This window comes from Haliotis rubra, unplaced genomic scaffold (genome assembly GCF_003918875.1).
Source record: "Haliotis rubra isolate DU_JTF1 unplaced genomic scaffold, ASM391887v1 Scf275, whole genome shotgun sequence".
NCBI classification, from domain to species: domain Eukaryota; kingdom Metazoa; phylum Mollusca; class Gastropoda; order Lepetellida; family Haliotidae; genus Haliotis; species Haliotis rubra.
The window spans coordinates 499,865-571,953 of record NW_025766836.1 but is presented as its reverse complement, the minus strand read 5'-3'; the positions used below and the strand labels follow the sequence as shown (position 1 = coordinate 571,953).

The following is a 72,089-nucleotide window of genomic DNA, read 5'->3' as shown; positions in this document are numbered from 1 at the left end:
TTTCCGGAGCAGAACTTAAAAACCATTCAATATTTCTTCACCAAGCTTGACACATAGATTGGTCTGGTGGAGTACTGGTGCCTTTTGGTAGTTTTTGGCATTTCCGTGGCAACAAGTTCGACTACGACTGAATTTGGTGGTTGTGCTCTTTTCCGGAGCAGAGCTTTAAAACCGATCACTATTTCTTCACCAGACTTTCCACATAGATAGGTTTGGTGGTGAGCTGGTGTCTTTTGATAGTTTTGGAATTCTAAAAAGATATTGTGTGTTTCCTGGCAACAAGTTTGACTTAGACTGAATTTGGTGGTAGTGCTCTTTTCCGGAGCAGAACTCTCTAAAACCGTTCAATGTTTCTTCACCAAACTTGGCACATATATATATCTGGTGGTGAACTGGTGCCTTTTGGTAGTTTTGGTATTCTGAATTAAATATTTTTTGACATTTCCATGGCAACAAGTTTGACTTAGACTGAAATTGGGGGGTAGTGCTCTTTTCCGTAGCAGAACCGTTCACCATTTCTTCATCAAACTTGGCACATAGATTGGTCTGGTGGTGTACTGGTGCCTTTTGGAAGCTTGGGATTTCTGAATAAAATATCTTTGCATTTCAATGGCAACAAGTTTGACTTTGACTGAAACTAGTGGTAGTGCTCCTTTCTGGAGCAGAACTTTCAATACTCTCATTCCACTGTTCTATATACACACGAAAACATTTGACATAATCATAACTCGTAGACATATTCATGAAGAGTTTTGCCATTGCAGGGGATATTGATGACTTTGTCTTCTTGTTACAATGTTAATTATCATTTAATAATTGAATTTTTAAAGGAAATAGAATATGTAAATTTTGAATATGTTTTGTAAATAGATATTGGTATTTTAACCTTGGTAGTGTAAATTAGCAACTGCATTTGTTAGTGTCTGTACACTTAAAGGGGGTTGAAGTAGCGTAACATTATTGCCCTCCTAAGAGGGTACGTAAGTCCCAAAACTTCAAGGTCATTTAAGCTCTACCAAACTTTTAATCGTATAATATTTGTTGTTTTTAATGATGCCTGAAACTCAGCACAATCGCCAGTAGCTGAAGGGATGGTGTAAATCCAGCTAGGGTCCATGCAGGCAGTTATTTTGTATCGTCAATAGTGATTTAATTTTACGATAGCGTACTAGTTTTAAATTTATATCTGTGATGCTTTAGTATCTTTACTGTCCTTCGGTGACAGGTTTTTACGTTCTAAATTTATTGATTTTAATCTTGATGTAAATTGAGTTATTCTCGTCTCGATATTCGATAAATAATAACTCACTCACTCACTCACTCTTTTAGAACTTCTCCTGTTGACAGTCTTTATGTCGAGGCCGATGAGCCTTTTCTTACACAACGCCGAATAAAATTATCTTTACAGTATATATCAAAACTGTATCCTCACGAGTCTAACCCTGCAGTTAACTGTGTTTTTAATCCTCTTTATGAGGGTCTGTACAATAAAAAAGTCTTCTGTTGTTCTGCCTCTTGGGCTGAGAATTCAACCAATCATTTCTGCTGCCGGCATTGAGTTGGAAAATATATCTCCTTCCCGTCTTCTTTTTTCTCCTCCTTTTCAGTCAGTGAGGCCACAAGTTGACCTCACACAGACAGTTTAATTAATCAGAAACTAATTAATTACAATATAAACAAGAATGTAATCAATTAAAAAGTAAATATAATACATGCAAATCTATACTTACAGATGGATCCAAGGATGGTGGCGCAATGGCTTGTGCCACTGCCATTGGATCCAGAACAGTATCTTCTCGACTACCAAATAACAGACCCGTGAAGATCCGGGGTAGAATAGGTCTTCAGCAACCCATGTGCTTGCCATAAAAAAGGCGACTATCTTGTCGTAAGAGGCGACTAACGGGATCGGGTGGTCAGTTTCGCTGACTTGGTTGACACATGTCATCGGTTCCCAATTGCGCAGATCGATGCTCATGCTGTTGATCACTGGATTGTCTGGTCCAGACTCGATTATTTACAGACCGCCGCCATATAGCTGGAATATTGCTGAGTGCGGCGTAAAACTAAACTCACTCACACACTCACCAAATAACAGCTCTATTTTCACAGCAGAAGCTAACGCCATGTTAACAGCTCCTAAACAAATTAATAAACACCGTAAATATAGAGGATACATGATCTTTTCCGATTCTCTTTCAGGTCTTCAGGCTATTAAGAATCCTTCTTGTAAACATCCACTTTCAATCGAAATTATTGAATTGTATAATGAGCTTACTATTGGCCAATGCGACATCGTCTTTTGTTTGTTACCCAGCCATGTTGGCATTTCTGGGAATACAATTGCTGATCTTGCTGCCAAAGCAGCACTCAAAAAATCTGCGACACCACTTCTTATCCCATACTCTGATTATAAAGCTGTCATCAGATCATATATCCGTGATTTAATGCAGAAGAAGTGGGACACCCAAGTAGGTATCAATAAATTACATGAAATAAAACCCAAAATTGGTTACCCCTACTTGGGTTGTCAGTCCAGATTTGAAGAGGTCATTATGCGATGCTGTCGCATTGGCCATACGCGTTATACTCACAAATACTTGTTAAAAGGTGAAGATCCTCCGGTTTGTATTCCTTGTGATGAGAGGAAACAGTCAAGCATGTCCTGCTTGACTGTGTTGAATTCTCCATCATATTTCATTTAATTATTGTTTTTCTTATAAAGAAATTGATTTATATGATGATATTTGTGTTTTGTAAATAGATATGTTTGAAAGATTGGTAGGTTAGATTAGTAACTTAGATTGTTAGTGGCTGTACCCTCAAAGGGGGTGAAAGTACTGTAAAATTATTGTCCTCCTGTGAGGGTACGTAAGTCCCAAACCTTTCAAAGTAAAATATATACTTACCACATTTTAGACGTAGTATTTTTGTTATTTTAACTGTCGGCTAATCTTTTCTACAATCGCCAGCGGCTGAAGGGATGGTGTAAATCCAGCTAGGGTCCATGAAGGTAGCAAAAGTAATGTAAGTCCCCATGGTTCCTAGTATGGTGATCTACCTTCGGTTGTTGGCGATCTATAGCCCGTGTTTTATACTGTATTGTCTTCTTTAATTGGAATGTTTCAGCTTTGCTCGCTAGTTTTATATTCATATCTGTGATTGTCTTGTATTTTTACTGTCCATCGTCGACAGGGTTTAATCTTCAATATGTTTTCACTTTTTCTTGTGTAAATTGTTTTCGTCACGATATGGCTGAGATATTGCCGATGTGACGTTAAATATTAACTCACTCACTCACCCGAAAGAATGGAAAATTGTGATAGACAATTCTAGTTCTATATGTGTCTATGAAGTTAGAATTAGTCACTTTCTTAGGGAATGGATCAAACCTACAAAGGGATCTCGGAAGATATATGATAAACATAAGCATCTCCCTATATCTGCAGTAAATGGCAGCAAATGTTCTTAACTGACTTAATCTGGAAGGAAATATTTTTGTCTTCCTAAACAATGCTGCAGAGATATTAAGCTACAAGATTTTCAATATATCTTTTTGCATCGCATTATATATGCTAAAAAGGAACTGTTTAAGATGAAGTTAATGGACAATAGTCTCTGTAAAAGATGTCAGAACAAAAGAGAATCGATTGTGCATGTTTATTTTGAATGTCCACTGGTTGGTCTTCTATTGTATGAACTTTAACACTTTTTGAGACAATATTTGTGTTATGAGATTCACCTAAATCTCAAATGTATCCTATTTGGTATACAGGGGACCGCAAACCTCAAACTGGTGAACCACATTCTTTTGGCAGGAAAAAGACATACACACACACGCGCGCGCACACACACACGCACGCACGCACACACACACACACATATAAGAGCTGTATTAGAAATGAATATTTGTCTTTTAAGTCCTTTATTGCTACTTTCAAAGATATTTTCAAGTTGAAAGATATGTTGCCAGTATGGTAATCAAACCAAATGATGGTATGAGCAAATGGTTACCACTACTTACAGCATGGACTGATGCGTCATGACTTCAACATGTACAATGTATGATCTTTGTGTAGTAATATTTGAATGTACCTACTCACGGTTGAAAAAAACCACCATTTTTATATATATAAGCTGTATTAGAGATTAATTTCTGTCTTTGAAAGCTTTTATTGCTACCTTGAAATATATGTTGCCAGGATAAAACAAACAAACAAACAAACAATGTAATGAACACACGGCTACAGCTAATGACAGCATGGGCCGATGTGTCGTGTATCTAATGAACACACGGCTACAGCTAATGACAGCATGGACCGATGTGTCGTGTATCTAATGAACACACGGCTACAGCTAATGACAGCATGGACCGATGTGTCGTGTATCTAATGAACACACGGCTACAGCTAATGACAGCATGGACCGATGTGTCGTGTATCTATGAACACACGGCTACAGCTAATGACAGCATGGACCGATGTGTCGTGTATCTAATGAACACACGGCTACAGCTAATGACAGCATGGACCGATGTGTCGTGTATCTAATGAACACACGGCTACAGCTAATGACAGCATGGACCGATGTGTCGTGTATCTAATGAACACACGGCTACAGCTAATGACAGCATGGACCGATGTGTCGTGTATCTAATGAACACACGGCTACAGCACACGGCTACAGCTAATGACAGCATGGACCGATGTGTCGTGTATCTAATGAACACACGGCTACAGCTAATGACAGCATGGACCGATTTGTCGTGTATCTAATGAACACACGGCTACAGCTAATGACAGCATGGACCAATGTGTCGTGGATCTAATGAACACACGGCTACAGCAAATGTCAGCATGGACCAATGTGTCGTGGATCTAATGAACACACGGCTACAGCTAATGACAGCATGGACCGATGTGTCGTGTATCTAATGAACACACGGCTACAGCTAATGACAGCATGGACCAATGTGTCGTGTATACAGCTAATGAGCAGCATGGACCAATGTGTCGTGTATCTAATGAACACACGGCTACAGCTAATGACAGCATGGACCAATGTGTCGTGTATCTAATGAACACACGGCTACAGCTAATGACAGCATGGACCGATGTGTCGTGTATCTAATGAACACACGGCTACAGCTAATGACAGCATGGACCGATGTGTCGTGAGTTATCCTGTATGATGTATGATCTCTTTTGTATATATGTATGAATGTTTTTCTACTTCATTGCTACCTTAAAAGGTATTTTGCCATGATTAAATACCAACCAAATGAACCTATGAGCAAATGGCTACTATTACTTACAGTATCGACTCTTATACCATGAGTTATCAATATGAACAATCCTGTATGATCTTGTATAGTATGAATGTGCCTACTCATGTGAATAAAATAGGGAAAAAAGAACTCCTATCACTGCTCTCCATGAAATGGGGTTTAGGTAGAACTGACTGACTGAGTTGAGTTTTACGCCGCTTTTAGCAATATTCCAGCAATATCAGGGCGGGGGACACCAGAAATGGGCTTCGCACATTGTGCCCATGTGGGGAATCGAACCCGGGTCTTCGGCGAGCCAACGCTTTAACCACTAGGCTACTCTAGTTTAGATATAAAGCAGGGGAGATGATCGTGGAGTGTTTCGTGAAAAGTATTCAATCCTCACCCTCAGGTCAAACTATCTCCGAAGCATCGCCGAATACCGGGATTTGGGTTTTCAGATGGTATACCCCGATGACACCTTGGTCAACAAGCATCACTCAACGGATTACATGTGGCTACCGTCAGATGGTACATGAAACAAGGCCCGATTACACGTCGGAGTCTGACTCCAGTGAATCAGAGGCTGATGACACCTGAACACTACTGGGCATGTAAGAACATAACTAATCTGTTATGTGTTGAGAGGGTGTCGGAGGTCGGGCTCGGGGATGGAGAGATCAGGTTAGATCAGATAATCTTAATCTTTAGAGGAAATAAACTGGATAAGTAAACGGCAAATTGTCATAACAATTTGGAAATAAGAAGTCCTGTCGATCTTCAGGTGGTCATGCCAGCTATATATTTTGAGAAATTTAATACGATGGCTAATTTAAGCTTTTCTGTGGGTATTATACTCTTTTACATATCTCATCATGAACTTAATGAAAGAAAGACACGTAAGATGTTAATCAATAGATGAGACATATTCAGCACACATGTAAAAGCATAAAATATCTTTGATGACCCCTTGTGCCTGTAGGCAGCACATGCATTCCATGTCGGGTGGGTCAACGGGGCGTCGTCATACCTGGATGAGCGACCTAATTGACATCTATAGTCTTCAGCACGTGTTCGTATTTTTTCTAAGTTTAGCCCGCTTTTCTGGATATCCTGTTAAGAATAATGACCATTATACCTCGCCGATTCCAAACACTCGTGCATGCTCAAAGCGCTATCACATTATTACCCTGGATAACCCAAGGTGCCTGTGAGGCGCTAGAAGGTTATTAGTCACATGACTTGTCCCATCGGCTACCCACTTTCTGCTGGGTGAACAGAGGCAATTTTGAACAAACTCACTTGATTAAGGAAAGACCACATGTGTCACATGTGTTTCGTTGTGGGGCAGGACCGAAGTCCTCGAAACTCTCAGGAGTCAAGCTGCAAAAATCGGTCACCCACTGTCGGCGCTCAACGTTGCTTAACTTCAACTGATTTGTGACCTGAGCTCTACGCACAGGACCACACGACACCATGTGTGTGGTCCTGTGTCTACACAACATCGGCTGTCTGCAACATAACCATCGTCTTAATACGTGACGGTGGGGTAGCCTAGCGGTCAAAGCGTTCGCTCGTTACGCCGAAGGCCCGGGTTCGATTCCCCACATGAGTACAACGTGTGAAGCCCACTTCTGGTGTCTCCCGCAATAATATTGCTGGAATGTTGCTAAATGCAGTGTAAAACTGAACTTACTCACTCACTTCCCAATGCTCTTGTATGGAACTTTCTTTAACCCAGTGTCAGACAATGCTGCTTTATTACAGCTGACAGACAGCTCTTTCGGGTTATTCTGAGGCAATAACACCCCGTTTCCGATTTCGGTTTAAGCTTTACATTTTAATTAAAATCCAGAGTGTACCGTTTACGTGTCAAGTGTTCAAATTGCAATAACAATTGAGCCACTTATTTAATTTAAATAGCCCATTGTTGGAGATCACTTGCAAATATATTCTATGGACATACATCTTCTTTATTACACCGTTATCAAGCAAATGCTGCATCACATCAATTCCGCGTACCTGTTTCTGATGATTTTACAGTGACAAAATCTAACCACCGAACTTCCGGGCCAGCACTCTGCCCACAAACTGCCAGTGAAGAACTTCATCTTACGAACGCTGTGTTCGCCGTAGTTGTATGCGAAATGGCGCGTAACATTTATCAACTGTCGCTTGTCACTTCACGTGCACCTTTAGTCATTTGAAAAAGAATAATGAAATATCCCGATTACAATTTTTTATAAGACCACTGCATGTGTAACTACAGAATAAAGTCATGCCATTCCAGAGAAAAGAATTTTTATTACTTACAGTAGTAACAAAAGACATTCCAAGTCCGGTCCTCCATTTCCACCCATCAAACTGCGGGTTAGAAATCATCTTCAGCAACCCATTCTTGTCGTAAGAGGCGACTAACGGGATAGGGTATTTAGACGCGCCGATTTGGTTGACCATGTCATTGTCAACCAATTGCGTAGATCGATGCTAATGCGGTTGATCACTGGACTGGTCCAGACTCTGCCATAGCTGGAATATTGCTGAGTGCAGCGTTAAACAACCAACCAACCAATCTGTCCACTACACCAGAGGTGGTTAGTCGTTGTTCAACGATGACTGTTAGGTGGCGACAGTTATGGTATGGTGGGGATTCTAAATGTCATTGTCAGTGTAGTTCCTCTTCACTCAGCTCATGGGTGCACACAGCACACCTGAAACTGTGCCACGTTACAGGACGACATCGCTGGATATCATGATCCGCCCTTGGCAGTGAGTGGAGTAGGGAGGAGTAGAGCGTGGAGGAATAGCGTCCCTTTGCCAAATATACCACTTCAACCCTTACTTCATCTGGACGGGTGGTAGAATGGTTCTATCAGTCGGCTGGTCATGCCATGCTCTGTGCATGGAAACATTAATTGGAAATGAGTATGCATTATTGGAATACTAAGACTGAATTTACTTCAAATTATTTGCTAAATGTTTGCCTAGAGTCCTATGCCAGAAGGCGGTGGCTCATGGGCCAATCTAGTTATATTGACCTCTGAATTCCGTCTGTGTGCGTGCGCGCGTCCGTTGATTATTGAAAGTTCTGATGGGAATCCTTTAACGATCAATCCTTTTGCCGTCTTCAAGAGTCTCCGGAACTGATAAACTGAATAATATAACAGATAAAAATATTCCTAAGGTCTCTGCCAAACCACATATTCGTAAACCATAATTTACTGACGATTGTAAACAAGCTAGGAAGTGTAGGAAAAAGGCAGAGAAATACTTTCACCGACACCCTACAGTTCATAATTTAAATAATGTCAAAAATAAATAATGCCGAGGCGGAAGAACTTTGTATCCAAAATTAATTGACTCAATAGATAGGCAATTGTGGATGACACTTACAGATGGGTTAAAATAAAAGTCATAAATGGTAACTTGAGAATGGCTTCAAACTTTTACAGATAAGGACCAGTTGTATACATTTCTGTCGAAAATATAAACCTCATAAAGATCTCGAACTCTAAATGGCTTACGTTGTAAAAGGAAGACAAATTTCTGGGACTAATTTTCCTCCATCATTTGACCGTTTTACCCCATATGAAGATTCTGAAGACTAAATGCCTGAAGGCCTTAGATCTATTAAAGGCCGTCTCCAATTCAAAGTAGGGTGGGGATCAAACAACCCTCCTTTACTTATACAGATCACTCATCCGATCAAAACGTGATTATGGCTCCATCGTATATGGTGGGGCCTGTAAAGGCAATCTCAAACTATTAGATTTTAGGGTTTCTGGGGGACGCGGTGTCTGATTTTGTTGCTTTGACAGTGCTCAAAGGATCTGTGACACCACTTCTTATTACATACACCGATTACAAAACAGTCGTTGGATCTTACATCCGTGGTCTGATGCGGAGGGGATTGGAGTATGTGAGTGAGTTTAGTTTTACGCCGCTTTTAGCAATAGTCCAGCAATATCACGGCGGAGGACATCAGAAATGGGCTTGACACATTGTACCCATGTGGGGAATCAAACCCAGGTCTTCGGCGTGAAGAGCGAACGCTTTAACCACTAGGCTACCCCACCGCCCCGGAGGGGGTGGGACGCCCAAGTGTGTGTTAATATACCACATGAGGTTTGGCCAACTAATGGCTGCACATGCTTGGGTTGTCGGTCCAGGTTTCCGGAGGTCGTTGTACGGCGGTGTCGTGTTGGCCATTCGAGATGTGCATATGGATATTTGCTTAAAGGCGAGGATCCTCCATTTTGTATTCCTTGTGATGAAAGAATCACGGTCAAGCATGTCAATATCACGCATGTCCTGCTTGACTCTATTCATTTTTCTATCACAAGGGATCAATATTTTAAAGCTTTATCAATGAAGGACCTTTTTAATAATGCAAGTTTTCATTTAATTATTGCATTTATAAAATAAATTGATTTCAGTGATTTTTGTATTGTAAGTAGGAAATGCATTTTAATTTGTTAGAGTGAATAAATAACAGTTAGTGTTGACTGTTTGTGGCAGTACCTTCAAAGGGGATTGAAGTAGCGTAAAATGATTGTGCCCCTAAGAGGGTTTGTTAATCCAATGTTTTACAAAGTATTTTTCATACCACATATTTTTAATCGCAAAATATGTTTCCTTTTAATGTTTGGCTAAATTTGGTTGCCAGTGCCAGCGGCTGAAAGGATGTCGATGCAGCTTGGGTCGATGCAGGTAGCAAACGTACTGTCAGTCCCCATAATTCCGAGTATGGTGATCTACCTTCAGTTGTAAACGATCTATGGCGCGTTTCTTTTATTGTATTGTCCCAAATAGTCATATACATTTTTAAGTAAAATGCTAGTTTTAATATCTTAAATTGTGATATTACAGTTGTTTTACTGCCCTTTGTCGACAGACTGTATGCTCTAATATTATCTATTGTTAAAGTATTACCTGTTTTAGTCACTATATAGCTGAGGTATTGCAGATGTGACTATACATCTTAATTCACTCACTCCTCTAGAAAACTCCTTTGCACCTCTAGATAGGGAGGTTACTCTGTCTTCACAGGCCTATTTCTGGTGTCCCCCGTCGCGATACTGCTGGAATGTTGCTAAAAGCGGCGTAAAACCATATTCACTCACTCAAACTATTTCCATGCAATAACATTTCGGTCGCGTAAAGTGATTCGTTTTGTTGTATAAGTGTCACAATAACCTAGGGAACATCTAATCTTGTTTCATTAGGCTTAAATGGCTTAGGGATTGTGAGACAGACTACCGAATATCCAACCTATTATATAGCTTCTTTGTTTCTTAATTTGTATTATGCGTGTCTCAATCTGTGAGTTGTAACTGGACCAGGGTATCAAAGGATTTTGTTTCAATCTGGTCACTCGATAACTTTTAGTTTCGATAACACCTCCCTTAAACTTTGAGCAGAGACTGAATACGATCAGGTCTCGTTGATGATTAACTCAGGTTTGAAAACAAGGAATTCAGTGTAGGTGTACGTAACTGTGGTTATTTGGTGACATTTAGATAGGATGATACTTGCGATATTACTGAAACATGAAGCAAGAAGTAGCTGTGATTTGCTGTAATGTATTGGCAAATCAATTGGCTGAACACACTTCGTAGACTAACTGTTTTGGATCAACATGACACAGACTACCACAGGGTGGAAGCGCTGTCCACGCGAAATGTGGAGTTGCCCCTAAAGCAACTCTATTGCCTCGCTGGACAGTGACAGAAGAACATGTGGAGCAAGAGTAATGGTATCTTTTCCCTCGCTTTTTCATTATTTTGCAAGTATATCACGTTTTGCCGTTTGGCAGACGGGTCTAGAAATTTACAGATTTTTCTGTTATAGCTTGACACCCTCTATATTTATTGTAATTTTGCGTTAAGCGAGGGCACCCTCCTGAGTGGCGATACAAGATCGGGGAAATGATCGTTTCAACACGAAATATGACAACCTCATCAGCAGACACGCCTTTTTTGCTGCCAATTCTTAGGTCTTCATTCACAATTAAGGCTTTAATGTGTCAGTAAATTTTCAATTATCGTCGAAAAATCAAACTGTACATTTTATATGGAGTTGTTTTCAAACTGTCCATTGCTTTGAATGCTTACGTTAAAGTAAATGTCCATGTAGCTGCATGGATTTTAGAGCATTAACTCTCGAAATCCCACAGTTGTTGATACCCTTTTCCACAGATGACAATATACATTACCAGCTACTGAAACACTTACCTGAACCATGTCTGAAGACACTTTTAGATATATTTGACCAAATATGGACGTCTGGAGAATTTCCTCCTTCATGGCATAATGCCATTGTAATCCCAATACCAAAACCTGACCGGGATCATACAGATCCATCGAATTACAGACCTATACCTCTCACCAGCTGTGTCTGTAAAAGCATGGAAAGAATGGTGAATAATAGATTAACTTGGTATCTTGAAACCAATAAACTTATATCAAATATCCATTGTGGTTTCAGGAAAAACCGCAGTACCATTGATCATTTGGTACATATATAATCCTTAGTTAAATATGCAATAGTAACTAAACAACACGCAGTATCAAGTTTCTTTGATCTCGAGAAAGCTTATGATACGACCTGGAAGCATGGCATTTTGAAGGATTTACATGATTTTGGTTTGAGGGGTCGTTTACCTCTTTTTATATCACAGTTTTTAAAAGACAGGCAATTTCAAGTCCGAGTGGGTTCAACCCTCTCTGACCATTATAATCAGGATCAAGGTGTCCCATAATGCAGTATTTTGTCTGTCACTTTATTTAGTATCAAGCTCAATAGTTTATCTAGGGTTTTAAACGATTCAATTGATGGATCACTTTGTGTGGATGATTTTAATATTTCTTGTCGTGGAAAAAATATGCATACTATTGAACGGCAATTGCAGTTATGTTTAAATAAAATAAATAAATGGTGTCTTGAAAACGGCTTTACTTTTTTTAAATCAAAAACTACTTTTCTACACTTTTGTAGAAAATATACGCCGCATAAGGACCCAGAACTATCTTTAATGGCACTCCCATCAAAGTTGTAAAGGAGGCCATTTTCTTGGGTCTAATTTTCGTTTCACATTTATCCTTCTTGCCACACATTAAATCCCTTAAAGCTAAAGCCTGAAGGCACTAGATTTGTTTCAAGGATGTTTCAAATTCTAAAACTACTTGATTCTGACCACAACAAAGGCCTAATACTTTGTCTTTGGTCTATTAGAACTTCTGCTGTTAACAGTCTCTATGTTGAGGCAGATGAGCCTTCTCTTAGACAACGCCTTAACAAATTAACTTTACAATATATTACAAACTATGTTTTAACGAGTTTAACCCTGCTTTTAATTGTGTCTTTAATCCTCTCTATGAGAATTTGTACAACAAACAGTTTTCTCTTGTTCCGCCTCTTGGGCTAAGAATTAAACCATTAATTTCTGCTGCCGGCATTGAGCTGGACAATATATCTCCTTCCCGTCTTCTTTCTTCTCCTCCTTGGCAATTAGTGAGGCCACAAGTTGACCTCACACTGAGAAAGTTTAAGAAAGCAGAAACACAAGAATATAATCAATTAAAAAGTAAATATAATACATACAAATCCTTTTTTTCAGATGGATCCAAGGATGGTGGCACAGTGGCTTTTGCGACTGTCATTGGATCCAGAACAATATCTTCTCGACTACCAAATAACAGCTCTATTTTCACAGCAGAAGCAAACGCCATATTCACAGCTCTTAAATATATTAATAAACACCGTAAATATAGACAATACATTATCTTTTCCGATTCTCTTTGGCACCCGTGAAGAGCCACCTCCTCGTGGAGGGTGCTGGGTAACGCTAAGAGCTCTTCAACACCCACCCCCCCACCCCCACACACACCGTTTGGGCTCGGGGGTATATTTGGTCCACTAACCTGTTTGCCGTGGGTTGCGCCCCGGTGTCGGTGGAGGACGGGAGTCTGGTGGTTGAGGGCACTGGTTCCAGGAACAGTGTTCCTTTGTCCAACACACCACTTCGCCCCTTACTTCACTTAGACGTGTGGTTGAATGGGCCCGGTTCAGTCAATCGGCTGGTCACGCCAAGCCCTGTGCTACAACTGTTGTAATGTTGCACAAAATTGTTAGAATTAATAACATGGTTTTTTTATGTCTTGGCGGAATTATTTGATCGCAGAATTTCAATTACATATTTTCATATATGTTTTTGCCTAGAGTCGTATGCCCAGAATGCGGTGGCTCATGGGCCAATCTTGTGGAATTATTAATCATTTAATTTTTGTGCTGGAGTATATCATCCGGGTATCCCTGGTGCTGCAAGTTGGAGATCCACTTGTTATTAACATTGTCTATATGACACTCCGTGGTGGGTGGGGAGCTCGGATGATGAAATCTGAGAAAATGGCTTACGACACACACGCACGCACGCACGCACGCACACACACCAAAAAAAAAATACCAAGCGTACACTCTACATTGATGATGTTAAAACTGACCATAGACTGCCCAACTCACTTGATTATTGGCCATGTTTTCTTCTACTTGAAACTGTTGACAAGACACCATTAAAATTGAATCCTTTTGCCATCTCAAAGGGTATACAAGGCATTAAGCGGCTACGTTATGGTGCTCTGCTTGTTGAGTGTTCTGAAAGACAACACGCCACCAACCTTATGAACACTAAAACCTTTGTTTGCATTCCGGTCACGGTCTCTGCTCACAAAACACTAAACACGAGCAAAGGAATTGTTGGAGATCGCGACAGATTGTTTGCTGACATGTCGGAACTTGACATCGTCTCGGAGGGCGTACTTTATGTTAAACGTTTCACAACACGTAAAAACGATGCTACTATTAAGATTAAACGTATTTGTTTTCTTTCTCCCCCCCACTGTTCCAAACTCGCTTAAGGCAGGCTACTGTTACATCAATGTTGAAACGTCCATCCCGAACCCTCTAAGGTGTTTCAAATGCCAAAAGTTCGGTCATGGCGTCAATACTTGCACATTGTCTGTTGTATGTGCTCACTGTGGTGAAAAGACTCATACAACAGAAGACTGTGACAGTAATGTAAAACAATGTACAAATTGTACCGGTGATCACCATTCTTTCTCTAAGGACTGTCCTGTCTGGAAGCATAAGATGGAAATAAACAAACTAAAATTCACCCAAAACATTAGTTTTGCAGAAGCCAAAAAGCTGGTCTAAAGCTTGGAACATAAAGAAAGCTATGCTTCCATAACCAAAACACCAACGGAAGCAACCACGAAAGTAACAAGGGCATCTGCAAGCAGTCAAACTAACTTGACTTGGGTTGACACATAAGCTCCTCTGTTTTTCTCAGCGACAATATCTACCCAAACACCAGATTCACTTACCTGTACGTCTCAGATCCAATCAGTAGCATCCTCTGATCATGAGTCATCAGACTCAGTAAATGTCAGTTAACACCTCCCTACGTCGGCGGATCTTATGTATGTACATGTGTGCATAGGTCAGTGGCCTTGCACAACGTGGCGTAATCAGGGAGACCATTCAGAAAGACTAGACAAGTCGAGAGGGAACGGGCCAATATCATCGACAGAAGAGGCCGGATTGTGCGGCTAGTCGGGGCGTCGGCCAAGGCCGTCGCCTCACCATCGACTACGTCAACGATGAAGAATCGCCGTCCGACTACTGCCTGTGTGTGTAAGTGACAGAGCCGGTCCCCACATCGGGAACATTGGCCACTTGGTCCCGGTGTGCGTTCTGTCACGTGATTACTATCAACTTGTATCATTTCAACCATTATTCCTCAACCATAATAAAATTGCTGCTTCCGTCTTCAACTCTACCGATGACTTTTGTCTTCCGTCTTACCACCATCCTGAACTACCATCCGAGAGCATCCCCAACGAACGCTCTTGGACATGTATAACTTTTTGTGGCCATTACGACATAGTTTGCTCTTCATGAGTGCCGGACTGACTAGAGCTGGTCATTAATGGGCACGGATTGACTCGAGTTACTCATCAATCGGCACGTGTTGACCACGAATGGGCACGAACTGACTCGACTTACTTAGGAATCAGCAGTGTTGGGGACGAATGTCCAGAGTTTTCGCGAAAGGGCACAGTGAGTGAGTGAGTTTAGGTTTACGGTGCTTTTAGTAATATTCCACCAATATCACGCCGGGGGATACCAGAATGAGCTTCACACATTGTACCCATGTGGGGAAACGAACCCGGGTCTTCGGCGTGACGAGTGAAAGCCTTAACCAATAGGCTACGCAGACGCCCCTCAAAAGGGCACAGAACGATCTTTATTGGAAGATTTTTTTTAAATTAGTGCATATTGATCTGAAAGTAAGTTCACCTAGTGTACGTAACAGATCGTTTAAACAGCCAATCTGGTTTGACAAAGAAAGTAATTTGTTGAAATCAGAGAAATATAAGTTCTTAAATTTACTTAGGATCTGTATCTCAGAACAAAATCTAAAGATGTATCATGGAAGCAGAAAGAAATGTTTGTAAGGTAAAAAAGCAGCAGTAGAAAGAGCGTGTTGTTGAGGAGATTAAATCAGTTGTTTTAGAAAAAGATCGTAAAATGTTTTGGCGTAAACTCAAATCTTTGTTATGTGTGAGAGAAAATGATTCACCCATTACAGTTGATAGTTGGTATGAATATTATAAAATTTTGTTGAATCCAGTAAATGCAAACCATCATTCTGTATTTGTTGATATTGTTAGTAATTTTATTATTAATCATGATGTTGTACAATGTGAAAGATGCAATAATTCTGATGTTGTATCCAACCCTTTAAGTGAAAGGGAGATTCCATATTTTGTAATTTTGTTCAATGAAATTCTTGACAGTGGTGTCTTTCCTGACAGTTGGTATACTGGCATGATAGTTTCTTTATTTAAGAAGGGCAACATCACAGATCCTTATAATTGTCGTGGTATATCTTTGTTGAACACTCTTGGGAAGGTTTTCACTTCTGTTATTGAAACTAGAATGAGACATTGGCATGAATTAAACTCTATCATACATGAATCACAGGCGGGTTTCAGGAGTGATTATGCCACAGTGGATAATATATTTACCTTGCAGTAACTGGGTCAACAATATTTAAGAAAACCAAAACATCGTGTATATGTTGCTTTATTGATTTACGGACAGCTTTTGATTTGATAGATAGATATAAATTATAATACATTTTACATAATAAGGGTATTTGGGAAATGTGTACAATGTTCTCAGTGATATGTATTGTAAGGCGAAAGCTTGTGTTAAAACTAACAATAGCAGGTCAGATATTTTTTATACGTCTGGTGTTAGACAGGGTTGCATGTTAAGTCCGTATTTTTTCTATCATTAATGAATCAATATCAGAATTTACACAGAGTGGTTTAAGGGGTATATTTGTTTATGACCAGTTAGAGGACATTTTACTATTGTTGTTTGCAGATGATCTTGCTTTGATTGATGACCCAGTTATAGGTATACAAAAGAAATTAGATTTTTTGGAAAATTACTGCTGCAAATGGTTTCTGGAGGTATATGTGGACAAGAGTAATGTAATTGTATTGAGAAATGGCGGAATTTAAAGGAGTGTGGAAAGATGGTTCTATTCTGGAGTTGAACTAAAATTTGTTACATATACTAAGCAGCAAAAAAACGACAGTTTGGAATTTTCCTTCGCAGAAACGGGTAACTGTAAACTCATTTAATGTTTTGATTGTATATTTTTGACAACATCTCCAACTTTACCTGAGCAAAGACATTCCTTCCCAAACTCAGAACGGAACCCAGGAAATGGTCTCAAAAACGCAACCTGATCTCGGAGATGGTACGGTGTTCTCCATGTTTTTCATGCAACTCATGCTGCATGTGCTGTTCACAAGGACAAGCCCTATAAAATGCACCCACAAACCTGGTTGAACCATTCACACTACAACGTCAGCAGGATGCCCCTTCTCACGACAGCTCAGAGTAACCAGGCGCTAGGAAGACTTGAAGCTGACCTCGCTGCACAAGCCGTTGCCAATCACTTCCAGGTCAACGTTCGGACCATCTACAGGCTGCAGCAACGTTTCCGGGCCACCAACACCACAAATGATCGCCCCCGTACTGGCAGACCAAGGGTGACCACAAGACGACAAGACCGCCATGTTGTGCGACAGCATGTACAGAATCCCTTCATGCAGGCATCCGAAACAGCACGTCAGACAGTGGGAAAACACGGAAGACCAATCGGTACTGATACAGTACGCCGACGTTTTAACAGCGGGAACCTCCATTGCCGTAGACCGTGGACCTATCCTCACCCCTCGTCATCGGCGTGAACGTCAACAGTTTGCCCTACAACACCAAAACTGGCGATACAGGCAATGGAGAAATGTTCTGTTCACAGATGATAGTCGGTACTGCGTATCAACTGCAGATAGCAGAACAAGAATATGGCGACGACGTGGCCAGCGTTACTCAGACCAATGTGTTATGGAAAGAGACTCATGGGGAGGTGCAAGCATCATGGTATCGGGTGGAATGGGCCTGACCCAGAGAGTGGGTCCTGTGGTGTTCCAGAACCTTGGTCTTGGGAGAGGAGGCGGCATCACAGCGGTGCGCTACATCGACCAAGCTCTCAGACCCCACGTCATACCATATTTCGCACGTCACCGGAACAACATTTTCCAGCATGATAACACCCGGGCCCATACTGCCAGAGCTAGACGGGACTTCCTACAGCAGAACGATGTCAACATTATGCACTGGCTAGCCCATAGCCCTGATTTAAACCCAATTGAACATCTTTGGGATGAATTCAGAGGAGACTGAATAATGTCACACCAAGGCCGAACACAGCCGATTTTTGCACCAGGCCTTTCTCAGAGTGTGGTTCCAGGTGCCAATGGCCTTCATCAATCGATTGGTGCACTCCATGCATAGACGCTGTGCCGCAGTTATTGCCGCTCGTGGTGGTCACACTAGATACTGAAGTCAAGAGTCTGAATGGACTGCAAACGTTCACGTAATGTCTTGAAATTTTGCTTATTTATTGATGTGTCAAGATATTGTACACAAAAAATGTCTTTGATCTGCTTATTATGTTAATTTCTGTAATTATATTTGATTACAATGCCTATCTAATTTGAATTCGTAATGACGTTTTTTTTTGCTGCTAAGTATGATATAAATATCTTGGACTTGTATTTTCTTCCAGATTAGTTGTGAAACTTTAGCTATTCAAGCTATAAAAGCAAGCTTTCCAGTTCATAAGCTACTGAAATCGTTTTCAACGCTACCTTTTCATATTGTCCAAGGTATTATTGACACTAAAATAATGCCTATTTTATTATATTGTTCGGAGATTTGGGGATATACTCTTAGGTCGTCGATAGAAAAGATAGAGTGTGACTTTTTCAAGAGATGTGTTTGTGTTTCTAGGCGTACTTCTAGTAATGCCATTTTAGGACTGACTGACTGAGTTTTGGTTTTACGCCGCTTTTAGCAATATTCCAGCAACATCACCAGAAATAGACTTCACACATTGTACCCATGTGGGGATTCGAACCCGGGTCTTCGGCGTGACGAGCGAACGCTTTAACCACTAGGCTACCCCACCGCCCCGCCATTTTAGGAGATGTAGGTAGAAGTTATTATTGTACATTACTACAGTCGGTTTAGATTACTTCATATGGACAGGTCTAGATATCCAAGGGCTTGCTATGAAATTTTGAAACAGTTCGATGAACAAGGCAAACTCTGTTGTGTTTCACATATCAGTAAGTTACTCTTTGAAACTGGTTTTGTTTATGTCTGGAACAGCCGAGAATGTGGCAATGTCAAGATTTTCCTGTCTATGTTTACACAGAGATGTTAAGATACTGAGATTCAAAAATGGCATTCCAAGATTTCAAAGTCGTCCTTTTAGAATAATTATAGTAATTTTAAAACTCTTTTGTGAGTTGAGAAGTATTAGAGCTGTTCCAGTCAAAGGATCTCTTAAGAATATACTGTACATTTCGTTGTGCATCGCATAAATTAAATGTTCAGATACTACGTTTAAACGTTTGTAAGACCAAAACCAACTCTTATGCTCGAAGTGTAATTTTGGATTTGTTGAAGATGAATTTCATTTCCTTCTGTTATGTATTCATTATAAGATATGTAGAGAACTGTTTGTACCACCATATTATTATAACAATCCATCCCATGATAACTTTGTCTCATTAATGTCAACAACAAGTTCTGTTCTTATAAAGAGGATATTATTGTTCCTCAAAGACATGTATCATGTTAAGTAGTCTTGCATTGTATATTAATACATCTTGCGCACTGTATGATGGTTTTTGTATATTAGCATTATGGGCCACATGAGGACACAAATGCAAAATAAACTTGTCACTTGTCACTCACTTGTCACAGAACGATCACGCGGGATATTAAGCAGATCTACCACTGTCACTATGTTCAGAAAGCAGATAAATCCGAAATCGAAATTCAGTCCGTTTAAAATTACGCGAGATCATGCGCATTCGTTTGATCTATCTCAAACATAGTGTGGATAAATGAGAGTTTAATCCATACGTTGTTTCTAGATTAAACACCCATACAGACTAGAGTCCTATGACGCGACTATTGTTACAAGTATATTACTTTAGCTTGACGTCCACTCCTTAGCGATCGATGTTGTGGAAAATGTTCTAATTCACGTAATGGCAATGCTGTGCATTTGAAACGTCTAGAATAGCGTTCCGGTCTCCACTGACATGTAACACCTCAGCCGGTTTGTTTTATTTGTTTGTCTATTTTTTAACGCCGCTATTCGCAATATTCCAGCTATATGGCGGCGGTCTATGCAGTTAGACTGACTGACTGAGTTTTGATTTTACGACGCTTTTAGCAATATTCCAGCAACATCACGGCGGGGGACACCAGAAATGGGCTTCACACATTGTACCCATGTGGGGATTCGAACCCGGGTCTTCGGCGTGACGATCCAACGCTTTAACCACTAGGCTACCCCACCGCCCCTATGGAGTTAGACCAGACAATCCAGTGATCAACAGCACAATTTGGATACGATGACATGTGTCAACCAAGTCAGCGAGCCTGACCACCCGATCCCGTTAGTGGCCTCTTATGACAAGCATGGGTTACTGAAGATCATTTCTAACCAGGATCTTCACGGGTGAGATCAGTCTGATCAGAATCAGTATCTCCTCTCCCCTCCTGTCCAGTAAAATAAGTTGTAAGTAATGTTTACAGATATTGAGTACCTTACTACATAATGTAACATCTATTATCATACAATGGATAGTGTTCTCGGCAGGATAAAGCCAACGGATATTTTCGGTATCCGTTGGGGTCATATACGGATATCGATGCAAATTAGAGAGGTCATATGCAAATTTTAGGGACATTTTACACAGTGTAAACAAACATGGCGTCAATGGTCGGCGGTCGTGTCCGGATTGACGGCCGTGGTTACAGTACTGTCAGTGCTTTGATCCCAGAAAATTCATGTCTGGTTATGATAGATGGAGTCGAATACAAAGCGAAGATAGAAATTCATAGGTTTACGAAGATACCAACATCGACCGCCTGTCAGTGTTAGCGAGAGAACGGCACTAGGAACCCAGATGCACAATGTCACGCGAACATTTAAGTGTATTTGTTGTTCAAAAGGTTAACTCAAGGTTTCTGAAGTTCCACGCGAGTTTGTTGTTATTTTTCAAACGTAAGCTAAGATTTGTTGACAACAATACGTACTTTAACATAACAACTGACGGTACCCTCCCATTACCCCTACATGCCACTACCCCTACAGCTTATAACAACATAGTTTATGGTCTGTTGCATAACTAATCTCCTGCCTGTTACCTATTCCATACAGTGGACTGGTCCACTTAAGATGCACAACATGACACAAGACAGATTTTAAAAGTGACTTTAATACATGTGTTATCACAAAGTACCACATCATTGAGATCAATTGTCAAGTTTTTCAGTCTATTTACATTCAGTGTTTTCATATCATCATATAAGGATGAACAAAAGATCACATTATCACAAGTGTTTCATATCAACATATCAGGATGAGAGAAAGACCACATTATTACATTATCACAAGTGTTCAAGTGTCAGTGTTACAGTCTATCCAAGCTTGAGCAGGTAGCCGACGGCGTCAAGAAACTGAAGAGGGGATTTCTGTCCACGCTGAAGCTGTTCCTTGAGTCTGCACAGACGGTTGTCGATCTCTCTGTACACTCGTTTTCTGTTTGTTGGCGCAGCACCAAAGTCAATCTGAGCAATCCTCACTCTCTCGGCGTGTTCGACTCTCCTGATGACTTCTACAAATCTGTAGATGTTCGGGTGCCTGTGTGGAATTTCTCGATTCAGACGGTTGTGGAATCCTTCCAGGTTGTTGTTTGTCCTCGGCCCAGCTGTCAAGTTGTGGTTCCACAGGTGAAGAAAAAAATCTGGCAGTGTCGTCGACCCATGTTGTCACGATGTAGTCGTTGAAGTCGCCAGCTCTTGGGACGTCAGGAGTGTCATCCATGGCTTCAATCCAAGTGTCTTGGACCGCGGCTTGAGGAAGTAGAGGTAGTCCAGCTGCTCTCCTGATCCACTTGGTGACTTCGGGGTTTTCGGTATTGACTCCTCCCTGGCTCTCTTCCTCAGGTTGCTGACAAACCGGACCTTCTGGCTATCCTCTGGTGGGTGATTGTGTTCAGTCGTATTTCTTACCACATCGCCAACAGTTGTGACTCTTCCTTTGCATGTTGACTGCACACACTTCCAGTGTACACAGGTCTGTCGCTCAACATTCTTAGTGTGAAGATATCCATCCAACAGAACTTGACGGCTACCTCTCCGTGACATAACAAACTCAACATTGCGAAGACCAGCCATGTTGATGCCATGTTTGTTTCATGTCAGCACTTATATACTGTATGGAACAATCTCAATTTCCTGTATCATCTCCACGTTTTATTTCTCTCAACTTCTCAACATTGTAATATATGTAACATTAAAGTGCACTATAACAACTTTTCTTAACAACATTTAGCAATCACAACACTTTTCCAATTGTATGTTTCTTCTACTCAGGGTTGAGGTTTGTTTTCATCATGAGACCACTAATTTCCTTGCCACAAAGACTAATCACATTTATGCATCCCTTGATCTCATCTATGCTCCATGCACCTAATCCCTCTTTAGGATTAGTCTATTATATCAGACAGGTAAATGCTAGGTGTTGTTTTAACTAGCTGTAGGGGTACTGGAGTGTAGGGGTAGTGGCATGTAGGGGTTATGGGTGTGAACCCAACTGACAGGAACTAGATGACGTAACGCAGTCAAATGAGTTATGAGTAGAAAATTGCGTCACCGAGCTTGTGACGTCAAGTATTACTACGCAAATATTTGTGACGTCATAGATATGTGGACACATTCCACGAAGTTTAGTTTCATGAATTGTGGCAAATGAAATCGCATTTTTTAAAATTATAAAGTAAGAATGACATTGTATGATAAAAAGGTTATCACACTCGTGTGTTTTGGGATGGGTAATATCCTGCATCATGAATAAACACTATGTATTTAGCTCGCCAAGGCTCGCTAAATACAATGTTTATTCCTAATGCAGGATATTAACCATCCCAAAACACACTCGCATGATAACCTATATTATCACACTCGTGTGTTTTGGGATGGGTAATAACCTGCATCATGAATAAACACTATGTATTTAGCTCGCCAAGGCTCGCTAAATACAATGTTTATTCCTAATGCAGGATATTAACCATCCAAAAACACACTCGCGTGATAACCTATATTTATGAATCATGCTGCTTAGATACATTTCTGAAAATATACAGTTCAATATTTAGTGCTAATAACAGGCATTTTTCAAAGGAACCTTAAACTCTTTTATTCTATCCACCATCAAGGTCTCAGACTTCGTCTTCGATCTTACGAACTTCCCCTATTGGCAGTCTTTACGTTGCATTTTTTAAAACGTAGTATTTTTGTTCTTTCAAAGTTGGCTACATATTTCCTACAATCGCCAGCGGCTCTCCATGGTCCCTATTATGGTAACCGCCTCCGTGGTGTAGTGGTTAGAGCGTCCGCCCGGAGAGCGGAAGGTCGCGGGTTCGATCCCCGACCGCGTCATACCAAAAGACGTAAAAATATGGTCCCTGCCTGGCGCTCGGAATTAATGGGTACAACATGGACTGGTCGGCTCGGAGTCAGTATAATGTGTCTGAGTGGGGTATTTGTGTACTGTACAAGAGAGAACCTGCCCACATTTATGCTAAGTTTACACACAGATAGATGTTGTCAATACTATAGTGAAATTCGACTATGGTCTTACATGGTAGGCGTTGTAATAATCACAGAATCTACTATTAAAGGTCAAATAGTCATGAGAGGAGTGGATCCATTGTCTTTAAATGGCACCAAGTGCAATGTTCGCAAAGTGAAATCTTCAGCTATTGAATACAGCAATGTCAGTTGACTTTGAAATGTGGCGTGACTCATTTGAAACGACAGTATCTTATGTATTGTTACTTAAACACACATTCAAGTACATTACCCATTTTTGTGAAGATGTTAGTGAGTGAGTGAGTGAGTTGGGTTTAACGCCTCTTTTAGCAATATTCCAGCAATATCATGGCGGGGACACAAGAAATGGGCTTCACACATTGTACCCATGTGGGGAATCAGCCCCAAGTCTTCGACATGACGAGTGAAGATGTTAGTGAGTAGGTGAGTGAGTTGGGTTTTATGCCACTTTTAGCAATATTCCAGCAATATCATGGCGGGGAAACAAGAAATGGGCTTCACACATTGTGCCCATGTGGGGAATCAGCCCCAGGTCTTCGACATAACGAGTGAAGACGTTAGTGAGTAGGTGAGTGAGTTGGGTTTTATGCCACTTTTAGCAATATTCCAGCAATATCATGGTTGTGCCCATGTGGGGAATCAGACCCAGGTCTTCGGCGTGACGTTAGTAAAGGATTAAGATATATAAAAACCTCCAACATTAATGCCTCAGAATAAACTTATAATCAATATTTTTAATAGACACGTTCAGCTGGAGAACTGCAACGAAACATATAGTTGCAAGCAATGATGGAGACTCCAAGCGATGTTTAAGTATATTGGAGTGAGTGAGTGAGTTTAGTTTTATGCCGCTTTTGGCAATATTCCAACAAAATCAAGGCGGGGGACACCAGAAATTGGCTTCACACATTGTACCCATGTGGGGAATCGAACCCGGGTCTTCAATCATCGACCAGTAGGAGCTAACACCTCCAGTGGTATACAGATGTGACCCTAAGGAACCAAGTATTGGTCTGTTGGCAGACTTGAGCTGGCAATATGTAGAGCAGATCATTTAAGAATCAGATTAACTTGTGAAGTCATTGATCTATCACAGAAAAACCCAAATTAATGCAAGTATTAAATTTTACAGGCAAATACATTCCATTCCAAAATGAAATTTTCTGAATAAAATTGATATTTTAAACTTATCCTGACTAATGCTCTTTTGCTTGTCTTCTTCTTCTTGCGAACACAGTGGAACACTTGTATCTCCCTATTGAAGCTCCCTTCAATTGAAACATACGTAAAATCACTAATCACTACTCACCAAGAGTTGCCCCTCTTTGCTTCCACTGGCGGGAAAGACGGCGCCACCGTGGCCCACATGCTTCACTCTCTCCTGATAACGAGCCCGACACTTGAATTTACAGGGAAATCCAAAGTGTCATGTGGGGAGGATGGGAGGGAGCTTACCTCATGAGTCAGGATAAGTATAAAATATCAATTTTATTCAGAAAATTACATATTTTTCCTTATCCTGACTCATGCTCTTTTGCTTGTAGAATCCTACGGACTCGGAGGTGGGAAAAGGTACTTTGGATTTAATTAGTGACTTTACGTAAAATAACCCCCTACGGGAACTTCAAAATGGCACTGTAAATAAATAATTTCTGCTGCTATCATACATAAGTTCTACCAGCTGCCATAGATGGGGGGACTACAATAGTAGGTTAAAATAGAAATAAAGCGACTCCAAAGTGGAGAAGCGACCCAACTGTACAAGTAACAAGTACTGGGCTTAAGACTAAACTAGGCTTGAGATATACATGTAGACTAAAGCAAAAAACTCCGTAGAGTTGTAAGCCTGATAATTACTGATATAAATTAGTGAGACTACGTCTCACCGTCTACGAGGAACTGTCAACTGCTGTGCGAGGACCAAAGGACCGAAATGGTGAATGCCTGAGACGTCCTCGGTGGCGATATCTCTCAGGTAGTGGTTAGCAAACACCATGTCCGATTTCCAGAAACAGCCCTCCATGATCGTATTCAGCGAGCAATTTCCATGTAGAGCGAGTGTAGAAGCCAGTGCTCTTATTTCGTGAGGGTTAGATGCTCTTGGAGGGTCGAGTCCTGCAGCCTTGTAGGCTCGTAGTATGACAGTTCTGATTCATATAGGTATCGTAGTGCGCGAGACTTCAGTCTGTGTCGCTGTAGAGAGAGGGATGAATAATCGCTTGAATTTTCGTCACCTCGTTTTGGGATCGTTGTAAATAAACTTTGAGAGCTCTCACTGGGCATAGTGATAAGTCCAGCGTATCACGAGGTCCAAGTACGGAGGAAAGTGCAGGGACGTGGAATTGTCTGTCTGGTTGACCTGGCAGTTGATTCTTGGCGATAAAGTCCCATCGCAGTCCCATATGCACTGAGTTTTGATTGTCGTCAAAACGTGTTCTCTCGTAATCTAGAGCGTGGATTTCCGACATCCTGGCTGCCGTTGCTAGGGATAGCAGAAACAGTGTTTTCTGTGTCAGAAATTCAAACGATGTTGTTTCCAGCGGTTCGTAAGCCTCACTTGTGAGGTGTTGAAGCACAACATTGAGATCCCATGCTGGAGCGCGAAATCTCTGTTTCTGATCCTCCAATCGGAAAGAGCGTAGCAAGGCCAGTAACTCTGGCGTTTTGGTTAACTTGGCACCCGTCCTCATAGTTATCACTGAACTTAGTGCTGCAAGGTACGTTGAAAGTTTAGAGCCTTTTAGACGTTTGGTTTGTCGAAGGTGACAAAGATAGTCCGCTACTTGAGGACGTGTAGCATTTCTAGCTGTAAAACCCTTTTTAGCAGCATATGTCTCAAAACTGTGCCACTTGTCATCATACAGGTTGCGTGTAGAATTGCGTAAAGTAAGCGTGACTGCTTTCGCCGCTCTGGCTGAGTAACCTCTCTTGTTTAAACACGCTTTAATACAGTCCATATGTGAAGTTGGAATGATCCTGGATTGCCGTGCGCTTGTTTTGTGTGAGGATGTACGAGTAGATTCGAACTCCTTGGTAGTTGTAGCATTGGTTGTCCGATTTCTTGTATTAGAATGGGAAACCAGGTTCTCGCAGGCCAGTAAGGCCCGACCAAAATCAGTTGGAGGCTCTGAGTTTGTCTGATTTTCTGTAATACCTTTGGTATTATCGTTGGCGGCGGAAAAGCATTCGTGTTGAGGCCTTCCCAGGATATGCTTAGAGCGTCCGTTGCCCATGCTTGTGGATCTGGGATTGGTGAGACGAATGTTGTTAGCTGATTGTTGAAGCGAGTGGCGAATAGGTCTGTTAATGGAGCTCCTATTTCCTTGATAATCTGAGCGAAGATTTCGGGGTGGAGCTTCCATTCCGTCGGTGACGGTAGCTTTGGCTGAGAGAGTGCGTCTGCTAGTACATTCTTGGCTCCCGGGAATGTGGCATGCTCGCACATGTATGTTGAGATCGTCGATTAGGTCGAACAGTTGAAAGCATAGAGTCAGTAGGTTCAATGATCTTGTTGAGCCTTGCTTGTAGAATGGTGCTCCAATGAAGTAAGGCGTTGATTACTGCTTTCATTTCGAGCATGATGATGTGCAGATTGCTCTCTTCTTGGTTCCATACCCCTGCTGCCGTCCGGTTGGCGAGATGAGCTCCCCAACCTTGGAGCGATGCGTCGACATAGAGATGGGTCTTGCACTCCGGCTCTGTTAAATAGATGCCTTCGCAAACATTCGACCTCTGGGTCCACCAAAGTAGATGAGGTCTGAGGTGATTTGGTAGACCGAAGGGATGAAGGTCGTCAAGATGGGCGTTGATGAGGACCTGTAATGGGCGTAACTGTAGTCTGCCTCCGGCTGTCATGTCTTGTGCTGACGTGAAGAGACCCAACAGACTCTGCCACTGGCGTAGTGGTAATGGAGAGAGAGTAAGGCTTGAGGGATCGTCTGTTGAATCTTGAGCCATCGGTCCTCTGGTACGACGATACAGTTCTGTGTCGTGAGAAATCTGATGCCTAGAAACTGCAGATCTTGCGTAGGTTCTAGGACCGACTTGAGTAGATTCACTAACCATCCTAGCTGCGTTAGTAGGTTGATGGAGAAATTCAACTGTAGTTTGAGACGCTCTGGATCTTGATCTACTTGAATCCCGTCGTCGAGGTAGAACGCACTGCGTAGCCCTTGACGATGTAGGTAAGTGACGATGGGTTTCGTTATTCTTGTAAACAACCAGGGGGCTGATGATATTCCAAACGGTAGGACCTTCCATTGGTAATGTAGCCCGTCTAGTGTAAACCGTAGGTACTTCCTCGAGTCGGGATGTATCGGGATATGCAGGTAGGCGTCCTGTAGATCTATACTGGCCATGTAGTCCATCGGACGAACAAGGTGCAGTAGTTGAGGTAGATGTATCATGCGAAACGTTGGCGGTTTGCGTAGATAATCCCTGTTGAACGTGCTCATGTTGTAGATGAGTTGGAACTTTTCCTTGGAATTTTTCTTGGGCACTAGGAAAACTGGGGAGTAGAAACCTGGTTCGATGTTTACTTGATCCACGATTTCTATGGCCTGCTTGGTTAGGAGAGATGAAACAGCTTCTCGTAACTTCAGTAGTTGTTGTGCCTTGAAGTCGAACTTGTGAGGGTTGACTGTAAGTGGAGGCGTGGCCAGTATTTGGATGCGATATCCGTGTTGTAGGATGTTGGAGACATATGGATCTTGTAGTATTCCCCAGTTCTCCCAGTGCAGTTGAAGACGTCCACCCACTTGTGAAGGTTGTATAGGGACGGCTTGGGGTGGAAGACTCCAGTCGTTCCGAACCTTTCTTTCATCGACGATAGTTGCGGGAGCCTCTGGGTGTCCTGCCTTTTCAAGATCCTCCCCTGTAGTTACCGAATGGGCGACGAAAAGAGTCCTTTCCACCTCTGAAGCTGGTTATCTTCCTGTCCCGTGCTTTTTGTAGACCAGTAAACTTGGATCTTCCGGAATATCTTTGTGATGTCTGTCTGATGACGCTGGCCAGAGTGTCAATCGATTTAATCATGAGGACTTCTCTTGAATCCTTAGTGACTTCTTTAGAGACTTTATTGATTCCTCCAGCGAAGATGGATGGAGTTGTCCATGGGGTTGTGTAGAGCGGTGTTGTGAACTGTTCACCCCAACTGCAGTTGGCGAGGAGACCTTGACGACGAGCCAGTGTAAGAGCTGCGGAGACGGATGTAAGGTGATCCGTCATGAACTGTTGGTCCTTCTTTTGCATAAGGAGGGCCGAGTATACCATTCTGTCGTCTTCTGATGTGGATTCTCGAAACCTAGTGATGAGAGTTTCGTTGATAGTGCTGGATCTGTTGAGGCCGAAAAACATTCTTCTGGTCATAGTCTCGACTTGAACCAGCTTGCGGTCTTCGATCCTGTACGCCTTGGCCTTGGCATCGTTGATGACTTTAAAGTTATCGTCGATTTCTTGTGCTTTAAGGAAGGGATCAATATTATGGGCAGAGAACTTCTCTGGCGCTTGAACTGTGGTAAGCGCGCGCTTCGAGCTTTAGTGGCTGTTTGGAAGGCTGTATCCAGGTTCTGTGGAACCGTTGCTATAGGATCAATCGGAGGTAGGGTGATCGTGTCTGCGTCGTCCTCCCTCATAAGATAGGCGTTAGCCGAATTATCGTCCTTCGAAGGTGAAGCCAAGTCCAAGTTGTTGACCATCCAGTAACGGATTTCCGCCTCAGAGAATATGATGCCTCCATCATCTTCAGTAACAGGATCGCTGATTAGAGGCCGATGATACTCTTCCGATGGTGACTGAGGTGGAGTCCTGTCCGGAGACCTTCTTGGAGACCTGCACGGAGACTTGTGAGGCGAGCGTCGTGGTGACCTGCGTGGCGATCTGCGTGGAGACCTACGAGGAGATCTACGAGGAGAATGGCGAGGACGATCGACGTGGAGAACGGCCCGACGAGCTGTGTCTGTAAGGCGACCTTCGCGAAGGTGAACGACGATGATAGCTTCGCGAAGCTCTAGGGGAATCCCACGATGACTTCCGGTACGAAGATGACTTGGAGACTGTAACTGGTGTCCTTCACGAAGACCTTCGCGAAGCTTCATCTGAGTCCGCATCTGGGGAGTGACGACTTGACCTTCGCGAAGGCCTTCGCGAAGCTTGATCTGAGTCCGGGGATGAGAGGATCCTCCTTCGCGAAGGCCTTCGCGAACGTTGATCATCGGAGTCCGAGGTAGGTGACGATCTAGAGGTCCTTTGCGAAGGCCTTCGCGAACGCTGATCGTCTGGGTCCTTCGCAGAGGTAGGCTGTGACTTCCTTCGCGCAGGCTGGTCCCTCAGTGGTGACTTGGTAGCAGCAGATACGTTGATGGGAGGTCCCTCAGGGGTGACGTCTACGTTGGAGCCTTCGCGAAGGCTCAGGCCCTGGGCTGGTTGTTTCTTCTCCAGTCCGTAGCGGTCTTCCATCAACTTCATTAGTTGTTGCACCAGGTCGCCCGGGACGGTCTGCGAAGATGTAGGCGCTGCCCTACCTGCGTTGGTAGCGACGGGACCCATGGGAAGATCATCAGTCATCAGCGTTGATACATCGGACTGATTGCGGATCTGCGCTGACGTCACTGTAGCTGAAACCGGCCGTTTCTTGTGATGAACATCGGGTATGATGAGCAGCTGCTCATCATACAGGCCCTGTTCTGCAGTTCGTGTGGTCTGCGTTGGTTTCCCCTTGGTGGTAGACGCTGCCCTGGGGGTGCGCTGAGAAGTAGATGCCCTCTTAGTCTTAGGCTGCGACTACGGGATGTCTGGTGATGCAGGACGCTTCTTGGAGACGGCGGACTGCGTCCCACGCCTCTCCTCCGAAGGAAACTCCAGCGGGAACACCAGACGGGAGGGGGTCGTCCTACAGCAGTTGACTTGAGAGGGATTCGGTAGCATTATCCATTCCTGGATGTAGCTTACGTGACCTATCTGCTGCGTGTCTCAAGACGCAAAGTAAATATTTGTTAAAAGCAGAATTAGATAAATTATTACAATAACTGCAACGTGAACTGAAGGAACATGGTACAGTACAACTATGGCATATTAAATGCGGATCAGCAGCAGAAAAAACGTAACTTGCAAACAGTACAGATTTTCATGAACGTAGCCTACTGAACAATCACGGCATACACCGCGAATAAACAGCAGAAAATACGAATAATTATCAAAATATATTGTTGAAGGATACTAGCTAAACCTCTATAAGGTAACTAAGTAAGAAATATCAAAGGATATAGTGTGTAGGGAGACACAGGCGCTCTCACATCCTGCTCACTGGGCGAAGAAGGAGAGAGTGAAGCATGTGGGCCACGGTGGCGCCGTCTTTCCCGCCAGTGGAAGCAAAGAGGGGCAACTCTTGGTGAGTAGTGATTAGTGATTTTACGTATGTTTCAATTGAAGGGAGCTTCAGTAGGGAGATACAAGTGTTCCACTGTGTTCGCAAGAAGAAGAAGACAAGCAAAAGAGCATGAGTCAGGATAAGGAAAAATTTGTACTTACTGGTACATAACAGAAGGTAACAGCAAACATTAAAGACAATTGGTACACTTTTACATTAGCAGATTTTACAATATGTGGAGCATGTCCATACAAATCCAACATTTTAAGACATACGGGATATATGAAATCAAGACCATAACACTATTAAGCCTTCAACACAATCAGTTAAATCCTGTTCCCATATTAAGATTGAAACATTTTGTCAAGCCAATCAACACAGATTTTATATTCTATGTACTTGTTTTCAAACAAAATTAATATACATACAATTACTGTGTCTGGACAAAAAACAATTTATTACAGGCACATCTCTGTAACAGTTTACTTTGTGAGTGAGTGAGTGAGTATGATTTTACTCTGTTATTAGCAATATTCAAGCAATATAACGGTGGGGGAAACCACAAATGTGCAAAATCAAACCCAGGACTCTCAGCGTGACTAGCGGACTCTTTCACCATTAGGCTACCACAACTCCCCCTTATTTTGGGACCCATGAAGATCCGGGTTAGAACTGATCTTCAGTTACCCATGCTTGTCGCAAGAGATGACAAACGGGATCGGGTGGTCAGGCTCGCTGACTTGGCTGACATCATATCCCATTTGCATAAATAGATGCTCATGCTGTTGATCACTGGATTTCTGGTCCAGAGTCGATTATTTACAGATCACTGCCATATAGCTGGAATATGTATTGCTGAGTGTAGCGTAAAACTAAACTCACTTGCTCAATTCGAAAGTGATCTGTTTTCTGTGTTTTTCATCATGCCTAACTTGGGAAGAAAAAGGCAAAGTTTTGGTTTTACGCCGCTTTTAGCAATATTCCAGCAACATCACAGCGGGGGACACCAGATATGGGCTTCACACATTGTACCCATATGGGGATTCGAACCCGGGTCCTCGGCGTGACGAGCCAACGCTTTAACCACTAGGCTACCCCACTGCCCCTTAAAAAACATAAAAAAGGCAAAGAAAGTAGTCCGATTGCTCAGGCCAATCAGTAACATCAGATGATAACATGTAAATGATTCCCCTAAGAAGCTGTGCACACATCAACCACAGAGTCCTCTCTTGTAAAACCATCTCCAAAGCCTACTGCCTCCACTAAATCTGGTTCATCATCACACATTGGACACCTCTGGTTCCGAACCCTTGAGGACCGCATCCAGACAATCAAGTTATACCTCTCCCCATCCTCGATAGGCATTGCTCCGTGAAGGTGCTGTCCTCTATGAAGAAGTCCAAACATTGGCTGATGGTCATACCGACTATATCTGTCTGTACGTCTTTCTGTTCTCATATCACCAAAATATAGAGTCCCTCCTGTAAATTCTTTCCCAAGAGCAATGTTCAAAGTGATTTCTGCATTGTCATAGTGATAGCTGAGGTCAAGGTCATCCCCTAGTTTGTAGGTCACAATAAAGGCCTTGTGCGAGTCAAGGTCATTTCCGCCCCAGTCTGGGAAGAGGATGGATGTGATGGGGCTCAGGTAATGTTTTCTCAAGGGAATGATGAAGTCTTCGTCAAATCCTAACTCATTCAGTAAAATCTGAAAGTGCAGAGAAAAGTGCTTGACATTGCTTGATTTCATACTGTGGAATAAAATATTCACCGTGTTCAATCGTGGACCCATGAAGACCTAGCTTAGAATTAGTCTTCAGCAACCCATGCTTGTCGTAAGAGGCAACTAACAAGATCGGCTGGTCAGGCTCGCTGACTTGGTTGACACATGTCATCGTATCCCAGTTGCCTGGATCAGTGTTCATACTGTTGATCACTGGATTGACTGATCCAGGCTTGATTATTTACAGACCACCACCGTATAAAATATATGGAGACGGTTACTTCTGCTTAAATACCTATGGAGCTGATTGGGTCAAGATTATATATCATACAAAATGGAGATGGTTACTTCTGCTTAAATACCTATGGAGCTGATTGGGTCAAGATTATATATCATACAAAATGGAGATGGTCACTTCTGCTAAAACATCTATGGGGACAAATGGGTCAAGATTATTTACCATACAAAATGGAGATGGTTACTTCTGCTAAAATACTAGTAGCTATGGAGCAGAATGTGTCAAGATTATTTACAATACAAAATGGAAATGGTTACTTCTGCTAAAATAGCTGAGGGGACAAATGGGTCAAGATTATTTACCATACAAAATGGGGATGGCTATTTCTGCTAAAATACTAGTGGCTATGGAGCAGAATGGGTCAAGATTATTTACCATACAAAATGGAGATGGTTATTTCTACTAAAATAGCTATGGAGCAGAATGGGTCAAGATTATTTACAATACAAAATGGAGATGGTTATTTCTGCTAAAATAGCTATGGAGCAGAATGGGTCAAGATTATTTACCATACAAAATGGAGATGGTTATTTCTGCTAAAATAGCTATGGAGCAGAATGGGTCAAGATTATTTACCATACAAAATGGAGATGGTTATTTCTGCTAAAATAGCTATGGAGCAGAATGGGTCAAGATTATTTACAATACAAAATGGAGATGGTTATTTCTGCTAAAATAGCTATGGAACTGAATAGGTCAAGCTTATTTACAATACAAAATGGAGATGGTTACTTCTGCTAAAACATCTATGGGGACAAATGGGTCAAGATTATTTACATACAAAATGGGGATGGTTACTTCTGCTAAAATACTAGTAGCTATGGAGCCAAATAGGTCAAGATTATTTACCATACACAATGGACGTGGTTACTTCTGCTAAAATAGCTATGGGTCAAAATGAATCATGGTTATTTACCATACAAAATGGTTGAAGAAAGGGCAAAGAGTGCTTTTTTACAACAGCTGAAATGCGAATGGGAACCAGAGTTTTAGTGCATCACGGTTCAGACAGATAATCAACCATCAAATTTAAGGTCTTTTAGGGGCTTTTCAAGGCCCAATCAACAATTTTAAGGAACTATAGAAACACATATATAGATAGTTGAATACACACAAGGAGATTAACTCTTAGCAACATCGCTGCAGTGGGAAAATTTTGCTTCATGATGGCGATTAATTAACACCAGCTGTCACAGTATTTTCAGTTTGTATCAATTTCCTGTAAAATCACACCTTGATAAGTTTTGATAAATATAGAACCTTTAGGTGGCAGATTAATTTGGGCCTTTTTCATGACTAAAACGAAGGTAGGGCCTTTTCAAGATAAATGCACAAATTTTAGTTTTTTTGAAGCATACAAACCCTGTGCATCATCAAAATTCAATCAACTTTCTAACAGGTGCATGTGGTATTCATAAAGGTATACATGTCTGATCATATAAATTATCTGAATATTTGGTATACAAATAAATGTTATTGAAGCAATTTGCAATTTACCCCATATTTGTTCATGGTGTTTGGTCGACCTTTAGGACAGTCGCTGTTCTCAAAGTGTTCTATTTCCTCTAAAAACAGATTACAGAAACTCTGTTGGAACACATGAAACTTGTAGAGCCGACTTCCTGAAACATACACACAATAACCGAACATTAACCTCGGTGTTCCTGGAACAGGAATCTTTCTGTTCCTTAAAACCTGTGAAGATCCGGGTCAATCTTCAGCAACCCATGCTTGTGCTAAGAGGCGACTAAAGGGATCGAGTGGTCAGACTAGTTGACTTGGTTGACACATGTGATCGATGCTCATGCTGTTGATCACTGGAATGTCTGGTTCAGACTCGATTATTTACAGACTGCCGCCATAGAGCTGGATTACTGCTGAGAATAGCTTTAAACAACATCCAATCAGCTGCTCCTTAAACATACTGGCATGCACATAACAAGAGCCTTAACTTTCCTGGAATATAGAGACGATGACACAATGTTCCTGGACTGACTGACTGACTGAGTTTGGTTTTACGCCGCTTTTAGCAATATTCCAGCAACATCACGGCGGGGGACACCAGAAATGGGCTTCACACATTGTACCCATGTGGGGATTCGAACCCGGGTCTTCAGCGTGACGAGCCAATGCTTTAACCATTAGGCTACCCCACCGCCCCCAATGTTCCTGGAACATACAATGACAGAACATTACCACAATGTGCAATAGACATAAAGAAGTTGTCTATCCATCAACATTGTTCCTGTTTAACCTTTTTCCAAGATTACTATCTATATAGATTACTGTATAGTCTCCACCATGCCTCATGTAGGTGGATGATGGGCTATACAGATTTACATGAGGCACACTGTGATGTAGTTCAATATTCTACAACCTCACTGTGTGCAACTCCAAAAGTAGGCTTTAAACATTAAACTTCACGTAGGAATCTAAATCCAAGTGCTACAAATTGAGGTGAAATTGGGTTTAACGTCGTGCTTGAAAATATTTCGCTCATATGACGACCAAGTGCTACAAGCCAAAATTAACATATAACTGGAAGACTGACTGACTGACTGAGTTTGGTTTTACGCCGCTTTTAGCAATATTCCAGCAACATCACGGCGGGGGACACCAGAAATGGGCTTCACACATTGTACCCATGTGGGGATTCGAACCCGGGTCTTTGGCATGGCGAGCCAACGCTTTAACCACTAGGCTACCCCATTGCCCCATAACTGGAAGATGTCCTGAATAACTTACAACCCAAGTTCACCAGAATCTTGGAAGTTGGATGGGCAACTCACCATCCTGAGGCTGGAGTCTCTTCATCACAGCATCTGCTGTAACACCCTCACTCTTGCACTGTGCCACCAGATCCAGGAACTCTGGTGCCAAGTAATCTTCCTGTGGTAACCAACGAAACACCTTGTTAAACATCCTGTGAGTGAACCCTATAATTAACTGGCAGTACAGGACCCATATTGTTGCAGCATCGAAATTCAGTCAAACCACGGCATGTCAGGTTTATTAAGCTATGATCACAGTATGGATGGTGCTGACATAAGCTGAAATATAATCAGTGCAAATTTGCAGGGTGATTGTGAGTGAGTGAGTGAGTGAGTGAGTGAGTGAGTGAGTGAGTGAGTGAGTGAGTGAGTGAGTGAGTGAGTGAGTGAGTGAGTGAGTGAGTGAGTGAGTTTTCCATGGGACTTGGCAATATCCCCGGATAAGCATCACAGATTGTACAAATGTAGGTCACTCTATGACATAGTTCAATTACTGCACTATCCAAACTCCAACAGTAGGCTTCACACATTGCACTTCTGGGAACTAACAACAAGCAAACCAACCTTAAGTTTGTATATATCTTCATGTCGAGGTTGGTATGTTGCAGATATTATTCTCTGTCTTGCCAACGAAGCTCTTCCCAGACTCTGCCTCCTGTCAATCTCCTCCTGGATCTGAAGAATGGCAGAACATGCCAAACACACATATTTTTTAGAGCTTCACCAATAATCAATACTCCAAACCAATTTCTTTCTGCATTGTGTATTCACATTAATTTCTCTGAGTGGGAGGACAGTATTAGAAGCTAATATGGTGAACACCCAGATAGTATTCGGACGTTGGTTTTGCCAACATTGCCAACGTTGGGTCAACGTCCGAATGCTATCTGGGCAGGGATGATTTAGTTATGGGTTGACACCTTTTTTATTGGAATGGATGCCATCATTACCATCGCACCCATGCAGACAGGTGTAGAGTCATCATCATCATGTACACCACCGACTTCACCATCCTCACCAACCACATCTTGAACGACCCCTCCACCTACAAGCAGCAGAAGATAGACCCCACCAACCGCCTACAACAAGATCAGAAAGCGATCCTCACAGAGCTCAGAGATAAAAAAAATGATAAGTCCCACCCTACTCAAGCAGCTCAGATTTCCCTATCCTAGATCACCCTATGCCTGAACCAAGCCATTTTCAGTGTCCTCCCGCCCTAGCCCCAAATCCAATTTCCCCTATTCATGCCTAGCCCAAAATCCAATTTCCCCTATTCATGCCTAGCCCCAAATCCAATTTCCCCTATTCCCGCCTAGCCCCAATCCAGTTTTCCCCTATTCCCACCTAGCCCCAAACCCAATTTTCCCCTATTCCCACCTAGTCCCAAATCCAATTTGCCCTTTTTCCACCTAGTCCCAAGCCCAAAACTGTGGTGTTGTTTCCCTGATACCTTACTGGCAAACAAGGATAAGTTGAGCACCGACCAACTGACGCGTATCAGCATGTATCATCAGAGTGCCGCCCACTGTGAGCCATTGTGAGCAAAGGGGCCCCAGGTTGTCCGCGACCAATTGACCAACATAGATAAGTCGGGGCCTGCCTTCTCACATAACATTCTCGCCCCACTTGGTAAATCAGCAAAATATTTCATTTCTGACTTCATAGTCCTAGGCCAAATGTTAGAAAAGTCCCTATCTTTTAGGATCTCTCAGCAGCAGTGAAGGCATTATCAAGTAATTGGTATGACAACTCCCACCCTCAAGAGATTCTTGTCAATGTGGAACTAGACACAGAATGTATCAGGTTTCCTTAAACACACAAGGTTTACCCCACTGTTGAAACAGTGTCCACATGTTCATAGACTTACTTCATGAGTATTAACCGCATGGTTTAATGGATGGTGACAAGCACTGGTGTTGAACATGATCAGGATATGCAGTATGGGTGATAAGGCCTGGTGTATCATATTACCTGATAATGATGTTATCTCTACATTTGGCCTAGGAGTATTCATGGAATTCTGCAACAACATCAGCACCATCTCCCAGCCAGGCAAACTAACTTGTTATGATGTAGATCAGTTCACAGATTTCCGAGAGAAGCTTGAGCCTTTGTCATGAGTGAGTGAGTGAGTGAGTGAGTGCGTGAGTGAGAGTGAGTGAGTGAGTGAGTGAGTGAGTGAGTGAGTGAGTGAGTGAGTGAGTGAGTGAGTGAGTGAGTGAGTGAGCGAGTGAGTGAAAATTTAACGTCACATCTTCATTATTTCAGCCATATAGTGACAAGAAAGGTTTCGCATACACAATAAGTACAAGTTGTTAAATAACCAATCATCAAAACCTATTACTTTAGGACTTTCTACAACTTGTGAGCACCCATGAAAAAAACAGCCTATGACTTTTTGCAGTGACTTCATGTTGTTTGTCACTAGGCAACCCCATCACAGTTTGCACATTTCTCACCTTTGTGACAATCTGTATCCTCATGGGGGTCTGCACACAAGTACAGCTGTTAATCGCTTTTCAATGTGCTTCGCCAGGTGGCCCTCGAAGACCAAAAACTTTATGACTGCTCTGTACTCAAGCTTATCCATTTCTGCCATTTCAATAGGGGTACATGTGATTAGATGTCACGTGATTGGAATTAGCGAATTGCGCATGTCAATATTACGTTTATGCAAATGACACGCACATATCATACGCACATATCAGTTATTTTTATCAGACGCACATATCAGAAGTATTTTAGGCTCAACACCTTTTGATAGCCCCTTGCAGATGTCGCGTTTCAGAGAGGCACATCAGTTCACCATATTCTACAAGCCATCGGTAAACAAGTTACAAGAAGCAGAAACAAACATCCCCCAGGCGTTGTCTACCACATTCAACGAGACTGCGGTGACTCATACGTAGGTGAAACATCCCAACCCCTAAACTTGAAACATCAGGCATCTTTGAAGAAAAGAGACTCAGACATATTCGACAAGACTCAAGCCCATCCAAATCAGACCATCCTTTGGAACATCATCAACATCTTTGAAACCAACCGGTCAGGCAAACAAGATAAGAAAACTCTTAGAAGCAATCAGCATTAAATGACTCAACCAGACAATCCACAGAGATCAAGGTCATTACATCCCTATTGCTTAGGCCACGCTTTTTTTATGTACTTGGTTTATGGATCCGCTGACACTAATTTTTGCTAAAGTGGAAAAAAAACCAATTCACTTTTGCCATTTTTCAAATACCGCCAATAAATTACATCCAAATAAATAATTTAAAAATCTACTTTATTGAAATTGACTTTCTATTATGAATTTAGCATCTGTGCAAAACAAACTTTTAAATATTGAAACATATAAAATCGCCAAATGTTCCCCCTGCCATGTTTCAAGACACCATGTTTTTTTGTTTGTTGTTTTTTTCCTCACTCAGGAATATTTTCGCTATATGATGGCAGTCTTTAAATAATAAAATCTGGACCTGACAATCCAGTGATCAACAGTATGAGCATCAATCTACACAATTGGGATACGGTGACATGTGTCAACCAAGTCAGCGAGTCTGACCACCCATCATGTTAGTTGCCTCACACGACAAGCATGGGTTGCTGAAGGTCAAGTCTAACCCGGTTCATCACGTGTGTCAGACTCTATTTGTTGTTTGTTTGTCACAATATCAGTAACACCCAACCTCCATCATCTCCTGCCAACAAACTATGTGTTACTTCTGTGTGAATCCAAAGTTGTGAAAAATGCTTATGCTATTTTAAACAGAAAGAGGGAGTGATTATTACAGGACTGGAGAATAAGATTTTTCATAAGTTCTTGTAGAGTTTAGGAAATACTAGAGAGAGTTCACATCTGGGTAAAATAATGTGGTCGCACAAAAATATTGGAGAAATAATCACGTTGTACGTGCAGAAAAATTTGCACTGAATGTCAATTAAGCAAATGAAGAGCACATTTCAATATGTATTTTCAAAATGTATTTGAACTGTAGAAATCAGTTAATTCTGTTCCCTAAATACTGTACTCCCCTGTAATCACACAGGCCTCTAATACTGTACTCCCCTGTAATCACACAGGCCTCTTATACTGTACTCCCCTGTAATCACACAGGCCTCTTATACTGTACTCCCCTGTAATCACACAGGCCTCTAATACTGTACTCCCCTGTAATCACACAGGCCTCTAATATGTACTCCCCTGTAATCACACAGGCCTCTAATACTGTACTCCCCTGTAATCACACAGGCCTCTAATACGGTACTCCCCTGTAATCACACAGGCCTCTAATACTGGTTTATAGCAGTGTATGCCCAATCGGCGAGAAGCTCCCCACAAGATCTAGGTAAGTCAGATTTTGGTTAAAATTCTAACCAAGATATTCACGGATATGACTGTTTGTAATTGCATGACAATGACACGGAATGTTGATTATAGTATTACCAAGAGTCTTGATTGTTTATATTTGCATTTGCAGGTCCATGTGTACAAATAAAACTGACAACCTGGATCAGATGGTCATATACTAACGGAAAAAAGTAACTGTGCATAACATAAAATTGGATAAAATAACAATTATTTGAAAAGGTACAAAAATAACCATAAATAAACATGTAGCAAAGCACTTTACATGAAATGTGATGTCACATATCGCGTGGCGGATGCACTTTGTGCACAATGAACTTGTTGCATGCTTTTTCACACCTGATGTTCATCAAAGTCATATTGAAAATTTAAGAATGGTTGATTATTCTGAATGTTGTGGATAGAATGTTAATTTTAACCTAAGCTGTGCAAACGTTACGGCACGGCTTACAGAAACTCATCGCGCCTTGGGTGTGCTGGGGACTGGAATGGCCCAAAATGAAGTGGTCAGGCATTTTGCTGTCCATCTAAACCTGATCTCATCTCTATGGAGACGTTTTAAACATAATTGGAACACGAGAGATTTGCCAGACAACCATATTCGGTTGACCCATATAGGTAATCTATTCCAGACTGCCAGTTTGACCGCTCGGACCATTCCGAGCTCAGATAGCTGGGTAAATGTGTACAGATGGCGAGGTGAAAGGTATTTTGATGCGTGTGTTGTTCAACATTGTCAGTTTGGGGGTGGTTCGTTATAGTATGGGGAGACAACACATCTCATGGTCGGACACAACTTGTCATTGTCAATGGCAACAGGGATGTGATCATTGGGCCTCATGTGCAGCCGATCATTCAAGGACAGAAATGTTACTTCACACTTCAGCAAGATAATGCCCGTCCACATATCGCTTGTTCCCGAGACAGAAGAACATTCTGGTACTCCCCCGGCCAGCTGTTTCTCTGGAGCTGTCCCCAATCAATGTTTAAATCAAGCCCAGAAACAGCCATTAGCTGAATTGGGACAAACGTTGTTTCAGACAGGGAACTACATTCCCCAAGCTTTCTTCAGTCATGTAGTGTTGTCTGTGCATCCTCATTGTTAAGCCTGCATCAACACCAATGGTGGGCACACATGATTGATAACGAATTTATGAACTGACCACATCTCTTCAAGGCCGTGTCACGATGCCTTGTGTCAAATCATACAGATTTTGATATTATCCTGTCAACAGTTGAGCAGTGATTAAGGAAAACACCACAAGTCATGTTATAATCTGTTTGCATTAAAAATTGGCATAACATCAAATAATGCACAGTTACTTTATTCCAGTAGTATAGCTTCTTCATCAGTACCTTTTGGATCACATCCTCAAGCTGCTCCTCAGTGTTGCAACCCTTGTCTCTCAGGACCTAAAACATGAAATAGCTAGAATTAATGACATGGAGCAATATATTGAAGTGCTGGCTTTAAACCAACAATAGATAGTTTCACATCTTTGAAGGGCATTTAGAGTGAGTGAGTTTAGTTTTACGCCACACTCAGCAATATTCCAGCTATATGGCGGCGGTCTGTAAATAATCGAGTCTGGACCAGACAATCAAGGGATCAACAGCATGAACATCGATCTACGCAAATGGGATACAATGACATGTGTCAACCAAGTCAGCGAACCTGACCACCCGATCCCGTTAGTCGCCTCTTATGACAAGCATGGGTTGCTGAAGACCCAGGTCATTGACAGGTCGTATGTCATATGAACATGTAAATGCACCCATGGGCTTGGGGTAGGGTGTTATCTTATTAAATTAACTTAAAAGCCAAGCAAGTGATGTAATATAACGCGAATATATACTTAAATCATTCTACAAAAGTCTCATTCACCTAATTGTTTGAAAAAAAGTACATATTTCCATTATTGTTCATTTTGATGATTATATTTGTGGAAAGGGTCCTTATTTATCATGTAACAATTCATATATTTTTCTGTTATCATTATTCTTCCTACTGAAGTTATGAGTTATATTGCTATATATTATTATATTATTATACAGTACCAGCAGCCTGACTTTATGCAACAACGAATCAACATTTTATTTATATCATTACACTATTTATATAATAAATTATCATTTGTTTGGCAGATGCCCAGGAAAAAGAAAGTTTTTATCAGCAGTCGTCGGAAGGGCTACTCAAAGAGGGGTCCAAGACAACAAGGTGTCAGTTCTTCCTCTCTCTCTGACCATTCTTATTCATCAACTGTTCTTGGCGATTGCAGGTAAGTAATAATGGAAGTTAGAAATTCACAAATGATGTCTTTGAAAAAAAGAGAGTAATTTTGTGTTGATATTTTGTAGTTATTGGTATTTATTCATTTTATTGGTGTTTTAAAATACGTTTAAAATATCAAAGCAATTGTATAATCAAATATTAATATTGTTTCTTTTCTTCTGTAAAAAAAGGTATAATGTAAATTATTAAGTACAATATTCCCATCTTGAGTAAGCAACCAGAGCTTGGTTGAAATAGCATTGGCAACCAACTATTGCATAATTTTAACAGCTATTTAGAACACTTCAAATTATTTTTTTTAATATTAATATTGTGTATCTCCATTTTCAGTTCAAGAGATGCACTATGGGACAAGGCATGGAAGTCATTCTTCATAGACCTCACCGGTGAACCCACAGATACCCCATGCCTGGAAGAAGCGACAGATTCTGATGGTTGTTCGGCTGATGAATTCTTTGTTATTTTGGACACAATTCACCAGTATGAAAACAGATATTCCGGGCTTATAACGACACGCATTTCGCGAATAATAATACACATGTTCAGCGATGTTGTCAGCTGACATGTGCAAAAAAGAGATAAGATAAAGATTAAGATTATTGTAATCAGTTTATTGGAGCTGTCCATGTAATGTTTGACTGTCAGTCGCAGCCGGTGAAATCCCGCTAAGGGAATTAACTCTCAACCCGGATATTACGCAATATTGTTTACGTGGTTACCAGAGTGCTCATTTGCGAATGTTTGCGCATCTGTTGCGCATGTGTACCGGTAGAGGGAAGTTAGCAGCAGGGTGTCGATGTGTATCAGTTACATGCCAGGCCGTAGCGCTGATGGTTAGTGATAAACTGTTGGAGAAGGCCGTCCCTCTATTATATGGTCTCTTGTTGCAGGCGCTTCGGTGCCTTGTGTAATGGTTTAACCATTAATACTTCCAGTGGCTTGTGGTCGGATTGGACACTCACAGATCGGTCGGCCGTATGTGTACTGGTGGAACTTTTCCAAGCCAAAGACAACTGCTAAGAGTTCATTTTCTATTTGGGCATATCTGGTTTCAGCATCTGTAAGCTCTCTACTAGTGAGGGCGACGGGTTGACTGTTCTGCAGGAGTGCAGCACCCAGTCCTTTCATTGATGCATCATACTGGAGAGTGACTGGCTCTTTGCTGTCAAAGAACTTCAGTACAGGGTGATTGCTTACCAGCTGCTTCACACTCTCTACTGCTTTGTCATGTATGTCTTCCCAGCACCTTCTACATCTTTGGAGGTCAGTTTTCTAAGCGGTTCACACACATCGCTTAAGTTTTGGAGAAAATTGTGACGTCATTAAAAAGTGTGTATTTACAGAAGGCATTATTTGGGCTAGCAGACGATTGGCTTTTTGAGTGAATTGAAGCAATTCAAAGCAGAGAAATCCGACATTAGAAGTGAGATCTTTTTAGGAATAACGAATCTCAGTGTTATAGGCAGTGTTGTGTGTACCTTTATGTTTAACCTACCTTTCGTATTTCCATTTTTGCCAGATTTTGTTTTACGAGTAGCAGAGGTTCTGTTGTTGTTGACAGCACCTTGTGACCTCTGTCCTTGCACATGTTCTCGTAAAATCGCACGATAATAACGGCCGTCGAATAATGGAGAACGTCGAAAAATGGTAACGTGAGGATATAATAGCAAGTTCAAGTTCACCAATGTCACTAAATTGTTTCATTCCCTATCAATCTACTGAAAAAAACAGCAACACTCAACTAGTCACACCAGCAATCATTCCAGGTTACTTTATGATATAAATACCATGGTGTAACATGTTTTCGGGGTAATAACGCAAAAGATGATCATGTAAATTATTGCATATCAGTAGATTATCAAAACTGTAATTCCGTCATTAAATATCATCTCACCTTTCATAAATTTATTGTCAGAATGTTCTGTCGTCCACTGGTTTCCAATGCAGTGAACTTTTTGTGTCTGTCCGCCAGCGCGAGCGCGAGAAGTGACGTACCATGTTTTCGGGTTACTTGTTATAGCGCCGGGTCACGACCTTGTATGGAAGCCCAGGTGATGCATTTATCTCCCAAGAAGTCAACAAATACAACATGGCATTGTAATGAAAAGTCAAGCAAACTGGTCATTTTTTTCTTGATTATTTGAGTGGTTTTTTGTGAAAATTGTTGAAAATAAACATATTTACAGGTAAGTTATTCAATCATGTGCACACTCATTCTTCTTGGCATGCCATGGCAAGGACAATAAACATGATAAAACATGTCATGTCTGCGCAGTACAGTGACATCGCAGCAGTATTTTAAATGAACCCAGTGGTCACAAGCCGAGACGAAGTCTGCAACACGAAAAAGAATATATGTAACAGATTACCAATTCGGTCTTCCATAGTTTTTTTATTATGTCAGCAACATTCCATTAGAGTCACCTGATGTTTATGCTTGGCTTTTCAGTCTAGCAGACGATGGTCCACTTGACAAGTTACGAGCTTTATTTCAAAAGTTATGATCACATTTATGAAGGTTCTGAAAGTGCATTACGTTCTAGGGTAGAATTTTAGTACTTTGACAGAAATATAGGTCACAACTTAAGTGAAAGCTGGATATTTCAAACATTTTGTGTCCCAGTTGCCACGGAAGCTTCTGCACTGGAGACGGTGTTTACAGGTGGCGCTGTCATCTCTCTGTACGCGAGAAGTTACGGGAAAAAGACATACACCGAAAACATGGTTCCCCCGAAAACATGGTACGGCACGGTATGTGATATATTTCACGAATGACATTACGAATTCTGAAATGGCGATGCTGTTACAGTTATATATGAGAAAACATGTATTTGTACTGCCATGATTCACTTTTGTAAATACCGCTAAAATATGTAGCGACACTGGTTAAACTCGATTCTTGTAAGTTTGCCTGTCGGACCCCTTCCAAGTTCGAAGTTCTCTACTGACTCTACCCAAATTGTGTCGGTGATTTCAAGGTCTGGTTAGCATGTCATTGCATCATACAAACCTGTTCAAACTGGGAAATGAATTGTTTCTTGTTATCATATTGAATGTGGATGCCAAACTGTTTCAAGAAAATATTCTTTGTGTAGAAACACCGACAGGAGTAAAACGTCTTCATGAAGCTGTTTTTATAAACATTTAAGAGTTACCTCCTCTTTCGGGTCGATCAAAAATAATAATTTGTAAACGAAACTAAATTTGTCTGTGGGTAACTTCCATTACCTAGAAATATCCCAAAATATTCATTAAAATAAGATATTGTTCTTTTATTGTTAGCTTAATAGATTTTTGAAATACGTTTTGTATTTTGATGCGTAGTTCCGAATATTTGTCGCAGAAAAGTTACAATAATATTCTGTTACGCTTCAATTCAAACTTTTAGTAAACAAAATGTCAGCTTCCAAAGAAGGCACGGGGTTTTGGGATAAGCCGTTGCCAAAAGATATATGGCTGGTGTGTTTTGATTTATGATTTGATTTTAGATATGGGATGATTTTCTTTTTATTGACGACTATAAGATTCTAACGTTGCATTATGCCCATACGGTTGTATTTTCTATTTTCTACTTAAATATCGAGAATTTCAAATATCAGTGATTTTCTACTTCTGGTTGGAGAACAATACAACACATCTTCACCACTTAAATACCTTTAAACCATTGTACAATATACCCTGGTTATAATGCCACTGTTTGTCCATGAGAAAATCTGGCATTATATCCAGGGTGGCATTATAACCTGGTAGGACATTTAGAGGCCATGTGTAATCACAAGGTGATTGAGCTGATGTCTCCTGTAATGAGCCTTGAATGACTGGATAATCCCAGTATCTTGAGGCTGCAGGTGACATGTTGTTGTAGGTGGCAGGAAGTGTATTGTCACATGTGTTATCCTATCTGGGATTACATGACTTAAAGCATTAATGAGTTTGGTCAATTAATTTGAGTCATGTCAATTAACCAAATAAGGTATGTATACTACACACAGACAGTGCAATTGGCATTATAACCAGGGTGAAAATCCGTTCTGGCAAAAACATGGCATTATATCCAGGGTGGCATTATAACCAGGGTATTATATAGGCAGAAAATCCGTTCTGGCAAAAACATGGCATTATATCCAGGGTGGCATTATAACCAGGGTATTATATAGGCAGAAAATCCGTTCTGGCAAAAACATGGCATTATATCCAGGGTGGCATTATAACCAGGGTATTATATAGGCAGAAAATCCGTTCTGGCAAAACATGGCATTATATCCAGGGTGGCATTATAACCAGGGTATTATATAGGCAGAAAATCCGTTCTGGCAAAAACATGGCATTATATCCAGGGTGGCATTATAACCAGGGTATTATATAGGCAGGAAATCCGTTCTGGCAAAAAACATGGCATTATACCCAGGGTGGCATTATAACCAGGGTATTATATAGGCTGAAAATCCGTTCTGGCAAAAGCATGGCATAATATCCAGGTTGGCATTATAACCAGGGTATTATATAGGCTGAAAATCCGTTCTGGCAAAAAACATGGCATTATATCCAGGGTGGCATTATAACCAGAGGCATTATAACCAGGGTGCAGTGTATTCTGATTTGGGTGAATGCTATGTATATTTGCTTTCATCCTCATTGAGGTTCCAATGAAATCAGGGTCTGTATGACAGACTACATATTGTAAATATATTATCAGTTCCTAAATAAACCATGGTGTGGGGTGGAGTGGTTCTTGTGGGCTACCTCCTTTCAACATAACCCATAATAATAAATATGTTAATTAGGGTTTTCTGTTACCTGCTTTCCATTGGGAACCTCTGCTTGGTCACCTTCTTGGTTGGAACCCAGTCTTTCCCGGGTTATTGCTCAGGAATCTGGTAACAGTTGGTTGTGTTGTCTGCTGAGTATTCCTAGGGTTGGAGCCAGTGTGCGAAATAGTTTCAAAATCTTTCTAGCCAGTCTATTTTGTTCCCTGTGAAATAGTATCTAGGACCAAATGTCTGGCTAGCAATGCCTGAAAGCTACTAGCCCACAAAATAATTCACTAGCACAAAATTTGAATGTAGAAACTAAGCAAAAGATTACAAAAATAGATGAGAATAAGATATTGTCGGCATGACACAGGTTTCATCATTAAGCTGCTAATATGATGAACATTTTTATCAGGCCTTAATGTTGCATGATTTAAAAGTGTATTATAACTTAACAAGTCATATAGTGTGATATATTTACAAAATGACCCCATGAAAATTCACTAGCCAGTCGGGCCTTTGACTGTTGAGATTTACTGGTCCGACTGGATGTTTACTAGCCACGGGCTAGCGGGCCAGTGGCTATTTCGCACACTGGTTGGAGCCCTGCTAAGGTCCATGGTACCCAGGTCTATCCATGGAGTCAGACCTCTGGCATGGTGCCACTGGTCTTTGTCCTGAGGAGGGACTGTGGGGTAGTCTAGTGGTTAAAGCGTTCGCTCGTCATGCCAAAGGCCCAGGTTCGATTCCCCACATGGGTACAATGTGTGAAGCCCATTTCTGGTGTCCCCCCGCTGTGATATTGCTGGAATATGGAACTCACTCACTCACTCACTTTGTCCTGAGGGCAATAAAAGTTCTGTGTCCCACTGGGCTCTTGACGCTGAAATCCTGTATTTTCACAAATGTCACTCTGGAATGTCACTCGGCGAGGAGAAGCACTGCATCATCTATATGAATAAGTCATTTGTCAACCATTTATAAGCATGTAACCAAAATAGTATTTCAGACTGGTAGGCACCAGAAGCTACTTAATCAAATCATTCTGACCCTTCTGTGGTCCCTTTTCTGATTTCTAGCACCCTGACTGACCATTTATTTCCTAAATGCTGTATGAGTCACCCGATCCAATCTTTCCACCAATTTCCCTTATTTTATTTGTTATATGCAAGAGAAATGAATCAATATTTGATTTGATTACTCCAGTCAATGTACTTTCCATGTGCATTGATCCTCCTTAACTTAACTTCAGATTTCCCTTAAATGTTTATCAAATTTATGTTAAGTTTTCAAGTCTAAATAGCCTGGTTATAGCAGCATTAAACACCAAAAGAAACAACTTTGTTACAGTCAGTGCTAGTGGTGTTCTGATGATCGAAATAATCGAAAATCGATCGAAAGAAGGATTAAGAATAATTATCGATTGTAAAAAACATTTTCGATTAATCAGAATTTTTTTTTAATGTTTTAGTTTAACACACTTGAATAACATAAACTAACCATTAAATTTGAAAATATTCACGAACAAACGTGCTCAACAGCGTAAAGCTATGCGCACTGTAAAATTTTAACCACTTTTATTGCTTAATTACAATTCCAGTGTTTTCTTGCATACATGCATTTTATTGCATGACAGTATTATTTATAAAAAACATTAATTTGAAAAATCCTGGGAAAAAACCCTTAAAATTGGTAATTACATTGAAAATGTATATACAGTGTACTCTGTCAATACCGGCATCAGTCGGGACCAAATAAAAAAATAAAAATGCCGGTTTTGACAGAGTGCCGGTTTAGCTAGGTTCGCTTATGACGCCTGCGCGCACGGAAGTTCAGCATTATTAAGATGTTTGAATAAGAAACAAGGCAGTGTCTGAATGCACATTCATGTTGATTCATTCAAATAATAATGTCTGAAAACTCTTATTAAATTTCAACTGATCACATATTATCGGCAGAATTAATATTATAAACTATTTTTCGCAATGTTATTGAAAACAACGATTCTTGTTTATGCTTCGGCAGCGAGTAACATCTCGGCTTTCGCAGCCTCCGTCTTGACGCCCGGACACTATGCTTAATGCAAAAATGTATACATGAAGCATTTTTGTCTTAGGCCATAACCTAGCACGATATGCCCAATAAGTTCCATAATTTACGTATAGGTAGCGATGTCTTGCTTAATATGTTCAGAATACATGTAGAATTATTTTACCCAAAACCTTCGCCTAAAAGTTTTCGTTGACGGTATCCATTTCCATAATATGATTGGCTGCTTAGGTCACGCGGTCTGATTTTGACCAATCAACGACCCTTATAAGCAGACTGTAGTGAAAAGCGCCGTAAGAAACCAATCTTTATCCAATAAAATCGCTTCTTACAAATGTGAAAATACTCGGCAAGAGTACAGTGATATTGTTGATGTTCAGAGCTTTCGAACGATACCGCCATCAAACGATTAGCCTCTATATAAGTGACATGTGCCACTCACTAATTAACAAGAAACTGATTGGCACTTCCCGTTTCTGAATAATCTCGGAGTCAATACCCGCTAATCAACAAAATGTAAACACTTGCTTGTTTTTACAGTCACACTGCCCACTACATGTATTAATTACTCTAGGTAAGTGTTACGTACCACTCACTGATTAACTAGATGCTGATTAACACTTCCCGTTTCTGAATAATCTCGGGAGTCACAGCGAATTGTGTTGTTACATCATTTGGACCTAATCTCATCAAAGGGTTACGCCGTCTTTCATGTGCCGTTTTTTACAGATTCGTTTTCATAACAACTTGTTCGTTGGGACTGAAAAACAATGCCGATATCCTGAATAGACAGATGCCGATGTTTACAGATGTTTCTAAATGATAATTACGTGCATTTCTGCCGGGACTGAAACTTTGTGCCGATGTAGACAGAGTGCCGGTGTTTACAGAGGCCGGTATTGACAGAGTCCACTGTTTTTCGATTATAATCGATAATCATTCACCACAAGTCCTCCGATAATTGATAGTGGATTTCGTTTCCGATTCCCAACACTAGTCAGTGCTAATTGTTTGAAAACCCTTTTTCTGAGAAATTGTGTCCTTAACCTAAAAACACGGTTGTTGCTTTTTCAATGTTTCATTTTGTATGTAAATATTGTAGATATGCCGATGGTGCAGGTGATTATAAGAAACTAAAACTTGTCTTTATGTCATTTTCCCCACAATAACATTTTCAGGTTTTTGTTACCTTGTTTGTTTCTTTGAGTGGCATTTCATAAGTTGGGAAGTACAATATTGACCATGTCTTCCTGCTGGACAACGGTACAAGAATCTGTGTCAAAATGTCACGCTCACGAAATAAAAGAAGTTGCTATCCATAAAGTTTGTCATTATTGTGCCTTGTGTATGAAAATTATTTCAAATTGTTTCACTTTATGTTTCAGCTGAGACCTTGTGAGCTCTACAAAGAAGAATATTCGGACTGTGAGAGTAAGTCAGTTACACTAATCTTTTAACATTGACAATACCATTTTGAATGTTTTCTATAACTGCTGTATCCAATCTATTTTACTGTTCTCTGTTCAATGTTGGTTCGGTGCCCTTTTTCTCCAAAACAAAAACAAACTGCAAAAAGTTGTAACCATCTGTTCAAAAATTGTCGGCATGAACTTTATCCCCCTTTGTTTTATGTATGAGAATCGTGTTTTAATGTCTGTGAACAAAATTTTATCTGACCCGTCTCATCATTTTATATTCTTGTTTTAAACTTTTACCATCTGGACGTAGATTCCTCGTACCTAAAGTTCGCACAAAAAGATCCCAAACATCTTTTATACCTGTTAGCATTAGACTTTTAAATGAATGTTAGACTTAGCCACAATTTTAAATGCATTTGACTACTAGTCTCTTACAGTATACACTGGTTATCCTTCTCATCCTGTTTATTTGTGTGTTTAAGGTGATCGTTGTTCTTTGCTTAATTTGTTTTATCCACGCTGTATGCCTCAGTTGTAAATGGAATTCCTTTGTCGGGCAATAAAGTATTATTATTATTATTATATTATGCTTAGTCCCTGAATATATATAATTTTGATAGAAACAAATATACCCGTTAAATTGAAAGGGAGCCCCAGTGAGATGGGGAAATTCAGAACCTGAGGAAATCTAGACTTGCTAGACATTTAGGGATTTAGCATTGCAGGGAGGGCTTGGAAGTAGGGAAAATAATGTGGTTCAGGGACGCGACAGACTATAAGTCAGTTTGTAGCCTTCAAAGTTCATGGGGGCGGTGGGGTAGTGGTTAAAGTGTTCACTCGGCACGTCGAAGACCCTGGTTCGATTCCCACATGGGTACAATGTGTGAAGCCCATTTCTGGTGTCCTCCGCAGTGATATTGCTGAAATATTGGTAAAAGCGGTGTAAAATCTTACTCACTCACTCAGAATTCAAATTGTTTTGTAAGTCTCTCTGTGTGTATTGTGGTGGGGTGGGGTAGCCTCTAATGGTTGAAGCATTCGCTTGTCATGCCAAAGAAGTAGGTTTATTCACTCGTCACGCAGCAGACCCTGGTTCGATTCCCCACATGGGTACAATGGGTGGAGCCTATTTCTGGTGTCCCCTGCTGGGATGTTGCTGGAATATGTAAAAGCGGAGTAAAACTAAATTCACTCTTTCAAACCACTGTAATAATGCTGGAAATTGGTAAAAGCGTCGTAAAACTAAGCCCGCTCTCTCACTCACATCACCGTAATATTGCTAGACATTGCTAAAAGCGGAGTAAAACTAAATTCACTCATTCACACCACCGTAATGATGCTGGAAATTGCTAAAAGCGTTGTAAAACTAAACCCGCTCTCTCACTCACATCACTGTAATATTGCTAGACATTGCTAAAACCGGAGTAAAACTAAATTCACTCATTCACACCACCGTAATGATGCTGGACATTGCTAAAAGCGTTGTAAAACTAAACCCGCTCTCTCACTCACATCACTGTAATATTGCTAGACATTGCTAAAACCGGAGTAAAACTAAATTCACTCATTCACACCACCGTAATGATGCTGGACATTGCTAAAAGCGTTGTAAAACTAAACCCGCTCTCTCACTCACATCACCGTAATATTGCTGGACATTGGTAAAAGCGTCGTAAAACTAAACCCCCTCTCACTCACACCACCGTAATAATGCTGGACATTGCTAAAAGCGTTGTAAAACTAAACCCGCTCTCTCACTCACATCACTGTAATATTGCTGGACATTGCTAAAAGTGTCATCAAACTAAACCCCCTCTCACTCACATCACTGTAATATTGCTGGACATTGCTAAAAGCGTTGTAAAACTATACCCGCTCTCTCACTCACATCACCGTAATATTGCTGGACATTGGTAAAAGCGTCGTAAAACTAAACCCCCTCTCACTCACACCACCGTAATAATGCTGGACATTGCTAAAAGCGTTGTAAAACTAAACCCGCTCTCTCACTCACATCACCGTAATAATGCTGGACATTGCTAAAAGCGTTGTAAAACTATACCCGCTCTCTCACTCACATCACCGTAATATTGCTGGACATTGGTAAAAGCGTCGTAAAACTAAACCCCCTCTCACTCACACCACCGTAATAATGCTGGACATTGCTAAAAGCGTTGTAAAACTAAACCCGCTCTCTCACTCACATCACCGTAATAATGCTGGACATTGCTAAAAGCGTTGTAAAACTATACCCGCTCTCTCACTCACATCACCGTAATATTGCTGGACATTGGTAAAAGCGTCATTAAAACTAAACCCCTCTCACTCACACCACGTAATAATGCTGGACATTGCTAAAAGCGTTGTAAAACTAAACCCCCTCTCACTCACATCACTGTAATATTGCTGGACATTGGTAAAAGCGTCGTAAAACTAAACCCCCTCTCACTCACATCACCGTAATATTGCTGGACATTGCTAAAAGCGTCGTAAAACTAAACCCCCTCTCACTCACATCACCGTAATATTGCTGGACATTGCTAAAAGCGTCGTAAAACTATACCCGCTCTCTCACTCACATCACCGTAATATTGCTGGACATTGCTAAAAGCGTCGTAAAACTAAACCCCCTCTCACTCACATCACCGTAATAATGCTGGACATTGCTAAAAGGGTTGTAAAACTAAACCCGCTCTCTCACTCACATCACCGTAATATTGCTGGACATTGCTAAAAGCGGCGTATAACTAAACTCACTCACACCACTGTAATAATGCTGGAAATTGCTAAAAGTGTCATCAAACTAAACCCGCTCTCTCACTCACATCACCGTAATATTGCTGGACATTGGTAAAAGCGTCGTAAAACTAAACCCCCTCTCACTCACATCACCGTAATATTGCTAGACATTGCTAAAAGCGGCGTATAACTAAACTCACTCACACCACTGTAATAATGCTGGAAATTGCTAAAAGTGTCATCAAACTAAACCCGCTCTCTCACTCACATCACCGTAAAATATTGCTGGACATTGGTAAAAGCGTCGTAAAACTAAACCCGCTCTCTCACTCACATCACCGTAATATTGCTGGACATTGGTAAAAGCGTCGTAAAACTAAACCCCCTCTCACTCACATCACCGTAATATTGCTGGACATTGCTAAAAGCGGCGTATAACTAAACTCACTCACACCACTGTAATAATGCTGGAAATTGCTAAAAGTGTCATCAAACTAAACCCGCTCTCTCACTCACATCACCGTAATATTGCTGGACATTGGTAAAAGCGTCGTAAAACTAAACCCCCTCTCACTCACATCACCGTAATATTGCTGGACATTGGTAAAAGCGTCGTAAAACTAAACCCCCTCTCACTCACATCACTGTAATAATGCTGGACATTGCTAAAAGCGTTGTAAAACTCTACCCGCTCTCTCACTCACATCACCGTAATATTGCTAGACATTGCTAAAAGCGGCGTATAACTAAACTCACTCACACCACTGTAATAATGCTGGAAATTGCTAAAAGTGTCATCAAACTAAACCCGCTCTCTCACTCACATCACCGTAATATTGCTGGACATTGGTAAAAGCGTCGTAAAACTAAACCCCCTCTCACTCACATCACCGTAATAATGCTGGACATTGCTAAAAGCGTTGTAAAACTCTACCCGCTCTCTCACTCACATCACCGTAATATTGCTGGGCATTGGTTAAAGCGTCGTAAAACTAAACCCCCTCTCATTCACACCACCGTAATATTGCTAGACATTGCTAAAAGCGTCGTAAAACTAAACCCGCTCACTCACTCACATCACCGTAATATTGCTGGACATTGCTAAAAGCGGTGTAAAACTAAACCCGCTCACTCACTCACTCACATCACCGTAACATTGCTGGACATTGCTAAAAGCGTTGTAAAACTAAACCCGCTCACTCACTCACTCACATCACCGTAATATTGCTGGACATTGCTAAAAGCGGCGTATAACTAAACTCACTCACACCACTGTAATAATGCTGGACATTGCTAAAAGTGTCATCAAACTAAACCCGCTCTCTCGCTGTTTATGTGTTACAGGTGTAGGTGGGAGGTTCCACCAGTACTACATACATGGTACGAAGCAGGACTGTCAGAAATGGAAGCAGGATTATGAGAACTGTATGGCGTTTCGCCAGGCTCCATCAGAAGAAGTTGTGGTGAGCACAGGCCCTTGTGTCTTTGCAAGGATTAAAGATTAATCTTTTTTTGAGATGACCCCCAACTGAAAATGGTTCACAGTACAATGCATCATGACAAGGCTGGACACTTCAGTGTACCCCACCGGTCTGCTTTGCCGATTGGTATGCTGCCATTGCATGCAATCGATTAAAACTTAATGTAAACACAATCATTGATGATTGGCCTATCGATCACATCTCATGACACCTACCAATTCTTTATTGTTATTTCTGCAAGTCGATTGAAGACCGATTTTGACCCTCAACTAAACGATCTAGTCTCAAATGGATGACGATAAGTTCGCACTAAACAGGATTGTGGTAGAAGCAAAGCCCTCTGATTGGTTGACGCTTGTTAAGGAGACATTTACAGCAGTTGCTTTTCTTTTGAGAAGCCATTGCTGGAAACAAATTCTTACATTTCCAAGTCAAGCAGGCGATGAAATTCAAAATTCCTCCGGATTTATAAAGAATGTGCAGATTTACAAGCGTCAACCAATCAGAGGGCTTGCTTCAACCACTCCCCCGTTTTGTGCAGATCTATTGTCATCTATTTGTGACTAGATCGTTTAGTTTGGGATACGATGACATGTGTCATCCAAGTCAGCGAGCCAGACCACCAGATTCTGTTAGTCGCCTCTTACAACAAGCATGGATTGCTGAAGACCAATTCTAACCCGGATCTTCACGGGTCAATAGAATAGGTCCCCAGCAACCTAACATGCTTGTTGTAAGAGACAGCCATATGAATCATGTGACCAGGCTGTCGGTTGATTGTGGTTCATCGTAAAAGGATGTCGTGTATCATTGCTCAGGATATCAGTCACTGGATTGTCCGGTTCAAACTAGATTATTTGAGGGCTGTTGTGATGGAGCTCTTTATCAACACACAAGCATGACTCTCGTGTGTTTAGTGTGTCTTGTGTAAAGAGATAAGAGACAACTGGTACTGGGGATTCTAGGGCTAATGAGAGATTGATCATAGGACTGTTACATAATCCCTCCACATGATGTGTAACATTTGTTTTCATGGCCCTCGTCCCTTTTAATACATGTATCATTTTCATGACCCCCATCCCTTTTAATGCGGGTATCATTTTTCATGACCCCCATCCCTTTTAATACATGTATCCTTTTCAAGACCCCCATCCCTTTTAATGCGTGTATATCATTTTTTATGACACACACACACACACACACCCTCCCTTTTCATACATGTACCATATTTCATGACCCCTCTCCCTTTAATACATATCATTTTTCGTGATCCCTAAAGTAAAAAACTAGTATCTATGTAATGTTCAATTTTATTTTCTTTATTCATAAAGACATGAACAATGCTATTTGTTTGTGCTCCCCACCCTAGAACTCTTTAGTTAGTTGTCGGGTGGTGGGGTAGCCAAGTGACGAATGCACCCATCACACAGACGACCCAAGTTTTATTCTCCACATTGGTACTGACGCACACTCAGTCACTAAGATACAGAATTAGATAGATCCAAGGAAATCCCTGCTTCTGTATATTCTCCATTTTCAGGAGAAGATTCTGCAGCATGAGCGTGAGAGGCGTGAGGAGAGACTGTCGAATGCCCGTGGCAATGATGTGTGGGAGTACAGGAAGGAAGCACCTCCGGACTGGAATGCTCCAGTCATTAGGACTCCACAGCCTGGCCAGACCACCATTCTAGGCAAAATACAGGAAACACACGCATCACAAGGAACACTATCACAAACTGAAAAACAGAGCATGTGCGTTGTGTCATGATGGAAATGATTCCGCAGAAATTAGTTACCATGGCAACCGGAAACGACTGTTTAGCATTGTGACCTGTGGCAAATGGTTATCATGATTGCAAGATGAACATTGTTGCCATGGATACAGCTGTTGACTGAAAATTCATACAGATTACGATAGCAGATGATGGTTACCTTGGCAATCTTGCAGAGATGGAACAATCACCATGGTAACAAAATTAAACAATACCACCATTTTATGTTTCTTGATGGAAATGAATGATGAAATAGCATGTCAGTAGGTTGTGTGTGATGTGTGGCTTTAACCCAGGGTTTATGTAATAAACATATTTATAATAACACTATAGTTTATCTCTTACAGTCTGTCTTCTCTGTGGTCTAGTTGATAATAGTTGTGACCGAGTGAGTTAATTTTACGCTGCTTTTATCAATGTTCAAGCAATATCACGGCAGGGAACACCAGAAATGGGCTTCAAACATTGTATCCGTCTGGGGAATCGAACCCGGGTCTTCGGTGTGACGGGCAAATGCTTTAACCACTAGGCTACCCCACCATCCTGATAATGGGTGTGCATGGATACAGGAAGTCAGCACTTTGATCCCAGGCAGCATCATATCAAAAGGATATCAGAAGATGGTAAATCTTGCCCTACCTTGCTCTCGTCTTTAAGGAGATAAACAAGGACGACCGACTTAGAACCAGTGTAATGTGTGTGAGTGAGGAACTGCTGCATGCAGTGTGAGTGGACTAACAACTAGCAGTCCACAGCAGATTCATCCATGCACACAGGCAGCCACAGGAGACCCATCCATGCACACAGTCAGCCACAGGAGACCCATCCATGCACACAGGCAGCCACAGGAGACCCAGCCATGCACACAGTCAGCCACAGGAGACCCACCCATGCACACAGGCAGCCACAGGAGATCCACCCATGCACACAGGCAGCCACAGGAGACCCATCCATGCACACAGGCAGCCACAGCAACCCATCCATGCACACAGGCAGCCACAGCAACCCATCCATGCACACAGGCAGCCACGGGAGACCCATCCATGCACACAGGCAGCCACAGCAACCTATCCATGCACACAGGCAGCCACAGCAACCCATCCATGCACACAGGCAGCCACAGGAGACCCACCCATGCACACAGGCAGTGACAGCAGATCCACCAATCAACACAAGCAGCCACAACAGATCCATCCATGCTCACAAGTAGCCACAGCAGATCCATCCATGCACACAGGCAGCCACAGGAGACAGATCCATGCACACAGGCAGCCACAGCAAATCCACCAGTCAACACAAACAGCCACAGAAGATCCATCCATGCTCACAAGTAGCCACAGCAGATCCACCCATGCACACAGGCAGCCACAGGAAACCCATCCATGCACACAAGCAGCCACAGGAGACCCACCCATGCACACAAGCAGCCACAGCAGATCCACCCATGCACACAAGCAGCCACAGCTGATCCAGCCATGCACACAAGCAGCCACAGCTGATCCACCCATGCACACAGGCAGCCACAGGAGACCCACCCATGCACACAAACAGCCACAGCAGATCCACCCATGCACACAAGCAAGCAGATCCAGCACACAGCAGATCCACCCATGCACACAAGCAGCCACAGGAGACCCACCCATGCACACAAGCAGCCACAGCAGATCCACCCATGCACACAAGCAGCCACAGCTGATCCACCCATGCACACAAGCAGCCACAGCAGATCAACCCATGCACACAAGCAGCCACAGGAGACCCACCCATGCACACAAACAGCCACAGGAGACCCACCCATGCAATCAAGCAGCCACAGGAGACCCATCCATGCACACAAGCAGCCACAGCTGATCCATCCATGCACACAAGCAGCCACAGCAGATCAACCCATGCACACAAGCAGCCACAGCAGATCAACCCATGCACACAAGCAGCCACAGCAGATCCATCCATGCACACAAGCAGCCACAGCAGATCAGCCCATGCACACAAGCAGCCACAGGAGACCAACCCATGCACACAAGCAGCCACAGGAGACCCATCCATGCACACAAGCAGCCACAGGAGGCCCACACATGCACACAAGCAGCCACAGGAGACCCACTCATGCACACAAGCAGCGACAGGAGACCCATCCATGCACACAAGCAGCCACAGGAGACCCATCCATACACACAAGCAGCCATAGGAGACCCATCCATGCACACAGGCAGCCACAGGAGACCCACCAATCAACACAAGCAGCCACAGCAGATCAACCCATGCACACAACCAGCCACAGCAGATCACCCATGCACACAAGCAGCCACATGAGATCCACCCATGCACACAAGCAGCCACAGGAGACCCACCAATCAACACATGCAGCCACAGGAGACCCACCAGTCAACACAAGCAGCCACCCGAGACCCACCAATCAGCACAAGCAGCCACGGGAGACCCACCAGTGAACACAAGCAGCCACAGGAGACCCACCAGTCAACACAAGCAGCCACAGGAGACCCACCAATCAGCACAAGCAGCCACAAGAGACCAACCAATCAGCAGAAGCAGCCGCAGGAGACCCACCAGTGAACACAAGCAGCCACAGGAGACCCACCAATGAACACAAGCAGCCACAGGAGACCCACCAATCAGCACAAGCAGCCACATGAGACCAACCAATCAACATAAGCAGCCACAGGAGACCCACGAATGAACACAAGCAGCCACAGGAGAACCACCAATCACCACAAGCAGCCACAGGAGACTCACCAATCAACACAAGCAGCCACAGGAGACCCACCAATCAACACAAGCAGCCACAGGAGACCGACCAGTCAGCACAAGCACCAATGTATGCCTGCTCGTCCAGCTATTAAAAACCAATGTCAGCCTAGAATAGCAGGAATCTATGTGTGAAAGAACTTTGTGCACATGAGTGTCACATGGTCAGCAACTGATAGGTTCTTAACAATTCGAAAACACCGAAGATACACTTAAATCTGGTAGGCACAGAATAATCTGTCCAAATGGAGTAGGATGTGGCTTTGCAGTTTACACTGAATTAGAGCAAAATCACTATTACATTGCTGCCCGAGATATTGCTGCTTTTTCTTCAGGATGTACCTCGAGACGCCTGTTACTTCCTGACCGAATCCGTGGTGTAGTGGTAAGAGCGTCCGCCCGGAGAGCGGAAGGTCGCGGGTTCGATCCCCGACCGCGTTATACCAAAAAGACGTTAAAATATGGTACTTGTTGGTCCCTGCCTGGCGCTCGGCATTAATGGGTACAACAAGGATTGGTCGCTTCGGAGTCAGTATAATGTGTCTGAGTGGGGTATTCATGCTTCACTGCGGCATGGTATCTCAGTGGGCTAGCACTATAAAACCAGCTTCAGTCTGGGCTAGTACAAGCAGCCGCACATACACATACACATGCATGCACGTCGTCATATGAGCGAAATATTATCAAGTACGACGTAAAACCCAATTTCACCTCACCCTGTTACTTTCTCAGGAGCGGTGGGATAGCCATGAAGTTAAAGCGTTCGCTCCTCACGCCGAAGACCCGGGTTCGATTCCCCACATGGGTACAATGTGTGAAGTCCATTTCTGGTGTCCTGGAATATTGCTAAAAGCGGCGTTCAACTAAATCCACCCACTCACTCACTTATTCTTTGAACATACTTCCAAACGTCCTGAACCCGTGAAGATCGAGGTTAGAATATTGATCTTTAGTAACCCATGCTTGTCGTAAGAGGCGGCTAACGGGACCGGGTGGTCAGGCTCGCTGACTTAGTTGACACATGTCTTAGTTGACACGGTTCCCAATTGCACAGATCGATGCTCATGCTGTTGATCACTGGATTGTCTGGTCCAGACTCGATTATTTACAGAGCGCCGCCATAAAGCTGGAATATTGCTGAGTGCGGCATAAAACTAAACTCACTCACCCCAAACCTCCTGGCAGGTGATGACTGCCCTGAGGTAATTGAAGAGCCAGCACTTTAAACTATATTCTAACTATGGTCCTGAACACACCCCTCAAGTACATCCTCCTTATTAGTTCACTCGGTGTAAAATAAACAAAACACCTGATGACTGCAAGAGATACGCTCTGACCATCTTTAATTCATTTGGTGATGTTGAGTTAGGTCTCTGGACTGAACGTATTTAGCGGGCATGTCTTCTCAAAGCTTGAAGAGAAAACAGAAAATGTTTTTATAAATATTTAAAAAAACCCAGATCTATACTACTGGAATAAAGAGACTGCAATATTTGATGTTTTGCCAGTTTTTAAATGCAAATAGATAATACCATTATATGTGGTGTTTTCCCAAATCACTGTTAAACTGTTGACAGGATAATATCGATATCTGTATGATTTGACACAAGGCTTTGTGGCACGCCCTTGAAGAGATGTGGTGTCAAAGATTCAGTATCGTGTGTGTCCACCATTGACGCTAATGCAGGTTAGACAACGACGACGGACAGACGACACTAAGCGATTGAAGACTGCTATGGGAATGTTGTTCCATGTCTGAAACAACGCTTGTCCCAATTCAGTTAACGTCAGTGGCTGATTGTGTGTTTGAAAGTAAACGTCTTTCTCCTTTACCGTAGATGCTGTCTGCACCAGGCAAGACGTGCCTGACGGTGACGTTGGAGCAAGATTGGACGTATTACAGGCCGTCGAGGCCGGATGTTGTGCTCCCTCAGTCGGTTCTACGTATTCCAATTATATTGAAAACGTTTCCATAGAGATGAGATCGTGTTTCGCTGGACACCAAAATTCATGCACAATGCTTTGATACATGTATATTTAGAGTTATTTTTTTACAACTTTTAATTTTATGCAATTTTATGTCATGCACAGTATTTTTTTAGTTAGTATATATCATGTTATTCTTTTTCCTGTCTGTCTGTCTGTTTGTCCGTCTGTCTGTCTGTCTGTCTGAATCCCTCCAATCTACCTACATATACCTACATCTGCCTACTATCACTCTCCATCATCTACCTACATCTACTTAACATTTATCTCCCCATCTGTCTACATCTATGTACAATCAGAATCACCCCCCTTCATTTACCTACTGCATCCCTTTGTCAACACTAACTCTTGGCCTTTATATAATTTCGTCATAAACTGAGAGAGTGTCTCGTTAGAAGAATTTAATAAGGAAATACCAGCATAGGCGCACATTATAATATGTAATGGAGGTTCCAGGTGGGTGATACTTACGGTGTGGGATGTCCCCAGGGCATGGGGAGCAGCATGGACTTGGCCCACACACAAAACAGTGGACGCAGGGACCAAGATGGAGTACCCTCTTCTCCAGGACAACATCCCTGGGTCCGGAGCTGCTCCTGTCTGTCTTAACTGCCACTGAAGAAGGAAGAGTGAGTGAGTGAGTTAAGTTGTCGATGATCTTCAGGGTATACGTTCCGATTAATCTCCGCCAGGACCCTGGAAGCATCTACGGCGGCCCGAGAATTTTATTACCTCCATTTGCTGGCCTTTTATCCAATCAGTGGCCATATACATATGTCGGACGTAAATTCTAGTCCGGGCGTATGTGAAATGTGTGCCCGGGCGTAACGTTAAACCGGTATGCTTATCTTAGACGCAGCTAAAGTTACGCCAGACGGAGCGCTTTATATTTACGCCACCCACCCAGCAGGCGTAAGCCAGACGTAGCCCTGTAATGGCGGCAGTCGTATACCGACATCGCAGACGACAGTTCTACAGAAACAGGGGCGTAGGTACCATTATCAAAAAAGCCCGGGCTTACACATGATTTTTGCTGAAAAACTTTTGTTTTCTTCTAATTCTTGCCCAAAATACCTACATTCACATTATCAGAACAATTTAACAAATGGTAATCCATCTATATATCACATTGACTACAATTAATGGTAGATTACCCTAAGTTCTCTTCCTTATGATTTCAAAATATTGATAAAATAACAATATTGAAATCATCAAACATCAAACGATAACACTTCAGGCCCCAATATCTCTCGAAACTAACTTAAGTCTGAGTTTTGACTAAAGTTAGAGTTTTTACTCAAATCTGAGAAAACACATTTCCCAGAATGAACTCAAACATAGTAGACAATTTGAGTTTGGTGAATGGATTACAAAGATTGTTGGGCTATATTATCTTTAAAATGCAGCTGAGTTAAAAATTCAGCTGATTCAAATTGTCAAATTGAGTTTGAAATTTGAGTAAAAACTTTAGTTTGTTTCAAGAAATCGGGGCCAATTCTCATAAAAAACGAAAGTTGGGCAAGCACTCAATACTATCTAAATATAAAGCTTTGTAACCTATCGGGCTTACACGAAAAAGGTGGCTTGCTACGCACCTGAGAACCCGTATATTTAGAGAAAGGTCAAACCCCTACATTAACATTAACTTACGACTATCTTAGCGCTAAGAGAGCTTCGAAAATCTAGACTACCACGCTGGGAAGTACTACCGTACTGTTGTGTGGGGACATTCCGCATTATGCGGAAGGAAGACTTTTTTGTAGTTACCGGAAATAATGAATCTTGGAAGACCAAAACATGTGTCTTGATTACCTTTGCCTTTCAGATCTATTATAAGTTGTAGAACTGTAAGTAAGCAGTTGCACTTTACTGGCGCTGCGACTATCGAATCGCGGGGATTCATGTGGTTTAGTTCTTATATTTAGGCCCATCGCATTTTAGTTTATTTTGGAGTTTGATTTCGGGCGCGTTTGTAACAAGCCGTTGGAAACTCGTCGTTGACCTGAAGTGTATTGTTAGACTTTTGCTCGATATTTTAGGTGGTATTGTATTTCAAGTTGTGTGAAAGGGTTTTGGGCTTTTCTTCGCAGTTCTGACAGTGGTTATTCTGTCAGCTTCGTGGGTTTTTTCAGAACTGGAATTTTTTTTGTGTGTGGCTAGATTTTGCTGACAAGAAAAAGAAATTTAGAGTTATCTCCCTTCCATCGATTTGCATTCGCAAAACATTGGTTATTTCCGTACATCATTCATGATTCAATTTTATTCGAGATAAAGAATTACTACCACGAAGTACAGAATGAGTTGCCATTGACAGCGGGGTACATTGAAATGTTACTCGCTTGTAAGCGGGGTACATTGAAAATAAATAGAAGAGCGCTCAGCCAATCAGAAAGCGACATTTATGTGTTAGGTAAACCCTTGTCCCTCATACCTGCCACGCTTAAATTAACATAATGATTTATCATTATTAAATCACATTCTTAAACTCAGAGATAGCAAAGGTGACCTCTAGTTTAATGATGTTGCACATAGTTCCCCAGAACTGTGTGATACTGCCAAACTTCTCATTTGAACCCAGGGATTCTTTATTAGGCAATTTAAAATATATGAACCAACGTCATACAGTGTTTCACCCAGTTCATCACTCAAAACTTTGGCCGCACATACCATAACCTCGTAGAAAACCGCAATGTCAGTCATTCCACAGATACTGACTGCCTCTGTGGTGTAGTGGTTAGAGCGTTCGCCCAGAGAGCGGAAGGTCGCGGGTTCGATCCCCGACCGCGTCATACCAAAAGACGCTAAAATATGGTACTTGTAGGTCCCTGCGTGGCGCTCGGCATTAATGGGTACAACAAGGACTGGTCGACTCGGAGTCAGTATAATGTGTCTGAGTGGGGTATTCATGCTTCACTGCGGCATGGTATCTCAGTAGGCTAGCACTATAAAAAACAGCTTAAGTCTGAGCTAGTACAAGCAGCCGCACATACACATACGCACGCATGCACGTCGTCATATGAGTGAAATATTCTCAAGCACGACGTTAAACCAAATTTCACCTCACCTCCACCAGATACTTCAACGAGAGCAGAACGCATTTTGACCGGACATCGTCGAAGCCTCCCACATTTGATGGATCTGGTGACTGGAGAATCTTTCTGCTAAAATATGAATCTTTTGATAAAACGTCTGGCTATGACGATGAACGAAAAAGAGGGAATTTGTACACACACTCCATGGTGTTGTGCTGTACTACAGCTTGCTGGTATCCGATAGACCCTTATCAAGTATTCCTTGGAGTTCTTTGATATCGGATTTCAGGATTCTTTAAGCCGCTAGCGAGAATACTGCTGAAGAGTCAATAAAGTTTGATAATTCCATGCAAGGACGGGATGAAGATATCGTGTTAAACTACAAGCCAGCTACTCTTTTGCTACCTGCCCTGCGTTATATCGTGAAACACAGGCAATTAACAAGGTTTGTAGAGTGAGTGAGTGAGTTTTTACTTAACGTCACATTGGCAATATTTCAGCCGTATCATGACGAGAACATATGTGACATTGAAATGGAATAGATGTATATTATAAAAACCTGTCGACAAAGGACAGTAAAACAACTAGAATATCACAATTACAACTAAAACTAGTGTGGAAAGTTAAAACTAATAGCGCTATTTGGACAATACAATATAAAAACTGGCTATAGATCGCCAACAACTGAAGGTAGATCACCAAACAGGGACCATGGGGACTTACAGTACTTTTGCTACCTGCATTAACCCTAGTTGGATTTATATCATCCCTTCAGCCACAGGCGATTGAAGTCAAATTTAGCCAAAATAAAAATGACAAAAATACTACATTTAATACAGCTGGTAAATTTAAATTTCCTTTGAATGTTTCGGGACTTACGTACCCGCTCAGGAGGACAATAATTTTACGCTACTTCAACCCCCTTTGAGGGTACAGCCACTAACAATCTCAGTTACTAATCTAAACTACCAATAATAAAATATCTATCTATTTACAAATCAGTTAACAAGTCTAATTTTTTTAAAAAGGCAATAATTAAATGAGAACTGATATTACTAAAAAGATCCTTCATAGTTTGTGATTTGAAATAGATATCCCTTGTGATGGAATATTCAACACAGCCAAGCAGGACATGGTTGACCGTGATTCTTTCATCACAAGGGATACAAAACGGAGGATCCTCACCTTTTAATAGGTACTCATGAGTATATCTTGTATGGCCAATGCGACATCGTCGCATGATGACCTCTTCAAATCTGGATTGACAACCCAAGTAGGTGTAACCAATATGGGGTTTTATTTCATGTAATTTATCAATACCCACCTGGGTGTCCCACTTCTTCTGCATCAGATCCCGGATGTAAGTTCTAATGCTAGCTTTGTAATCAGAGTATGGAATAAGAAGTGGTGTCACAGATTTGTTGAGTGCTGCTTTGGCAGTAGACTAACAACTAGTCTCTGAAATGAATATATTTTACTGAAAAAAGTTCATAGTAAAATATAAAAATATAATGAAAAGGAGCCCTGAGACGTTCTTCATCTGAAGCTGAGGAAATCTAGACTTGACACATTTTCTAGACTTGCTTGGCCTTTCTTGGATATATTTGCTTCAGGGTCTGTACTACTTTGGCAGCAAGATCAGCCATTGTATTCCCAGAAAATCCAACGTGGCTGGGTAACCAACAAAAGACGATGTCGCATTGGCCAGTAGCAAGCTCATTATACAATTCAATAATTTCTAATAAAAGTGGATGTTTACAAGAAACATTTTTAATAGCCTGAAGACACGAAAGAAAATCAGAAAAGATGATGTATTGTTTATATTTACGGTGTTTATTTATATATTTAAGAGCTGTTAATATGGCGTTAGCTTCTGCTGTGAAATAGAGCTGTTATTTGATAATCGAGAAGATATTGTTCTGGATCCAATGACAGTGGCACATGCCACCGCGCCACCATCCTTGGATCCATCTGTAAATAAGGATTTATATGTATTATATTTATTTCTTAATTGACTAAATTCTTGTTTATACTGTAAATCATTAGTTTCGAATTTTTAAAATGTGGTTAATGATAAGTCAACGTCTGGCCTCACCAATTGCCAAGGAGGAGAAGAAAGAAGACGAGAAGGAGATATATTCTCCTGCTCAATTCCGGCAGCAGCAATGAATGGTTTAATTCTGTGTCCAAGAGGCGGAACAAGAGAAGGCTTTTTGTTATACAAATCCTCATAAAGAGGATTAAAGACACAGTTAAATGCAGGGTTAGATTCGTTAGAATATAGTTTGGTAATATATTGTAAAGATAATTTTATACGGCGTTGGGTAAGAGAAGGCTCATCTGCCTCGACGTAGAGACTATCAACTGGAGAAGTTCTAAATGATCCAAGACAAAGTTTGAGACCTTGGTGGTGAACAGAATCAAGTAGTTCAAGGCTGCTTTTGCAGGCTCCGCCATATACGATCGAGCCATAATCAAGTTTAGATCGCACCAATGATCTATACAAGTGAAGGAGGGTAGTTTGATCCCTTCCCCACTTTGAATTGGAGACAACCTTTAACAAATCGAGTGCCTTCAGGCATTTAGCTTTAAGGGATTTAATATGTGGCATGAATGTTCAATGGGAATCGAAAATTAGGCCCAAGAATTTGGCCTCCTTTACAACTTTGATGGGAGTGCCATTTAAAGATAGTTCTGGGTCCTTATGAAGCTTATATTTACGGCAGAAATGTATACAATTAGTTTTTGACTTAGAAAACTTAAAGCCGTTTTCAAGACACCAGTCATTTACTTTGTTTAAACATAACTGCAGTTGCCGTTCAATAGTATGCATATTTTTACCACGACAAGAAATATTGAAATCATCCACAAATAATGATCCATCAACTGAATCATTTAAAACCGTTGATAAACTATTGATCTTGATGCTAAACAGTGTGACAGACAAAATACTGCCTTGTGGGATACCCTGATCCTGATTATAATGATCAGACAGGGTTGAACCCACTCGGACTTGAAATTGCCTGTCTTTTAAAAACTGTGATATAAAAAGAGGCAAACGGCCTCTCAAACCAAAGTCATGTAAATCCTGCAAAATGCCATGCTTCCAGGTCGTATCATAAGCTTTCTCGAGATCAAAGAAACTTGATACAGCATGTTGTTTATTTACTATAGCATTTTTAACAAAGGATTCTAAACGTACCAAATGATCAGTGGTACTACGATTTTTCCTGAAACCACATTGGATATTTGATATAAGTTTATTGGTTTCAAGATACCAAGTTAATCTATTATTCACCATTCTGTCCATGCTTTTACAGACACAGCTGGTAAGAGATATAGGTCTGTAATTCGATGGATCTGTATGATCTCGGCCAGGTTTTGGTATTGGGATTACAATGGCATTATGCCACGAAGGAGGAAATTCTCCAGACGTCCATATTTGGTCAAATATATCTAAATGTGTCATCAGACATGGTTCAGGTGAGTGTTTCAGTAGCTGGTAATGTATATTATCATCACCCGCTGCAGTGTCATGAGCTTGCTCAAGAGCAGTATGTAGCTCATGTAATGAAAACACTTAATTATAATCTTCACCGTTATTTGATTCGAAATTAAGTTTTGTCTTTTCCTTTTGTTTCTGATATCTCTGAAACTCAGGGACATAATTTGCCGATGATGAATTTTTGGCAAGAGTTTCGCCAATTTTATTTGCAATTTTAGACTGGTCAGTAATTAAATTATCACCATCTTTAAGATGGTGAACAGCAGATTTTGAACCTTTGCCTTTAATTCTTTGAACCATATTCCATACCTTAGACATTGGCGTGCATGAATTTATTTTTGAGACATAATTTCTCCAACTTTTGTTTTGTTTAAAGGTACGACGCGCCTTTGCATTGAGTATTTTAAATTTATTTAAGTTTATGACAGTTGGATGATGGCGGAAATACCCCCTCTGCCTTTTTCCTCGCTTTTCTGGCTTGTGTACAATCTGTATTAAACCATGGTTTTCGTACATGTGGAGTCGTAGAGGACTTTGGTATACACTCATCAGCTATTTGCTTTAAAACATCAGCAAAAGTTTGAATGGGATCAGTTATATCACTGAAACATTGAGGTCGCAGTTTCGATTTACATATAGTTTGATATAAAGACCAGTTAGCCTTCGAATAGTTCCATCTTGTAGACGATGGAGAATCAGATGGAGTAATTTCTGATAGGATAGTTGGGAAGTGGTCACTTCCACAAAGGTCATTATGAACAGACCAATCAAATTCATTCAGGAGGTTAGAATCTGCAAGAGACAAATCCAGAGAGGAATAAGTGCCAGTTGCAGGATGCAGATAGGTGCTTGAATCATCATTACTGACTGACTGAGTTTAGTTTTACGCCGCTTTTAGCAATATTCCAGCAATATCACGGCGGGGGACACCAGAAATGGGCGAATCATCATTAAATATGCACAGGTCATTATTGGAAATGAAATCTTCCAGTATTTTGCCTTTAGTATTAGTGTTAGTACTGCCCCAGAGTGGGTTAATAATAAGATAATAATACATTGCTTTGGGAGTTGATCATAGAGTGATTGAAGATCAGTCAGCTGAAGGTTCGATGAAGGCGGAATATACAGAGAGCATAACATAAATGCTACACCCAGAGTAAGTCGCACTGCAACAGCTTGGAATTAGTGTTAAGTGAAACAGGGCTGTGAATAACATCCTGTCGTATAAGGATAGTAGAACCTCCAGTGGCTCTATCACCCGGAGGGGAAAATAATTATACGTTTCAAACTGACGTAAGTTAAAATTATCTATCTGTTTCATCTACGTCTCTTGCAGACAGAACGCTGATGGTGTTAAATCCTGGATTAATAGCTGTATGTCATTAAAATTTGTCCGGAGTCCTCTACAGTTCCACTGCACGATATTGTTAGATAGACCTATATTTTAGGCGGATTAATTGGGGATCTACCCCGCACCGTTTTCGAGGGCGACAAGCTATGTGCCCTAGAATGGACGTTTTCAGACACGTCCATGTCCTCAAGTGATCCGTATTTTTAAAATAATTTGATTTAACAACTGACCCCTTGGGGGCTCTCCCACTTTGTTTCTTCAAAGAATCTGGCTTCGGTTTGCCTTTGTTTTTAACGATTTGTTGAACGTTTGACGTTGACTGAGACCTCTGAGTTGACTGAGAAGATGTGTCACGGTCATAAGATGGTTCTGATTCGATTTGGGGCGTACCAGAAAGTGGTTCTGCAGTTTGTGTCATCAGGTGACAAAATCTTAGGCGAATCTGTTTTGATCCAAGTCAAGTTCGTCTGACAGCTTACATATGATTTAGTTATTGTTGGGGTTGTTTCTGAAGATGTTTGGCTTTGGAAGCATAAGTTTCCTTAATTTCCGATCTCAAGACAAGCTTTTAGGCATCAGAAAAACTGATATTTTGAGTAAACTTGATCTTATTTATCTCCATCTGCTGTTTCCAAATGGGACAGTCTTTTGAGAATGATGAGTCATCACCTGCACAATTGGTACACTTCTTAAAGTTACAGACACAATCTTCTATTGTATGTGTCTTCTCACTACAGTGAGCACACACAACAGACAATGTGCAAGTACTAACACCATGACCAAACTTTTGGCATTTAAAACATCTCAGTGGGTTTGGTATGTAGGTGTCGACATTAATGTTACAGTACCCTGCCTTTAGTGGTCTTGGAGCAGTTGGAGAAGAAAATGAAACCAGATACGTGTTTGTTGAAATGGTTTCCTGGTTTTTTACGTGTTGTAAAACGCTTTACATATAAGACCCCTTGATCTTTCATTTCTGAAACAATATCAGGTTCAGATATGTCGGTGAACAATCGATCTCGGCCTCTTACCATTCCTTTGCTTGTATTAAGTGTTCTGTGAGGAGAGATGTATGCCTTTTTGTATAGCAAAAGGATTTAACTTCAATCTGGTGTTATCTTGTGTCTCCATCACTAAGAAGCGTGGCCAGTTATCAATGGATGTGGAAAGTCGTTGGTCGTTACCATCTGGATCAGTGTCAAGTGAACGTTTTGTCAAGGGGGGGGTTTCGTAAGCCATGGTTAGTTTCTAATGGTTCATCATCCGAGCTCCCCACCCTCCACGGGGTATCACAAGGACAATGCTAAACACAAGCGGATCTCCGACTTGCAGCACCAAGGATACTCGGATGATATAGTCCAGCAGAAAGACTAAAAGATTAATTCCTCTACCAGATTGGCCCATGAGCCACCGCCTTCTGGCATAAGTCTCTAGACAAAGTTCGAGATAAACATTTTACAAAAATCAAATGATGTTGCAGGAACAAAGGGTGCCAAGACCAAAATTTAAACAATTTTACATCAAATGTTGTGCAATTACATAAAATCTATGCACAGGGCCTGGCATGAACAGCCCATTGGTTGAACCGGGCCCATTCAACCACCCGTCTAGGTGAAGTAAGGGGCGAAGTGGTGTGTTGGGCAAAGGAACACTGTTCCTGGAACCAGTGCCCTTAACCACCAGACTCCCGTCCTCCACCGACACAGGGGCGCAACCAACGGCAAACGGGTTGGTGGACCAAATATACCCCCGGGTCCACAACGGGGGGTTGAAGAGCGCTTAGCGTTGCCCAGCACCCACCACGAGGAGGTGGCTCTTCACGGGTGCCCAAGGTTTGTAGAGGCTGTATTGATTCAGATACAGGGGCTTGGGCCTTTAACAGAAAGGACCACAGACAGTCGATGAAGCTTTCCGCATCATCCGACCCTTACACAACCGGTAGGCCAACCACCCTACCAGAGTTTGATGATCTATGAACTGTATCCCACGAAAACCGCGATGTCAATCATTGAGTTCCACATTAACCGTGGAAATAGCAATGTAAACATAATACCTCGCTACTCAAACAGTAAAAACAGCAACTTTAAATCGCTAAAAGTGGATAAAAAAACGAAGAGCCTGTAACTTCGATTTTGCGCATGCGCACATGGAAGAGGAAGTCTCGACCGCATGTGCTCACATTCCCTTTTTAAAGTATTTGTATTGTGTTATTTGGCATTTATCATCATCATATTTGTGTGCACACTTGTTTGGTTTACTTTCCATTCGTATGAAATGCTTGACAGCAATTATTTAGACACATTCAATACATTTTCTTCGTCAGATCGTAACGCGCATGCCGTTTACTGTTTCAGTAGCGAGGTAATATGTTTATGTTGCTATTTTCACGATTAATGTTGGATTTTCTGCATTTTTCTGCACAGTGGGAAAATTTTGTTTGGTAGTCCTGAAACTTGACAGCACAATTGTTGCAGAGGTATTCTGAAAGAGATACAAGAAGTTCTTGCATTTTGATGAAGGTTTCAGACCTGTCAATTTGTCTATACGATGTTTTCCCTAAATCTGAGTCGCACTGACAGCAAAACTTCGCGGCTGCGGCCGCTATTTTCGTTGAAACTGGCAAGCTCGGTTGTAACGGCTTATCTGATTGGATAATGTAAGAAGGCGGACCCAGAAACAGGAGGTCATAGAATTATCGGGCCGAGCCGCAGATGCATCCAAGGCACTAGTGGAGATTTATCGGAACGTATACCCTTGAGATTATCGATGATGGACAAATAACAACTTTTAAAAAGTTAAACAAGTGAAG

At 41.6% G+C, this 72,089-nt stretch overlaps 2 protein-coding genes across 2 annotated transcripts; one reads left to right on the top strand and one right to left on the bottom strand.

Annotated features, from left to right (window-relative positions):
* Positions 1–32,093: 32,093 nt before the first annotated feature.
* Positions 32,094–45,573, bottom strand: LOC124280836 (2-oxoglutarate and iron-dependent oxygenase domain-containing protein 2-like). The gene is made up of 6 exons (XM_046716818.1): positions 45,441–45,573; positions 41,494–41,550; positions 36,330–36,440; positions 35,784–35,883; positions 34,492–34,616; positions 32,094–32,681 (listed from the first exon to the last, which is right to left on the bottom strand). Exons 1-6 carry the CDS (start codon positions 45,552–45,554, stop codon positions 32,166–32,168), a joined length of 1,023 nt encoding a protein of 340 aa, XP_046572774.1. The 5' UTR covers positions 45,555–45,573; the 3' UTR covers positions 32,094–32,165.
* A 244-nt stretch (positions 45,574–45,817) lies between these two features.
* LOC124280837 (UPF0545 protein C22orf39 homolog) lies at positions 45,818–56,965 on the top strand. The gene is made up of 4 exons (XM_046716819.1): positions 45,818–45,889; positions 50,616–50,661; positions 54,732–54,850; positions 56,409–56,965. The coding sequence occupies exons 1-4, from the start codon at positions 45,827–45,829 to the stop codon at positions 56,634–56,636; spliced, it is 456 nt and encodes a 151-aa protein (XP_046572775.1). The 5' UTR covers positions 45,818–45,826; the 3' UTR covers positions 56,637–56,965.
* Positions 56,966–72,089: the final 15,124 nt, after the last annotated feature.

Excerpts from the sequence above, each read along its gene's own strand:
- LOC124280837 (XM_046716819.1), top strand. The coding sequence starts at position 45,827 with ATGTCAGCTTCCAAAGAAGGCACGGGGTTTTGGGATAAGCCGTTGCCA. Across the intron at positions 45,890-50,615 it reads TGCCAAAAGATATATGGCTG|CTGAGACCTTGTGAGCTCTA; the intron begins GTGTGTTTTGAT and ends TTTATGTTTCAG. Across the intron at positions 50,662-54,731 it reads AGAATATTCGGACTGTGAGA|GTGTAGGTGGGAGGTTCCAC; the intron begins GTAAGTCAGTTA and ends TATGTGTTACAG.
- LOC124280836 (XM_046716818.1), bottom strand. The coding sequence starts at position 45,554 with ATGAAGACGTTTTACTCCTGTCGGTGTTTCTACACAAAGAATATTTTC. Across the intron at positions 41,551-45,440 it reads TCATTTCCCAGTTTGAACAG|GTCCTGAGAGACAAGGGTTG; the intron begins GTTTGTATGATG and ends TTCATGTTTTAG. Across the intron at positions 35,884-36,329 it reads AAGATATATACAAACTTAAG|GAAGATTACTTGGCACCAGA; the intron begins GTTGGTTTGCTT and ends TGGTTACCACAG.